General features: G+C 37.5%; 2 protein-coding genes and 1 pseudogene across 3 annotated transcripts; 2 read left to right on the plus strand and 1 right to left on the minus strand.

Annotated features, from left to right (window-relative positions):
- Window positions 1–2,130: 2,130 nt before the first annotated feature.
- On the minus strand, window positions 2,131–43,353 carry LOC137959820 (protein CASP-like; annotated as a pseudogene).
- Window positions 43,354–51,328: 7,975 nt separating this feature from the next.
- Window positions 51,329–53,466, plus strand: LOC137960021 (protein CURVATURE THYLAKOID 1A, chloroplastic-like). Of its 2 annotated transcripts, none has more exons than XM_068807471.1 (5): window positions 51,329–51,601; window positions 52,418–52,512; window positions 52,595–52,702; window positions 53,021–53,092; window positions 53,198–53,466. In XM_068807471.1, exons 1-5 carry the CDS (start codon window positions 51,433–51,435, stop codon window positions 53,264–53,266), a joined length of 513 nt encoding a protein of 170 aa, XP_068663572.1. In that variant the 5' UTR covers window positions 51,329–51,432; the 3' UTR covers window positions 53,267–53,466. The 2 variants fall into 2 exon arrangements, with proteins under 2 accessions (XP_068663572.1, XP_068663573.1); XM_068807472.1 differs by having other exon boundaries at window positions 51,329–51,577.
- Window positions 53,467–54,793: 1,327 nt separating this feature from the next.
- Window positions 54,794–55,752, plus strand: LOC137959324 (uncharacterized). The gene is made up of 2 exons (XM_068806730.1): window positions 54,794–54,889; window positions 55,138–55,752. The coding sequence occupies exons 1-2, from the start codon at window positions 54,794–54,796 to the stop codon at window positions 55,750–55,752; spliced, it is 711 nt and encodes a 236-aa protein (XP_068662831.1).
- Window positions 55,753–72,089: the final 16,337 nt, after the last annotated feature.

A 72,089-nucleotide genomic window follows, 5' to 3' on the forward strand; every position in this document is an offset into this window, starting at 1 on the left:
AAGATCTTCTATTTATTGAGATGGAGAATATTGCTCAGGAAGACCAGGAAAAACTACCTCCAGAAGTAAATCAAAACATTATTGTGATTGAATTCAGGAGATTTTCTAGAACTAGCAGATCAGCACAGAGGTATGCCCCTACACTGAATTATATTCTATTGATTGATAAAGGTAAATCGGAGAGTTATGAGGAAGTCGTGCAAGGTGATGAATCAACCAAGTGGGAGTTGGCTATGCGGGATGAGATGGATGTATTGTTATCCAATCAGACATAGCAGTTGACCGAGCTACCAAAAGAGAAGAAGGCCTTGCAGAACAAATGGGTGTATCAAATAAAAGACGAACATGATGACAACAAGCGGTATAAGGCAAGACTGGTGGTAAAGGGCTTTTAACAAAAAGAAGGCATTGACTACACTGAGATTTTCTCTCCAATAGTGAAATTGACTACTATTAGAACAATGTTTAAACTAGTAGCAAATGAAGACTTGTACTTAAAGCAGTTGGATGTAAATACAACCTTTCTTCATGGTGATTTGAAGGAAAAAAATTATATGATGTAGCCACAAGGTTTCAAAGCACAAGGAAAGGAGAAAATGGTGTACAAACTTCAAAAGAACTTGTATGGTCTTAAACAAACTCCAAGACAATGGAATCAGAGGTTTGACACCTTTATGAGTAGTAATGGTTTCTTGAGTTGCCAGGCGGATCATTGTTGTTACGTGAAGAAATTTGATGACTCCTACATCATTTTATTGCTATATGTTGATGACATGTTGATAGCAGGTGTTTGCAAACATGAAATAGATAAGTTGAAAAAGGGAGTTATCCAAGAAGTTTGCAATGAAAGATTTGGGTACTGCAAAACAAATCCTTAGGATGAGGATTACTAGAGATACTGATTTCTTGAAACTATCACAAGAAAAATATGTGAAAAAGGTGTTGAGCGGATTTAACATGAATGATGCAAAGTGAGTACTCTGTTTAGTCACTTTAAGCTATCTAAGGAGCAGTCACCTTCTACAGATCAAGAGCGAGCCCACATGACCAATATGCCTTATGCTTATGTTATTGGCAGTCTCAGGTATGCCATGGTGTGCACTAGACCAGATATAGCTCATGCAATAGGAGTTGTGAACAGATATATGAGTAATCTGGGTAAACAACATTGGGAAGCAGTGAAGTGAATTCTCATGTATGTGAGAGACATTGCAAACTCAACCTTATGTTTCAAAAAGTCAGACTTGGGATTACAGGGTTATGTAGATACTGACATAGTTGGAAACATTGATGGCAAGAAGAGTACCACTGGATATATATACACAATGGGTGATACAATAGTTAGCTGGTCTCTAAGTTGCAGAAGATAGTTGCTCTTTCCACTATTGAGACAGAATATGTCGTCGTGATTGAAGTCAACAAAGAGATAATATGGTTACAGTCTTTCTAGGAAGAATTAAGTCTCAAGTATAAGAAGAAAGTATTATATTGTGACAGTCAAGAGTACTATTCATTTAGTAAAGAATCATGTTTATCATGCCATAACAAAGTACATATAAGTGCGTTATCACTTCATCGGATCGGCTTTGGAGGATGGAGTCTTAGCAATAAAAACAGAGGAAAAAAGAAAAAAAAAAGTGAAAGGAGAATAATGCCAAAAAAAAAAAAAAATGAGAAGAAGACAGGGCTGGTGGCAATAGAGAAAAAAAAAAACAAGAAGAAAAAATTGAAGAGATGGACATGCAAAGAAGAACGGAGGAAGAGAAAAGATGGTCGGGAAGAAAGAAAAAAAGGAAAAAAAACTAAAGAGAGGGCAGAAGGAAAACCAAGAGAGAAAAGAAAAGCAAGAAGAAGAAACAGTGGAAAAAAGGAGACCAAGAGAGAAGAAGTGTGAAGAAGGAAGCCATGAGAGAAGAAGAAAAAAAAAAAGCGCAAAAAGAAAGAAATAGTGTGAAAAGGAGAAAAGACTTACCTGGTTGGTCGTTTCCTCTCTACTCTACTTCAACAACTACGTTGATAGCACCGTAGCAGAGGTTATAAAGTTTGTGAGACGATAAAATTCAAAGTTGGATAGGAATTGAAAAAAGTCTTAGAGCGGGACACCTCTGATGCTATCTTTCCGAGTTTAAATCCAAAGCAGTTATAGTCTGATCAGTCAGTTCAATCAGAATTCGAACTCAATTGGTCTTTTAAGTCGGATTAAGTCCCATCATGCGGACTCGCTTGGTCTTCATCCAGAAAATGGATCAAACGCTTCTCCCAAACAAAGCAACAAAGTGCATGCAAGTCAGGCCCACCACAAAAAGGCATAAAAAAGAAGAGAATTTAAAAAGGAAAAAAATAAAAAAATTAAAAAAGAAATAAAAATGAAGAAAAATAAAACAAAGAAAAAAGAATGAAGAAAAGTGTTTCCAGACTTGTCCATCTACTTGAAGAATGAAGTCTTTCTCGAAGGGGGAACATCTGTAGGCTTGAAAGTTTGATCACTAAAATAGAAATCTGGATCATCTACAAAAAGAAAAACCCAAAAACAATTGTATTGTGATGGTTGTTATTTACATGAATGTAATTCTTTCAGACCTCCTACCTCCCCAAAATTCAATGAGCTCCAACTTCCGCTTCTTGTTCATCGATCAGAAAGTGAGGGATTGACGGTAATCTTTCCAGATTTCAACATGGAATCCTCTTGACCATTTGTGGAGCTGCAGCACAAAACAAAAATTTCAATCACGACCAGTTACACGAGAGCAGCATGTATACAATATGTGTGGCAGGTTATGTAACGCTGGAGCCTTCACCTGAGATAGCTCAAGGCCGACATTTTGTAGAGACAAGTGAAGACAAGCAGATGCAACCCGATGGAGTAGAAAAATATGAATGTTCTTGCATACCTGGCAATCCCATTATCAAATCAACACTTCTCTATTAGGAAAGCCGTATGAGGAAAAGATGCATTTGAAACTTGTAAAGATATCATTTCATGTTTTACCATGTCTATCAATGCATATGGAAAGGGTTCATAGACGTGGTCATTTGTATTTTTCATCATGCTAATAGAAAATGCTCGTGTTTTTTAATATTCTTGTACAGCAAAGGATCTTCAGCTCATTGAGTACAGGGTCTAGCTCATATTAAGACATGAAAAATATGTCAAAGAAAATAGAGAAACTAGAACAGGGTAATGGTTATAGTTAGTATTGTTTTATTAGGCCTTTAGTCAGAGACTCTGAATTAAATTTAGCTCCTTCGACTCTTTTAACTCTTTTAGCTCTTTTAACTCCAGTAAATTCCAAATGCAGTAGAATTTCTGCAGTAGGCTTATTCTTAGGGATTGCAGTTTGTGGAACGACATTATTTGGTGTAACTAGGACCAAGATTTGGATTACTAACATGGAAGGCATCTATCTTGTCTAAATGAAGTTCTAAAGAGACCATAGCAGGAAGCAGGCTCACATCCACAAACTCTTTGCATCAAAACTCCAGAATCTTGATGCAGATACAAAAAAGCATCTCAAAGTCAAAATGGACTGACTCAATTCTCTTGTTAAGGGACAAACATAATCAAATGAAATTGTATCAAACACTATCATTATCAAAATTTTCTTGTATAAATTAAAAAATTAAAGCATACTTGTTGCCAAGAAGAAAGCGACCACTGCTCAGAGTAATTTTATCTCTGAACCCAAGTTCTTTGTACCTTTGATCTCTCTCCTGATTCAGATAACAAAATGCTTAGTCCGGAATAATCAATCTATGGCAGCACAAAACGGCAACTTCTGTTATCAGATTGCACATAGCCACATAAATTTACAAGTGATTATCTGTAAATTCTACATGAAAGCAGATAATTAAGTTTTGCACCTTTTTTGAAAATGCTGCAAAGGGATTCATGTCATCTTCATATATCTTCTTGTACTTCAATTCAACATCTGAACTGAACCCACTTTCAACATCTTCTGAGTGCTGAAATTGACCAGAGTGAATAACAATACCACATGTATGCCACAAGCACAAATGGACAAGATAACATAGTATTGTAACAAGAAGAACCTTCTTTGATCCCCTTGGAACTAGCTTCTCAAGATTGTAATCCTGCACATAACGTATCTTTCCATAAAGTTTAACATTATCTGCTTTTGTCTTTTCCAACTCAACGGTCAGAATCCCAATCTTCTCCTTCAGTTGCCTTACTTCCTGGTGCATTAAACAATAAGAAATAATATATGCAGCAGATAAGTACTTTCAGGATGAGAAAGCAAAGCAAAATAACAGAGAAAGAGATGAAGAATACAGGATAGGTTCCATGCAAGAGAATAATGAACAGTGATTCACCTCTTCTGTGTCTTGTAATCAGTTTCTAAACCGATTTCGTTGATTGCAAATCACCTTGAACATTGAACTTTGATCTTGGTCAGAAGAAAAATGCTTGTGATCTCCACTCTGAATTAGCAAATGAATAATGTACATTAAAAATATAAAAATTGGAGTAATTACTAAAAATAAGGAACTAAAGTATTTCTCATCTTTAACTGAGAACTGTACAAAATGATTACCATCTAAAGGAAAATTATTTGGATGTTTACAACCAACTTTCCTAGTGCCCGCAAATGGGCATTCTCACAAGTGACAAACAAATTGTATAAAACAAATTGTATACACTCAAATTATGTTTTTCTACAATGTGCACAGCAGATATTACAGAAGGTAATCAAAATGTCTCACCAGAATAAAAAAACGTAGCTCATTATGATCTAAGGCCTTTTTGAAGGCAATTGACAGGCAACCTTGCATCTTGTAATTTCCGAACCATCCACATGGACAAATAGCACTACCAAAGTTTTGAGGTAATTAGGTTTTTGACATTTACACCCTCCCCAAGGTCTCTTTTTCTCAGGGGAGACTAATATCAATTCAATGTCTTTGAAGCCTGGGCACTCTAAAATATCTGGTTGGATACACTCACAAAGGTAAGTGAGTCAATAGAGCAAATAGATACGTGTGTCCCTTTCAGGAGAAAAAACAATACAAGATCATCTCTAGCAGATTTGGTGTCCCAAGAACCAATCTTCAAGATAATAGTTACCCTCCACCAAGTAGTAACCACTGCTTGAAGAAATATCAATATGTAAAAGTTTTCTCATGTCATTAAGTAGCAAAACAAAATTTATGTTTTATAAAACTTACATATATCCATCAACAATTTGTCCTAAACTCTTAAGTGGAGATCATTATTGTTGCCAACAACGGCTAGCACAAGCAAGAAAACCAGTTGGTATGAAGTGGTAGAATATCTTATGGATTTATATAATGACAACCCATAAATGTGTGCGCATCAATATCAATTAAAAAAAAAGTGAAATTACAGACCTCAACTATTTCACACATTAATTGTGAATGTGAAGAATGAAAATAGAGGATAAATTGAAGAGAAAATAGAGAGAAAAGAGGGAAAGTGGACCCCCATCTTCCTTGTATTTCTCACTTAAGTGGTTTTTAGAAAAAGTCTAAAAAGCCCCTCTATTAAGAACTTCAACATAAGTAACTAAAGCACTCTCCTAAAGTTACCGGATTTACACAATAACCACATCTCTTAAACACTCTAATTTGGACTCTTTTTCTAACAAATTACAGATCTACCCATGTGAGAATTTACCAAAATACCCCTGATTCTTAACAGTGAACATAGTTCTGGAGGATAAAAGAAACTTTCTCATGATCATATAGATACTCAAAGAGGTAAGAGAAGAAAGAAGAGAACCACTGATGCTTCTGACATGCCTACTTCCTGCAGATCCCATTCCTCAAAAAGAGTTCCTTTTCGATCTGCAGAGCTGTAGCCCTGTAATATGAAGTAAAATTAGTGAAAGAATTTTATTTTTTTAAAAGAAAACGCATCAGCTGAAATATTTTCCATATCGGTTAGCAGACAGACAAAAAGTGAGATTATATAATGATGACAGCTTTGAGAAATAATGCATGCTAAATAAGCTGAAGATAAAATACAACATGCAATCTTCCCTTTATTACAAAATCCAGTTCTCAACAAAGAAGTATTGAGAAAAAAATAAGAAGAAGCAAGCCTTATTTATTAGACTACAATCAAGCGTAGATGTTGCAGGCTACTAAAATATCTTATTTACACAATAAAAAAATACTTAGTCATACTACGGAAGACATTTTTGTTCAGTCAGTGAAAGAAGAACATGGAGACAAACCTTTAATATGTCCTCTTCAAGCTTTGCAATTAACCTTTGTTGTTCATTAACCTTTGCAACTAATGTTGCTTCCCTGGCTTCAGCCTCTTCTAGCGAATAAGTTTTCTCGGAAAGTTTGACCTTTACAGGTAAAGAGATGCCACAGTAAACATCCATAACATATAAAAGCTTTGAACATTTCATGATATTGCTGAAAGCTTGAAATCTAAATTTTTTTTGCCTTGTATTTGCATGTATGGATTACATATAGATCTATTAGAGGAAATACATACAGAGAAAACTTTCACATCCCACTTAAGATCCCATACCTTCAGCTGTGTAAGCTCATGTTCCATCTTACGGTTCTTGTCAAGAAGAAGTGACTCAAGTTTGCTCATTTCATTTCCACTAGTAGCCACCGCCCAATCTTCGGCTTCAATTGAATTATAACCCACTGCCTATAGATATGGATAACCAGCAAGAAAAAAGTAAGAATGCCAAAAAAACAGGTAAATGACCAAAATACAACTGAGCACTAATCTATAACAAATACTGCAGCAATAAATATATTTTTGTCATAAAGTTGTTGGGTTTTCAACAATGTCATTGGATCATCAAGTTCAAAAGCCATCACAGAGCAGATTGTTAACCCCAACTGGAAATCTCTCTCCAGGCACCACTAGGAATAGCAAATAACTTTAAATACTTAAGTTGTTTGACCAGCGAAGGTGAAGTCAGTATAAAATTCAAGTAAGAGGCACCTGAAAAATTTTAACTTGTCGATGAAGATCCTCCACTAACTTTGTTGTTGGCCTTTTTTGAAGCTCCCTCTTGGTCTCCTCAAGAGCATTATCCTGTAAATCAACAAACAAATACAAATAGATAATTAGTAAGAAGAAATAAAAAATAAAATCAAACAGATATAAAGCTCCTTATTGAGATGTAAAACAACAAAATAGTCACAGTCATTAAAGCACTTAATCCTTAGTCTACAAATGTTACTATCCGTCCACCAATCAGATATAACATTTGTAGATTAGGAGCTTTTCTGTTGTGCAAGCTGCTAATGAGAATGGTCATTTTATGGAATCATAGGAAAATTCCAAAGTTATCTGACTACAAAAGACAAATTTTGTCAAACCATCATATAAAAAAGGGAGCAGATCTGATTGAATTGGGTCTAACTGGTGCTTGAACCAGTATGGCCTCATAAATAAAATAACTTTAAAAAAGAAAACACAAAGAGGCACAGATGAGAAACTTCTACCCTCCATGCTGTTGTGCAGCCTTGTACAACTGCAGGGAGAGTTGAAGTTCCTCCTCGTGCAATCTATAGACTTGGATGACAGTAGGGAGGATGGATATATCTGCCACATGCATTCTGAACCAGAGTAAGGAGAGAGATCCCTCTATTGTCAGGCCAGTACAGGGGGAAGGAGAAGGACTGCACCCCCTTCTTTCTCCATGCAACCCCTACCATTGCCTATCAGACACATTAACAAATGGGGACAGACCAGTCCCATTGACTGGCAGATTTAATGGTTTAGAGGTAGAACTTTTCAAACTGGCTAGATCAGCCAGTTTTTCACCTCACCCTGGCTTTTGGAAAGGACTAGTTCCAATTGAACGTAATTCAACCAGTTAATCATGTCCAGTTCTGACAGCACTGCTAAACACCGATTGAAAGACAGGAATTGAACTTGGCGTCCAAGGACACTTGGCCACGACAAAGCCTTTTATGCAAGCTCTCGAAAATAGTTCATATTTATGAAGCCCCAAATGTGATAAGGTTCTCTGACAAGGGTTTATGGCATTGTAAAACCTCTACATGGTTGCCCTTCTTCTACGTCAAGTGTAACTTTTGATCCATTTTTATAAAAGAGAGTGATAATGGTGATAACCATAAGAGTACATGATAAGAAGTAGCAGTAAAGACCATAACAGCAAAACATCAATGATCATTAATACCAATTGAATTCACATAATGGGAGAAAGAATGCGGTCTGGCAGATGAGAAAGTGAGAATCTAACACCTTTTCATTCAGCAATGTATTCAAATCCTTGATCTCATTCATATGTTGCTCTCGCTCATCTGACAAAGTGATTTCCAAATTATGAAGCTCCATGTTCAACTCAGAGATTATGTTCTCTTTGGCACTCAATGACTTCTCAAGAATAGCATTGGAGTCAAAAGAATCACTGTATGAAAAAGCATTCCATCAACAATCTACTGTACCAAAAGATCTACAGAATGTCAAATACAGAAGCAACTAATAGAGCAGATTTTAACTGAAGAAGTGATTAAAAATGTGAAAGGATTGTGAACAAAGAAAGCTCATGTGGGGTAGAAGCTTTTGTAGCTACTAAATCCAACAACGCTTTTATGAGGGCTGGTAATTAGGAGCATAAAATCCTGAGTTTATTCCTTCACACCAAATAATCTATCCCAATGTAAACAACGTTATACCCTTCATGATACTCCACTCTATTTTACATAAAAAACGGTCAAGGTATATATTATGCAAGAATTATTTTGTGGTTCAGTGGTCTTCTTTAGGGGTTTTCTAGATTTACATCTCAAGCTTGAGCCTCACTAGGCTTGGAGGGTAACCAAGGATAAACACAATGTAATAGACAAAATAACAAAAAAATGCATGGTGTGCAGTCAGGCAAAAGGTTCCAACTCAATCTAAATAACGGACAAATCTCAGCAAGTAAAAGAGGCAAAATTCAAGAGAACAATGAATTTTTGGGCAATTCAGGACAAAGTTATTCTTAAAAAATATTATACCATCCATCACCACTATCATTTGAAGTTGAGAAGCAGATGTGAATGAAACTAATAGAATAAATCTGGGCAACAAACAGGAGAGTATAGTATCAAACTATACCTGACAGGAAATATTAAATGACTGAAGATGGATCCGAGAAAATGCTTCTGATGTAGAACTTTATATAGTGAAGGATGTTTATTTGAAGAAGCTGTGACAGAGATCAAAATACTGAGATGAATGTGTGATTAGGAAGGCAAAAATGTTGACCTAGGTAGACTCATGTCCCAGATTTTAATGATAACTAAACTTAAGCTATTAAGCTAATATTTTAAATTTAAGCATTTCAAATGCATTTCCTTCAAGAGACACAAATTCACGGACTATGAGGAAGAACCGCCAAAACTGCACCAAGACCTCGTGCAAAATGAAATATCAAGTCATCTTAAAGAAACAACTACAAAAAGAGCTTGAAGATTTGAAGACCTAGAGTTAGAGTCAAATAGAAAAATCTCAAGAGCTCTACTTTGCAAAAGAATAGCTAGCCAAATTCCAATTCTAAGGTATAATGTGCATTGGAGCTTTAGGGCATGTAATGTTTTCAAAACAATGTTTATCAATACATACAAATGTTTTACAAACTTTAATTTTCTCAGAACTGGCTGCTTAGAAATCATCTTTGTATACTGGCAATAGGCATGATCAATCATCCTGTATAAGCCTGATCTATTATTCAGAATGCACCAGACATATTTTATATAGTATGATCGATTATTCTTTATAGGCACAATTGATCATACAGAATATTGTCACGTAAAATTTATAAAGCATGATCAATCAACCTCATAGACATGATCAATAATACAAAACACTACCAGCAGATTTTATACAGCACGATCGATCAATCGACTTGACATGATCGATCAACCTATGGGATTGATCGATGTCTTGATCAATCAATAGGCCACAGGAACTCAAAAGAATTAGTCGTTGGGTTCAAAAGATCGATCAAATGGCCACAAGAACTCAAAAGAATTTGTCATTGGGGTCAAATGATCGATCAATGAAAATGTATGATCCATCATCCCTTTCCGCAACTTTTTGAAAATAGTCAAAAAAAGCTAATTCGACTAGGAAAATTATAAATAGGCTCCCAAACTTCTTGGAGAATATTCATTGATCATTTATGGGCAAATCAAAGCTTTCAACAACCATTATTGCACACATTCTTTCAATTTAACCCTTTTCAAGAGAAATTCTTCAAAATTTGCCAAAATCTTCTACTTTCTCTTGATATTCTTGGTACCCCTAGTTCCATTAAGCTCTAAATACTTTTATACACGTGCTCTAAAGGTTGGAAGCTTAGATCTCATTAGGGAAGGCTATCTCTCCAAAAGAAGGTGTAAGTTTTCATTTTTCTTTTCTATTTTCCACCTCTTTCAAAGAGGTTTTCTACAACCTGAAATCTAGAAAGAGTACTCACTAGAGAAGGCTGTCTCTCCAAAGGTGTCAATTTTCGTTTTTCTATTCTATTTTCAACTTTCTTTTCAAGAGGCTTTCTAGAACCTCAAATCTAGAAGGGGAGTACCCGCTAGAGCCAAAATCTAGTTGTACTAAAATCTCTTTGGATAATGGCAATACAAGAAGATCTAAACCAATTTGAAAGAAATCAAGTTTAGACTCTAATACCTAAACCTAAAAATCAACAACTAATTGGAATGAAATGGGTTTTTAGGAACAAAGCTCATGAAGTAAATAGAATTGTTAGAAACATGGCTAGATTAGTTGTCAAAGATTATAACTAAGAAGAAGGAATTGATTTTGAGGAAACATTTGAACCCGTAGCTTAGGTTAGTTGCCGATTTGCACGAGTGCATAATGCTCTAAATGATTACAATAAGAGCATTTAACATGAGACATGGGTGTGTAGGTATGCATATGAGTTCTCTCGTTCTTTTTGTGGTACCTCCTTAGTACATTCTTGTGAGATGAGGCATTCTTTAGCTTTTTCTTTAAATCAATGCATTTCTTTTCAAATTTTAACCCATCACAAGAGAATTTATCTACTAACTCTTCTTGCTTTAAAGCATTGTTCAAATGGCCATCATTTGCTTCCTTAAGGCAGTCACTTCACCCTTAGGTTTGGCAATTTTCTTGCTTTTGGGTATCACATCTATCATTATACTTATTCATGCTTTTTACCTGAAAAATAATAAACTAAAGTAGATAGAGAGGAGGAAAGGCAGAGGAGACAGAGGTTTTAGAAAAGAGAGAAATTCAGAAATTCTCGTTGGGGATTGAGCACGACCCCTGAAGTCTAATTAACTTAAGTGAAATAGGGTAAAATGTCACAAATACCCTCCATACACTTACAAGCATGTAACTCTTCACACACACCTCCAAATTACATAAGAACTAGACCATAGACCTGCCCATACCTACTGAATAAGGTAACATCCTCGGAGATTACAGAACATGTGAAATGACGAAATTACCCTCATGCTATTTTTTAACACCACCAATTTTTCAAGTAGTACTTCTAGTTCATGCTCATAATCGAAATCATTTACTTCTTCCGATGTGGTGGAGGCATCATCTTCTGGTGCCATGAGTCCAACATTACACTCCTTTTCTTTGGAATGGTTAGTTTCTTCTTCCACTACATCCCAAGCTGAGATCAATACCTTTTTTTCTTTTTATTCTTAGATCTTTGTTTGAAGAGTTAGGTTTGTATATTTCTCTCCCTCTTTTATAAAAGTTTTTACATCCTTCATAAAAAAAAAAAAGATCTTTGTTTGAAGATAGTGATTTTTCCTCAAGATTCAAGTATCTGTTTCTTCTATCCCCAACCTTGCCACACTCAAAACAAGCATCAATCTTTTTAAAAGATATTTATTTTTTTACCTTTGTTTTGACCTCTCTTAAATTTTTTTTCTTTCTATATGTCTAGGTGCCTAGTAATGAAGCTCACCGAAGCTTTCTTTACTAGTACACTCATTCAAACCAGATTTTTCCTTGAGAGCAATGTTTTTCCTATTTTTCTTCCTATTCCATTTGATAAGTTAGGAGGATATCTAGCATCTCTTCTGAACTCATAGTCCCAAAGTTCACACTTTCTCAAGTGGTGATCTTCTTCATCTCCCATGATTTTAGAAGGGCCTTGAGAAACTTTACATTTCTCTTATGAAGGAAAATCTCGTCTCCAACAATGTTCATCTCATTAATAATATGATTGAACTTAGAGTTCATGTCAGCTATTGATTCACCTGATTTCATTTTGAGTTCGTTATATTGGGCAATCAATAGGCTAATTCTAGAGTCATCGACCCATTGAATTCGTCATATTTCCGTTGCAGTTTTGCAAGTGGAGACCCTATTGAACTCACTTGGTCCTAAGGCACATAGGAGTAGGTTGATGACCTTAGAGTTGGTTCTAAGTTGCTCTTTGTCTTCCCTAGTGAGTTCCCCAAATTCCTTGGATACCTTTTCCCCATCAATCATTTTTTTACAGTCAAAGGGTCCATTCTTTGTGATAGGTCATATTTCTCAATCCATAAATTGAAGGAATAACTCCATTCTTACCTTCCAAATAAGCATGATTTGTTCCATTGAACATTGGAAGACGGTTGGCTGATTGATATTCAAGGAGTATCTTGTTTTCAGTAGTCATTGAAATCAATTGAATGAAATCAAATGGAATTTAGATTTCAAATGATTTAGGCTTGCTCTAATACCAAGTGTTGGCCCAAGTGGCAACTCGAGCTTGTGGAGGGTGAATCAAGTACAGATTCAAATTTTAAATGATTAAGTGCTTGTCAGCAATTTAAAGCAAGTAAGGAATATAAAGCAAAATCACACGCACACAATCACAAAGAGAGCTAAGATCTTTGTTAACGATGTTTCCCTAGTAGTAATCACCACCCAGGAACCCTTGCTCGGGAAAAATTCACTAATTTACCTTACTGTCCAAATTAAAAAAAAATTCACTAACTCTCGTTAAGCCAAGTGTAATACCCAATTTCTCCCAAAGAGATTTTAATACAACTAGATTTGAGCTCTAGTGGACGTTCTTCTTCTAGATTTCAAGTTCTAGAAAACCTCTTTGAAAAAAAGTGGAAAATACAAAAGAAAAATGAAAGCCAACACCTTTTGGGAGAGACAACCTTTTACTTTTTTTTTATTTTTTATTTTTTATTTTTATGGAATGTGTGAATCCAAGTTTTCTGTTAGTGAAATCCAAGCTTCCAATCTTTAGAACACAGGTATAAAAGTATTTAGAACTTGATGGAACTAGAAATACAGAGAATATAAGTTGAAGATTTTGACAGATTTTGAAGAATTTCTCTTGAAAGGGTAAAATATAAAGAATGCGTATAATAATGGTTGTTGAAAGCTTTACTTTGCTAATAGATGCTCAATGAATGCTCTCCAATGAGTTTGGGAGCCTATTTATAAGTTTCCAAGTCCAATTAGGCTTTTTTTACCTTTTTGAAAAAGTTGTAGAAAAGGATCATCGATCATATCTTTCCGCTTGATCGATCATTTGTCCTCAATAGTTTTTTTTTTTTCAGTTCCTGTGGCGTGTTGATCGATCAAGGCATTGTTCAATCCCTCAGGTTGATCGATCATGTTTATAAAACTAGGTGATAGTGTTCTATATGACTGATCATACTTTTTCAATCTTATCTGGCAGCATTTTGTATGATCGATCATGCCTACAAAGAATAATTGATCACACTTTATAAAATCTATCTATTTGCATTCTAAATGGTCGATCAAGCCTATACTGGATTAATCATGCCTATTGCAAGTATCCAAAGATGATATCTAAGCTTGATTTAGGCCATTTCTAATGGAATTAAAGTTTCTAAAACATTTGTATGCGTCAATAAAACACAATTTGCGAAAACATTGAAATGTTCTAAATTTCTAATGCATGCTTATACCTTAGGATTGGAATTTGGCTAGCTATTCTCTTACAAAGCTAGAGCTCTTGAGATCTTTCTATTTGACTTAACTCTGGGTCTTCAAATCTTCAAACTCTCTTTGTAGGTGTTTCTTCAAAATGACTTGAACACTTCATTTTGCACGAGGTCATGGTTTAATTTTGCCGGTTCTTCTTCATAGGACCTTGAATTTGTGTTTCTTGAAGGAAATGCGTCTGCAATGCTTGAATTTCAAATATTGGCTGGGAATTATCAAATCTTAAATTAGAGAGGAGAGGCGATTTCGGGCGAGAGAGAAAGAAAATCGAAAAAAAAATAACGTTACGCGTAACGTGCGCTAATTTTTGAAATGGTCAGAGACTTTTCTCTGGTCACCATCCCTGCGGCCTGTGACCAGAACCCTCGATGGGCGACTTCTAGTAAAGATGCAGACTCCTTCTCCGACGATGATCGACGGAAAGAAGTTGACTTTCCGAGAAGACACAAAAATTCCGAACCAGAAGAAGGTCAATCCAGACGCTCGGAAACCTTGAACCTTCCCTCCGATGAGCCAACAGAACCTCCTATGGAAGGTTTCGACTCTAGTTGGAAGACGATCTCCCGGTGAAAGAAAAGGAATACCCCTTTCCGTTGCCACTACAGAAAACATAGAGTTACAATGTAGAAAGTCGCCCGGAGCTCCGGAAAAGTCATGTGCATCTCCTTTGCCGCCGGATCAAAGATGTCCTTCATTTGTGTTCCGATGGAGGCCACTTCAAGCTTCGTCCTTCAGTTCCAACAAGTCACGAACGAAGCTAAACGAACCCGTGAACTTTGGACACGGGATTCGATTTTCTTCCTGTCGGTGAGCTCCTTTCGGGGACAAAGAAAGTGTCCCGTTCTCCATCGGTGTGGCTCAACAGTGCTCGCCAAGATCTATATTCCCGAGGCCACCAACTCGGGATTTGGCTGGAAGGAGTTCGAAGAAGCCATCCGGAGCCTCTCACTGGCGCAGACTCCAGCAGGGGAAGCCCCCAAATCCAGCAGCACCACCAAATCCTCCCCTCCCCCCCCCCCCCCCTATAACCAAGCCCCACCAGCGACAAAACACTCCTCTAAGCCCATTTCTCCCCCCAACTAGCCCTCTCCTTCCTTCGAAATTCCCTAACCCAGCCATGCAAAACCTCTTTTCAGATCACCATATTCCTACACACCTTCTTCCTTCAAAAAAATTCAAATCCGTCCCAATTTACTCCATAAAGGGCGACAATCTTTGATCCGCTCTATCCTAGTCCACACCTCCTCCAGTATCGTCAAATCCAGCATCCTTCAATGGTTGACTGATGAGCTTTACCTCCCCTACACACCTAGAATTTCCTACCTCAACCCCATTCTTAGCTAGTTCACTTTGAAACCCAGCAAGAGTCTTCTGCGGCCCTTGCTCTCACACCCCACTCCCCCTTGGGCATCGTTGGGATATCAGAATGGCTCCCCTCGACTCCTTCCAGTCAATTTGGGCAATGGGCTACAGTCACCTGCCTCCCGGCGGAACTATGGCACAATGAGGTCTTCACGAGCATCATCTCGGAGTTTGGTGACATAATTGCTCTGGACCCCCTTATTGAGCACTGGCATCGCCTTGATGAGGACCGAATCCTCATCAATCCTATTCATCCTTACGAAGGACCCTACTTCCGATGCATTATGGTGGATAATGCCCGATTCTGGATTCGTATCGAGTTGGTAGATAAGCAAGATTTCATAAATATGACCTCAAGTCCTACAACTAAATCCAGAGATTCTCCACAATCTGTCCACACATTGAGAGTAGCAACCCCAACCTCTTCTCCCCAGAAGATGCGTCTTGAACCAGCCAGTCTTACAGCTGGCACTGACTCTATCCCAGCTGCCTCCTTGGTTGTCCCTCCCTCCGGCCTGCCATACCACCCACCCACCACAGATATTATCATCTATTCCAACCCCCAGATACCTATTGCTGCCATTCACCCTCCCACTTTACCCCCCGAAATAACCACACACCCCTCCCCCATCCACATAAGACTAGTGATCAATGATCATTATCTCCTGGAATGTTCGAGGAATTGGATCCGTGCGTCGCCGTGCCACAATTTGGGACCTCCTTGCCTCTACCAAGGCAAATGTTGCTATTTTTCAAGAAACCAATGCGGCTTCTCTGCCCCTTGGATATATCCGTGAGTTGTGGCCGCTTAAGGAGCCAAGATGGATTTCTGTGGATGCGATTGGATCGGCTAGCGGCATTTTGATTGTGTGGGACACTAATACCATTGAGGTGCTCAATAGCTGCTGTGGCACTTACTCCCTCAGAATCAAATTGAGAGACAAAGGATCGGGGAACATTTGGTGCCATGTTGGTGTGTATGGTGCTACTAGACACCATGAGAGACATCTCTTCTGGGATGACCCTGTGAGGACTTGTCAGAGGTGGCCCATTCCTCTGATACTTGTGGGAGACTTCAATGTTACCCGCTTCTGCCACGAGAAATCCCCGCCCTCCCGGAGAATCACTACTTCCATGATGCTATTTGCAGACTTTATTGGCAGCTGGGATCTTGATGAGGTTACCCTATCTGGGAAGACCTTCACTTGGTCAAACGGTAGACAACCCCCCGTCCTCTCCAAGCTTGATCGCTTCTTAGCCAACAACGATTGGCTTCAGTTATACAGCAATGCCACAGGCAAAGTCCTCAATAGGGTTGTTTCCGACCATTGACCAATTATGGTAGATACCCACTTCGGCAATTGCCCCTCCCCTTCTGCCACGAGAAATCCCCGCCCTCCCGGAGAATCACTACTTCCATGATGCTATTTGCAGACTTTATTGGCAGCTGGGATCTTGATGAGGTTACCCTATCTGGGAAGACCTTCACTTGGTCAAACGGTAGACAACCCCCCGTCCTCTCCAAGCTTGATCGCTTCTTAGCCAACAACGATTGGCTTCAGTTATACAACAATGCCACAAGCAAAGTCCTCAATAGGGTTGTTTCCGACCATTGGTCGATTATGGTAGATACCCACTTCGGCAGTTGCCCGCCCCCCTTTCAGATTCAACAATGCTTGGATGGCGGACCCCTCTTTTGACTCCTCTATCCAGTCCTTCTAGGAGAGGATGGTGATGGCGAGCCCGATCGGGTGAAATTTCCCAGCCAAGCTCAAGATGCTGAAGCCGTTGCTACGATCATGGGCCTCTACGAGAAAGGCATCTTCCTCAGCTGAGAGAGGGGCCGTCCTTTCTCAGATTTCCACTCTTGACTCTGAAGAGGAATCTAGAAATCTCTCTTCATCAGAAGTTACTCAAAGATATGCCCTCCAAGGGCAAATGCAGTCCTTCCCTCATAGTGAACTCGTGTACTGGAAGCAACGTGCAAGATTTAAATGGCTCGTTGAGGGAGATGCCAACACTAAATTCTTCCATGCAGTCGCCTCTGCTCGGAGAAGAGCCAACCGCATCACCACGCTCAACATCAATGGTGAGAGTACCTCGGATCAATCCCTTATTTTAGACTCGCTAGTGAACTTTTTTGAAAAATTATACTCTGATGGCCAGCTAGTTTGCCCTTTCTTCGAAAGAGTTCATCTTCAGGCTATTCCTTCGGCCGCAACTAAACTCATCGAGCTCCCTTTCTCCAGTAAGGAAATTGAAAAAGCAGCATTGAGTCTTCCTTTGGATCGTGCTCCGGGCCCGGAATGTTTCAATGGGGAATTCTATTGCCGATGATGGCCCTTCATCAGAGACGATATTGCCTGCATGGTCCACTCGATCTATCATGCATGAGCACAAGGCAAACTTGGCATGGAAGCTCTCAACGCCAAGTAAAATCAAATTCTTCGTGTGGATGGCCATCAAGGAATAGATCCTCACCTCTGACAACCTCCATAAAAGAGGTTACACTGCCCCCGATCGCACTTGTCCCCTTTGTGGTGTGTGCGACGAGACAGTCCAGCATGTTCTCTTACATTGCGACTTTTCTTGGCAAGTCTGGATGAAGATATTTTAGAAGATTGGTCTCCAAATGGGGCTACATTAGGACCTTTTCGGAACCTTTGAGATGGTTATGGGGATATGGCTTCCCAAGTTGGGCAAGATAATTCTCTTGGCATGCCTTGCGCATGTCCCATGGTGCATATGGCTCGAGCGAAACAACCGGAGAATCAACTCCAAGGCTAGCAACCCAGATAATATAGCTTCTTAGGCAGTGGGCCTTATCTCGAGTTGGCTACATTCTAGGAAGAAGTTTGCTTCTCTATGGGGCATCTCCCTGCGAGAAAATTGGGGCTTGATCGCCCACATGGCAGGCCCTTGTAGGAATCCGGTTATGGCCACCTGGGATCCTCCCCCTTACGACTGCACCAAACTCAATTTTGATGGCAGTGCTTTAGGCTATCTTGGGCCGGCTGGAGCTGGTGGTGTTTTCAGAGACAGCAGTGGAGACCCTATTCTATCTTATGCAAGGCCGGTGGGTATTGCTGATTCAAATACTGCTGAAGTGAGTGCTCTTCTATTCGGCCTCCAAATCTTTAAAGAGCGGCTTCATGGCAAGCTGATTATCGAAGGCAACTCAAAGACTGTCATCAACTGGTGTTCAAAAGATAGCTCCCCTCCTTGGCACCACTGGCCAATCACTGATTGTATTGCTAACATTGTGTCATTCATTCATTGTAATTGGAACCTCGTTCCTAGATCAACCAATTCTTTGGCTGATAAATTGGCTAAATTCGGAACCTCCCAGCAATCTGTCATTGTTTGGTAAGGCTTCCCCTCTTGTAATCTGCTCGTTTGAGCTCTCATAATAAAATTCAGCATCATTTAAAAAAAAAAAATCAAATATTGGCTCAATAGCTTAAGTTTTTTATCATCAAAATCTGGGATGTGAGTCAACCTAGGTCAACAAATAGGAGTGTTAGTGAGTATTTTGGTGAGATGCAAGCTGTTTTGCAAAAAATAGTATATGCCACCCATTTACTGCTAATGACGAAGAGTTAAGGAAGAAAGAGAGTTAAATTCAAGTTGCTCAGTTTTTGCAAAGTTTAGCGCAGAATATGAAGCCACTTGAGCGCAACTACTAATGGATGATGATGTTCTCACCTAGGAAAAGGCTTTCTTGAGGGTTATAAGGGCTAAAGGTGCAATTGCTTCATCTGGTGATAAGGGTTCTAAATTTGGTAATGAGTCTACATGAAATTGTGAGGCTTGTCAACTTAGGAAGCATCTAAGCATTGTTTTTGTCATGAAGTCATAAAAGTAGCACATTTTTTAGTTAGTTTATTCTGATGTGTGTGGCCCGTATAGGATACCTAGTGTCTTAAGTACTTTTTGTCATTTATTGATGATTACAGTTATGTCGTAAAGAAGAAATCTGAACTTTTTTATCTATCCATGATGTTTGATGGGAAAAAAAAGAATTTGTTTGGTGTTTCTCTCAGAATTTTGCACACTGGGAATGGGCTTGAGTTCATCAATAAGAGCTCAACTTTTTTTTCTGCCAATGGCAATTTACATCAGACATCTTACCCCTATATCTTGCAATAAAATAGGGTAACTCAATTATAAAAAAAACAGGTATTTGTTTGATGTTGCTAGGACTATTATCTTTCCAATGAAAGTTCCTCAATCTTACTATGGGGATGTTGTACTCACTGCATTTTACTTAATAAATAGCATGCTCCTGTTTCGAGTAATTGTATTCTCTTCAGGTACTTCAACCCACCCCAAGTTATGTTATTTAATGTTTAGCCTTGCATTTTTTTTTGAACATGTGGTTGATCCATGTTTTGATAAACTATTACCTAGATCAATAAAGAGTGTTTTATTACAGTATCCTAAATATAAAAAACCTAACAAGTGCTAAGATCCTAAAAAGAAAAAGTTATATGTTTCGGCTAATGTCACCTTCTTTGAGAATGTTCCATATTTCACATCCTCCACAAAGTCTTATCTTGCCTTCCTCAATCAGTTCAGTTCTTCCTATTCCACTACTAGTGTTGGATGCTCCTAATGATTTAACAATGTCACAGAAGGAGAGATCGACCAAAGATATTTCTAAACTATATCAACATGGGAAGACAACTTCTACAAGTGATCATAGTGTGGTTCCTGCATATTGCACCTTGTCTTCTTAGGATGTTGATAAACTCTAACCTAGATCAATAAAGTGTCTTTTTGAGGTATCCTAGATATCCAAAATGTAACAAGTGTTATGATCCCAAAAAGAAGAAATTATATGTTTCAACCAGTGTCACCTTATTTGAGAATGTTCCATATTTCACATCCTCCATAGATTCTGTGTTCTTCGGTCAGTTCAGTTATTCCTATTCCACCTCCAGTGTTGGATGCTCCTAATGATTTAAGAATACCGTAGGAGGAGAAATCTACCAGAGATATATCTGAAGTATATCAGCGTAGGAAAACCACTTCTAAGTGATCATGGTTTGGTTCCTGACATTTGATGGTTTTGATGACATTGAGTTGGACCTTCCTAATGCTCTCCGGAAGAATTTTTGTGCAAACACCAGATATCCTACATCTAAGTATGTGTCTTGATAATCTCTCGTCTCACTTAAAAATCTTTTGCAGCCTCCTTGTTTTGTGTGTCTATTCCTAAAACAGTGTAGGATGCTTTGAAGTGATCAAGGTGGAAGGCTACCACGAAAGAAGAAATGCAGGCTTTACTATCTACAGGTATATGGAGTTCATGTGATCCACCTTCTGATACTACCATTGCTAGTCGCCAGAGAGTGTATACAGAAATATAATGCTGATGACTCTATTGAAAAATACAGCATGACTTGTTGCTAAAGAGTGTACCAAGATGTATGGAGTGAATTTCTTTGATACCTTCTCTCTAGTGTCAAGAGCTCTATACATATATTAATATTTGTAGCTATGAAAGAGGGGTGACCACTATATCAATTGGATATAGAGAAGGTCTTCTTATATTGGGATCATCACGAGAAAGTATATATGGAGCAAACATTGCGTATGTTGCTCAGGGGAGAGACGCAAGGTGTGTGACCTGCATAAGGGAATCTATGGTTAAAGTAGAGCATGAAGGCATGGTTTGAAAAGTCTAATAGGGTTATCATTACCTTTGGCTTTTCTCGCAGCCATTGTGATCATTTTTTGCTTGCTTTTAAAAGCTCATTCGGGGTTATGTTTTAATTATCTATGTTGATGACATAATACTCTCTGGAAGTGACAAAGTAGGCATGGAAGAGTTGAAAAATCATCTAAAGAAACATTTTTGAAACGAAAAATCTTTGATAGTTGATATATTTTATAGGTATATAGGTGGCTCAATGAAAGGATCGGATTGTATAGGCCCAAAAGAAGTATATTATAGATCTACTACAAGAGTATGGGTTACTGGGAATAAAACCAGTTGACACACCAATGGTAGCTAATCCTAAACGTCATGATGATTAGAGTCCATTGATTGGGGATAAGACAAAATATAAGAGATTGGATGATAAACTTCTTTATGCCACAATAACTAGGCCTGACATTTCCTTTACAGTGTAGTAAGTCATGGAAAACCCTAGGATGTCTTTTTTCGGCAGCCCCAAGGATTTTGGAGTACTTTAAAGGAGCTCCAAGTAAGGGGCTCTTCTATAAGTCCCATAGATATATTGAGGTCAAGGGATACTCAAATGCTGACCAAGTTGGGTCAAAGCTAGACCAAAATCTACTTCAAGATATTACACATTTGTGGTTGAAAATCTTGTCAAATGCAAGAGAAAAAGTAGACAATTGTTGTTCACTCTAGTGCTGAAACAGGACAATGGCTCATTCAACTAGCAAGCTCATATGAATGAAAGTTGTATTAGTGGAATTCAGCATTGAAGTTCCAGAGCCAATGGTAATTGGATGCAATAACCAAACCATTGATTTATTGCAAACAATCCCATGTTTCATAAAAGGACAAAACATATAGAGATTGCCAATTTATTTGGGATACAATGATGAGTGGAAAAATTGTTGCACCGTATGTGAAGTCAGTAGACCAGCTTGGTGATATTTTCACCAAATCCCTTGGAAAACGTAAATTCGTAATGTTTTATACAAGTTAGGCATTCGTGATATTTAGTCTTTGAAAAAAAGGGTATTTTGGCCCTTTTAAATATGTGAATGTGTCCCCTCAAGGCTACATTAGTCTAGTGGAGTGATATGGTGAATTTGGTTCTGATTTTTATGTTGTTATTTTGCAGGTTTTATTAGAGTTCATGTGTAGACCAGGGCAGTTTGGTCATATGATGTGAGTTTGTTGAGTTAATATAAAAGAGTTAGGGTCGAAGTCTGACCCCTACCAAGGTGTTGCCTCCAATGCATCCTTCTCGTCTTGTTTTTCCTATGCTGGTCCTTTAGGCACTTCCGACTCAACGTCGGCCGAATTACATGGCCTTCTTAATGGGTTGCGGGTGTTCAGAAACAAATGTAGTGGGCCTATCCACATTGAAGGTGATTCCAAGGTGGTGATTGGTTGGTGCAAGCGCAATACTACTCCCCCATGGAGGCACTGGGACATATTCCAGGAGATTTTGGATATTGTATCTTCTTTTTCATGTATTTGGTCTCACATTCCGAGATCTGCAAATTCAGCAGCAGATGTGCTTGCCGAAGAGGGAACTTTCCTGAAATCTCTTGTTGTAAGGGATTTGCTCCCTCCACCTTTGTAATTTTATCTTGTTAATAAAAATACATCTTCATCAAAAAAATAAAAAAATGCATCCTTCTCGTCTTTCTCTCTTCTGTACTTCTTTGAACTTTTCCTTCAGATTTTATCATGCTCCATAGATTTGTTTTTAAATGTTATATTCCTGAATAAATTTTTACTCTTCTCCTATGTTTTGCACCCCAGTTTTTTCCTTTTGTAAGTGAGATAGCATTGCCTTCTTCTCTTTCTTCAAAAAAGTCATGCATCATTCTAAAAAGTAAAGGATATGATCTTTTCGATCCTGATGTATTATGTTTTGTTGAATAGAGAAGATTGTTCCTTTGAGATTGTTTTGAGTGATTTATCTTCGTCTTTTCTGATTTGAACGCTCTTCCACAATCAATTAAAGATCTAACTTTGAACAATTCTAACGTCTTACATGGTGTAGTCATGGAAAGAATTGGAAGAACATCAGCACCAAGTTCACACATGGAAATTTTGAAACAAATTACAGATATGTTTGTAGTCAAATCACAACTTGCCAATGAAAGGATTTCAAAATCAAACATGACAACTTGCCATAATAAAAAAAAATAAAACACTTAAGAATTTTTTATAAATTTCAATCTAAAGACAGACAATATAAGATCTGTTGCCCAGGCTGGGTGTGCTTTCTGTAGACACTTTACACAGAAACTTCCAAGAGTTAGGACTCCCACTTAAAATTTTACTTTAGAAATTACTAATTCTAAACAGGGAAGTCCTAACAAACAAAGACACCAGTATGAAATAGGAAATTCCAAAAGACACCAGTATGAAATAGGAAATTCCAAAACAAAAAGGACATCATTACCAAATAGAACACTCTCAATGCGATGCTTTAAATAATAAGATACTAAATTGGGAAACTACAAGGACTACATCGAGTAGGGGCCTATTCATTTTTCTTTAAAAATGAATTTCATCAAATCCCAAATGCAAAACTAAATAAGGGTTGTCCCAACCAAGAGGGATTGGAGTGTTACCCCTTCCTTGCCTAAAGCATCATATAAATGATTTTCCAAATGGTTGACATGAATCCAATTGTCTACAACATTGAAAAGATCTTTAATCTTGTAAAAAAATGCCACAATATTCAAATTATGTCGATTATATCTCTGCTATTCTATCAGATTTTCTTTGCTTCAGATGGAATTAGTCTTTTCAATCTGCTCTCCCTCTTCCACTTCTCAATCATGTTCTTGTGCCTTAGCATTACTATCAATGACTGCAGTATTAAGCTTGCTCAACTAAAAAGAGGACAAAATATTCATTAAAGCTGATACTCAGAAAAGCTACCCATCCACTCCTCTGTTTATTTCATACAAGTACATCATCAACCATGCAAGCCAAGTGAACATTCCAGAATAGGACGAAATTTTGGCAGATTTTCAATTTCTGTGCTTTTCAAGAATCTTTGGAAGGAGCACAACAATAGGACTTTCAGGGTTTTAGCTATTCAGTGGGAGGGGTTATTGAGAAGGTGGTTCATTTCAGATTTTCCCTTCTTACCCGAGTGCTGTGGTGCGAAGAAACTGGTCTGCCTTTATTCGCTTTCATGCTCCCATTCCAATATGAATGGTTTGCTGGAATCTTCCTCCAGAAGGCCCTTTCAAACTAAATTTTGAAGGGAGTTCAATGGGTAATCCATGTCCAGCAGGCATTGGTGGTATTCTTCATGATTATATTGGTGTTATGAAGTTCACTTTCTCAGGATCTATTGGCAGGGTAGATGCTTTGGAGACTGAAATTTGTGCTCTTTTGGTGGGAGTTCAAATTTATATTCAGCATTTTAATTGTCCTCTGATTGTTGAAGGCAGCTCTTCTACAGTTATTTCTTGGGGCAAGAGTTTCAGGCATCTTAAATATTATTTTGATGAAATCATTCATCTTTGTAAACATTCACGTTGTAAAATCAGCAATAATTGCTGATGAGTTAGCTAAGGATGGAGTTTCCAGATCTGATCTTGTAATCGGGGACTCTCTTTCCTTTGGTGTCTGAGTTTTCTCTTTCCTATCCTTGTTTTTAATGAACTATAGCAATTTTGGATATATATATATAAATAACATCCATGGGATTATTACCTTCTCTTATCCTCACTCTCTTCATTCGTTGCCTGTAATTGAGAATGTAAGAGACCCTGCATATGAAGTTTAAAGTCAGATAAGCTAAATATTCTTTTTCTTTGAAAGATCGACTAAATATTCTTTTTCTTTGAAAGATCGACTAAATATTCTTTTTCTTTGAAAGATAGACTAAATATTCTTTTAAAAACAGATCCAGAAAGAGAAACAAAGTTACTTATATTACAATTAGAAGCTTGAAATACACATCAATAATAGAGAGATAAAGTAGAACATATTTTTTTCTATGTTACAACCAGAAATATGGCTACATGTTGCGGCTCCATCCAAAAGGTAATATGAGGGTTGTGCCATGACAAATACTGAATTATTTATTTTTGTATGGTACCTAAATGAAATTGTAAATTAAATAACTTGCAATGGAATGACACCAAGAGTATGTCATGCTGTTGATCTCTTGATCTCATAATATTCCAAAAAAACATGACTATATAGACAGATCAAGTACCCAACGAGCCTTCTACCAACAATATGGCACTCCTGAGATTCCCCATAAATTTGTGAATCTGCATTTGCTATGATTATAATGACTACAAGGTTCCAGTGAAGAACCCAAAAAAAATTCAATAGTGGAAACAGATTTTGCTAAATTGACTCAAACCCATTGAGAGCATCAACATCATCATATCTTTCACCAACTATGTTGGTGTTAGTAAAAAACTCCTCCATTCTGCTCTATCAGTAGCTGCCACTTTCTGCTTTCCATGTTACATTCAGCTTTCCTCTTTCTGCTTTAAATCCTTTAACTTATGATGCAAGACTTCCTTACCTGTTAAGCATCTTTAAACCCACCCATACTATCTGAAACAAGCCTCTTACTTTCTCACACATTTGTGTTATCTCCAAGTCTCTTACCCATGATACTCCTTAGGAGTCAAAAAACACACATAAAAATTTGAAAATGAGCATGGATTTTCTATACGAAGATCCTAAATCTTCATATTTTATGAGCAATACGCTAACAATGAAAAAGTAAAACAGTTCTAGCACAGAGGTCCAGCTAGAATCTAAGTAAATTGAATGGGAGGTTCCTTCTTTGATTCCAACACTCAAAAAATTTAAGTGAGAGAATTTAACATTATATAGAACCAAAGAGTCTAATGTATAAAAATTAGTGTCAAGATTTCTCCAAAAGTTTTTAGTAATTTTCAAATATAATCTAGTGGGCACTATCCATACAATCACAACCAAAACACCTACTAAATGTTCCTATCAGCGCATGTGTGGTATTAAAAGCATGGCCCATATAAGACATGTAGCAGTCAGAAACATTAAACTAGAAATTGGATTCCTAGGTGTACCTTCTCTCTTTCAAGGCTAAGCAGTCTTGTCTGAGCTCTTTCTGCTTCATCCATAAGGAGATTGACTTCTGTTTGTTTAGCTGCTCTTTCCTCCTCTGAGAAAGATAAAATGCAAATGTCACATACAACTCAAAAAAGAATTACAATAATATAAGGAGCAAAAAAAACAACAACAACATCAACAATAAGAAAATAGAAGAGAAGAACGATATACAAAACATTTCAAGATCACAGAGTACCTGACTGAGCACAAATCTCAAACAGCTGGCTCTGGCCAAATTCATGCAGTTTCTGCATATTTGCAACACTTTCTTTGGCTTGTTGCAGCTGCTTCTGCAACAAATTCTCTCTGCCACCATCAAAGAACAAACATGTTAAAAATGCCCCAAGTGAGGGAGAAGATATATTTTGTGAAATCCAAAAAAAATAAAAATTTAAAGGACTTAAAGGGGAATGTCTCATGGTAACCTAGGAAAAGCAAATTGAAGCTGAGATAGAGGGCATGATAATGCCAACGTAAATTTTCCCTGATATAAATGTAGAAGAATACCTTTCCTTTAAGACTTCCAAAGTTTTCTGGTTTTCTTCTGCTAAACTCCGCTGCTTGATCTCCACAATCTCCCTGACTTTTTCCTCCATCTATAATATATCCACAATGGGACTAAAAATTAAAACAGGAAGAGAAATTGCAAATCTACCAGCAAAAGTCAGTGAAGAGGCATTTAGAATATGAGTGAAGCATTTGAGAATGTTGAGGTGGCTTTCAGGCAGACAAAGAAAAGAAGAATTTCGAATTGAATGTGTTAAAGGACAGTTAAGGGATATCACCCAATGGCTAATAAAATAAGAGAGATTTATTTGAAATGAATTGGGTGTATCCTAGGGAGACCTGCTAACGGACAGTTTAGGAAGATTTTCCAATTTTGGTTGGTAGATAAACCAACAAGAATTAGAGGAAGGTCAAAAAAGAAAGATGAAGTAGCAAAGAAAGACTTTTAAGTGCCCAAATTAGCAATGGAAAGCTGATCATAGAGAAAAGTAGAGGGTGAGAAAGAACGTAAGCTGTACGACATCTATGATGATGGTGGTGGAGATGATAGATAACTTTTTCCTTTAGATGTTTGAAGTAAATTTTAAATAGAATTTGCAAAAAGAAAAAATAAGCTAAATTTTGTACATTTTTTTTTGAAATGATGCTGAATTTTATTATGAGAGCTCAAACGAGCTGATTACACGAAGGGAAGCCTTCCCAAACAATGAGAGATTACTGGGATGTTCCAAATTTTGCCAATTTATCAGCCAAAGAATTGATTGATCTAGGAACGAGGTTCCAATTACATTAAATGGATGACACAATGTCAGCAATACAATCAATGATTGGCCAGTGGCGCCAAGGAGGGGAGCTTTCTTTTGAACACCAGTTGATGACAGTCTTTGAATCGCCTTCAATAATCAGCTTGCCATGGAGCCGCTCTTTAAAGATTTGGAGGTCGAACAGAAGAGCATTCACTTCAACAATATTTGAATCAGCGATACCCACCGGCCCTGCATAGGATAAAATAGGTTTGCACTGCTATCTCTGAAAACACCACCAGCTCCAGTCAGCCCAGGACAGCCTAAAGCACTGCCATCAAAATTGAATTTGATGCAGTCGTAAGGGGAGGATCCCAAGTGGCCATAACTGGATTCCTACGAGGGCCTGCCATGTGCGCTATCAAACCCCAATTTTCTCAAAGGGAGACGCTCAATAGAGAAGCAAACTCCTTCCTAGAATGTAGCCAGCTCGAAATAAGGCCCACTGCCTAAGACGCTATATTATCCGGGTTGTTAGCCTTGGAATTGAATCTCCGGTTATTTCGCTCTAGCCATATACACCATGGGACATGCGCAAGGCATGCCAAGAGAATTATCTTGCCCAACTTAGGAAGGCGCATCCCCATAACCATCTCAAAGGTGCCAACAAGGTCCTGATGTAGCCCCATTTGGAGACCAATCTTCTGAAATATCTTCATCCAGACTTGCCATGAAAAATCGCAATGTAAGAGAACATGCTGGACTATCTCATCGCACACACCACAAAGGGGACAAGTGCGATCGGGGGCGGTGTAACCTCTTTTATGGAGGTTGTCAGAGGTGAGGATTTGTTCCCTGATGGCCATCCAGACAAAGAATTTGATTTTATTAGGCGCTGAGAGCTTCCATGCTAGGTTTGCCTTGTGCTCATGCATGTTGTAATCTTGTTTTCTAATGTGGGAGTAGGCGGATGCAACTGTGAATCGGCCATTAATGCTCGGCTTCCATATCAGTTTATCAATTGCATGCTCACGAATAGTAGTGCTGATGAGCGCTAAATTTTGTACATTAATAATGTTGAATTTTTGGAAAGAGAAAAACTTCACTAACTTGTTGTAATCTGAGTACATAAGCCCCTATTTATGATAGAGAAAAGTAGTAGAGTCCAATTACAATTAAACTACCTTTGTCTCAATTACACCCAAAGTCTAACACTTAAAGATAAATCCTAGTATAATTAAATAATTGAACATAAATAAAAGACTAACATAATTAAAACACCTTTTAATTGAAACTCTTCGGTGAGACCTCCTTCCATAATAATTCTGGCTTTGTAAGACTTCTTATTGTGAGAGTCATGTAAGACTCTTCCATATCTGCTCTTCAACACTCCCCCTCAAACTGGAGTTTATAACTTCAGCTTATAATTAAAAGGATTCTTGGTCTTCAATTTTCTTTTGCTGATTTTTTTTTCACAAATGCAATTCTTCATAGATGCAAAAACTTTATCTTTTGTTCTCCCCCTTTCTTGAATATTTTGGTCACATAAAAATTACCACAACATGTGGAATAAAATACCTCTTTCTTCTACTTCTCCCCCTCAAGCTAGAAGGTATCGATGTAATCCCAACTTGAAACAAAAACATAATTGTATTTATTATCTCCTCTATTAAGGTGTCCCGAGGATAAAAATTCAATTGGACACAGACTCTCAAAAAATAAGATGGGTGATATATGTATAAAAAAGGTCGAAACTAACCTGATAGGATTTCAAACAAAAGTAGTGATAATAATCACTAAAAAGGATAACGCCTATCACTCAAAGAACGACGATAAAAACCTACTTAAGGGTACTCGTAAAAAAGTCTCAATGGACTTCAAGCACCCATATGTATATAAAAAAAGAAACCAACCGAAGCAACGCACAAGGGGTTTGTTATGAACCCAATAGTAGACCGAGTCAGGCAGAGACGCACGGGCTGAGTCAATTACTATGGCTTAGTCAGTTACTTAGTCATTTAGTTTACTTTTCAAGTTAAATGCCATGGAGGGGGAAATCTATAATTTTTCCTTGAACCTTTTGTTTTTCAAGTTAAATGCCGTGGGGCAAATTTGTAATTTTCTCTTGAACCTTGTGGACATGCCCCCTATTTAGAGGGGAAATGGAATGAAAAGAAGAAAAGTCTGAATTTAGGTTAAAACTGAGGGTTTGAGTTCTCCTAAACGAGCTCGAGGGTTTTCAAGCTTCCCTTCGACTTTGATTTTCTTTTCTTCTCTCTTCCTCCCTACGAATCGCTGTGTTAGATCTGGGGCCGTAACAATGTGTTATTAGAGCTTGAACACGGGTGATTCGTCGAGTGACAACCGGCGAGTAATGGCCAAAGAGATTTGGACAGAAAGAGAAATGTGAGCAGCCTAGCAGGCAGAAGAGGAGGCGCGAGGTTCTGAACGCCACGACTTTCACAGGTGAGTCTTGGAATTCCTCTGTCCAGCGTGTACAAATTGGGGAAAGGCACCTCTGTCTTGGGATACCGGTCAATAGCAGCATGAGTGCAATGTGGAGGCTTCTTTCTGGGAGTCTGGAAAATTGGGCTTCAAAAATTTCATTGTGGACGAGTTGGGTGTTCCAGGAACAGTTACTGCAAGGGGTTCTTGGAACTCTAGGGGGGGCGATAATGTGTATGGTGGCAGTGGCGGAGATGGTTATGGTGCCCCACCTGGCAGTGATGGTGGTTTTGGTGGTGATCAAGTTGGAAATGGTGGCAGTAGCAATCCTGGGGGTGGTGCGGTGGCTTCTGCAGGGGAGCACTTCGACTCAATGCCACAACGAGACGTGGGGGTTGGTGAACCACCACCTGACCTCTCTCTATCATTAGTGGTCGTGGGAATGAAACAAAAAAATCAAGGAGCCCATAAACTCAATGGCACACAGTGCATATACATGAATCATTCTGGGTGTTTCCATAATTGGAGTGATTGTGGAGCCATGGCTGGTCAGCTTTCAGCAATCGGATATGGGATGCGTGATAATCCAGAGCTCTATGAAGACATTGGAATTTATGGAATGTGTTGGAGGGAGCTGAATGCCGTTGATAATGGGATCAACGAAATTGTCACTCTTATGTTTGATAAAAGGCCAGAAAGAAAGGGGGAGTACTGGATTTCTGTGCTCAGAAATATTATTGAACTGGGGAAGGTGAGAAATTATAGTACTGTTGTTGAGAACAGAACCAGTGTTATTCCTGCAGGTGACATTCTTGGACGTCTTGAGACAGAGAGGATGATGAAACTTAAAATTGCTGCTGCTGTCGCTGTCAGCATGGTGGCCTTCTTTCGTCACTCACCTCTGATTTTAGACTTTCAGTGCCAATATCCACAGGAGTGGATTCAAACAGAAGCTGTAGGGGTCTCAAAGAACATGGAATTTATGTATGGTGAGGTGTTTGATGTACTTCAAGACATGGAGCAGAAGCTTGTGAGGTCTGGAACATGTCTAATTGACATGTATGCAAAGTGTGGAAGGTTAACTGAGGCAATTCAGTTATTTAGTGAGGTCCCACGACGGAGTCCTGTTCCTTGCAATGCTATCATATCCTGTAATAGAATTAATGGAAATGGTGAGCAAATGCCAGCCAGGTTCAGGGAAATGAAGAAAAAGGGAGTGACGCCAGACCAGGTTACTTTTGTCTCTTTGTTGCCTGCCTGTAGTCAAGCAGGTTGGGTTGATGAGGGCCAAACATATTTTCATGATATGAGGAGCGTGTCCTCGGGTGAGCCTAATTTGAAGCACTATACCTGCATGGTTGCTGCTCTCAGTCGAGCAGGTCAGACACATGAGGCACTGGAGTTTATTGGGACAATGCCAGTAGAGCCAACGGCCTCCATGTTAGGAGCTATACTTACTGGCCGCCTTAACCATGGAACAGTGGAGCTTGGTATAGGTATCAGTAAGTTCCTGTTTTGCGTTCTTCATAAGCAGAAAAAGACCATCGAGGGAGTGGTTGGGGTAAGTCCTAGAATTATTTCTGTTCTCCATAGTACTGCAATTTCTGGGTTTGATGAGCACTTACAAAATTCAGAGTTGTTTAATCTTGACGTTTTACTGTTGCCTACAAACCAATGCTGAACATACAATCCATTCTTGCTCAATTTACTTTACTGGGCTTCCTCACAGCTTGCCCCAATCTGGGTGCATTACATCAAGGGAAACTATTGCAGGCTTACTTCGAGATAGCTTTTCACTGCCCGTATTCAAGCTGCTTTTCAGCAGCAGAGGTTATCACTGAAATTTTTGCATGGCTGTTGATGGCTTACTTGACTGAATATGCTTATGAGGCTCATGTTGCTGGTCTCTATTATGGAATAAACAATACCGAAAGTGGAAACCAGGTAGAAATGAGTTCAAGCCACCTATTGTCAATACCAATTGATCCTGATCTGAGTCCAAGTGTTGGAGTTGCTGGAGTGCCAGAAATGGAATTTATATGTACAGACTTAGTCAGGGCCGTCACAATTACTGTTTCCGTGGATGCCACAGATGCTACTGAGGGAGATGTGGGGACGTTTGGCACGCATCCCCACCTTCGGCCTTGAGGACAAGCTCGTTCTCTAGGGAGGGTGTAATGTTATGAACCCAATAGTAGGCCGAGTCAGGCAGAGATGTGTGGGCTGAGTCAATTACTATGGCTGAGTTAGTTAGTTAGTCATTTAGTTTACTTTTCAAGTTAAATGCAATGGGGGGGAATCTGTAATTTTTCCTTCAACCTTTCAAGCTAAATGCCGTATAGGGGCAAATTTGTAATTTTCTCTTGAACCTTGTGGACATGCCCCCTATTTAGAGGGTAAATGGAATGAAAAGAAGAAAAGTCTGAATTTAGGTTAAAACTGAGGGTTTGAGTTCTCCTAAACGAGCTCAAGGGTTTTCAAGCTTCCCTTCGGCTTGATTTTTTTTTCTTCTCTCTTCTTCCCTACGAATCACGTGTTAGATCCGGGGCCATAACAGCAAACGGGTATGCGAGAGTCAAAAAATGATGGTAGGAGAAAAATAACCGACAAAAATGGGTATGTGGGGAAAGTAACAAAGGAAAAAATAACCACCTCGATAATAAGAAGGAGACTGAAGCCCAGCATTAATGGCCGATTCACAGTTGCATCCGCCTACTCTCACATTTGAACGCAAGATTACAGCATGTATGAGCACAAGGCAAACTTGGCATGGAAGCTCTCAGCACCTAGTAAAATCAAATTCTTCATGTGGACTGCCATCAGGGAACAGATCCTCACCTCTGACAGCCTCCATAAAAGAGGTTACACTACCCCCGATAGTACTTGTCCCCTTTGTGGTGTGTGCGACGAGACAGTCCAGCATGTTCTCTTACATTGTGATTTTTCTTGGCAAGTCTGGATGAAGATATTTCAAAAGATTGGTCTCCAAATGGGTCTACATCAGGACCTTTTCGGCACCTATGAGATGGTTATGGGGATATGCCTTCCTAGGTTGGGCAAGATAATTCTCTTGGCATGCCTTGCGCTTGTCCCATGGTGCATTTGGCACCTCGGATAATATAGCTTCTCAGGTAGTAGGCTTCCCCTCTTGTAATCGGCTCGTTTGAGCTCTCTTAATAAAATTTAGCATCATTTCAAAAAAAAATAATAATAAGAAGGAGATTGTAACTAAGGGTGGCATCGAACCGAGCCAGTTCGGGAACAACTTGAGTTTGGCTCAGTTCGGCTCAATAAAACCCGAACTCAAACTGAATTCGAGTAGAGGTTCGGCATGTTTAAGTAAACGAGCCGAGCTCGAGCGAACCGCGGTTTGGTTCAGCGGCTCGCGAGCCAGCTCGTTACTTAATGAGCAATTTCGGGCCCGAACCCTAATTTTCGGCAAACCTTCCTCTCTTCAATTTTCTGTCTTGGGGCTTCAGTTTCGGGGAATTAGCGAATCAGGGATTCGAGAGGCTCGGCAAAATCAGGGGAAAATCGAAAGGAAATCACTAATGATGATGCGAAGTTCCCTCACCTGGAACTTTCCCAAGCCTAAAGAGAGAAATAAGAGGTCTGCAATCTGGCTCTTTAGGTAAGTTTTCGTTTTTAATCGATTTCATCCTTTATTTCTACGATTTCTTCCTCAATCTCTTCGTTCTTTGTAGTCAATCGATTTTTTCTAACCGAGGAACAAATTACAGAGGTGAGCAGGACGGCGTTGGAATCAAAAGAAACTGTTTATTTCAAAGAAGAGGTGGAATGCATTTAGGATGCGGTGAAAACTGTTTTAGATATGTTTGATGGCCTTTTGGGAAGATGAGAAAGCAGCATTGCAGAGATCGATGGGCCTTAAAATTGAGCAAATGAAAGCAGAGCTCAAACAATTGGATGATTGAAGGAGGTCGGTCTGGTATAGGTTTTTCTTCCTCTTTCTATAATTCCTAGGGAATTTCTTCAGTTTTACCATTAAAGGAGATGGATAGATGTTGGAACACCATTAAGTACATTATTTGCATTGTGTAGAAGTCTTATTTCAGCTTGATGTGTCAAAAACTTATCGAACATCAATGCCATCAAATCAACTTCTTACTCATCTTGTTGTTGAATCCTCTTCACTTTGACTGCTACATTACTCTGTTGGTTTTGCTCACCTTCGCTTATATTTGGACTTACCACCGCCAAAATCTGCAATTTTTAGTATAAAAATTTAGTTTTGCAATGAAATCAAATTAAGCATCAAGGTTTATCCATCATAGTTGGATATGTCTCATAGATTGTCCCGTTTCTTTGCGAGTAAGCCAACAAGCATATGATTGGTCCCCGATGATCATCAAACAGCTAAATCATTCAAAGAAGCCAGTTGAGGTGTTGTACTGATTTTGTCAAGTATTACTTGAGGCACAGTCGTCGTGAACCTTCTCAGTTTATTGTAGATGAACGGGTATGGAAGATTAAACAGTACCCTGTTTCGTGGAAGAAGATCATCCACTAATGGAACAATTGTGTCTACAGTCAGGGCGATCACATCCTTGGTAGAGCCAAAGTGATTGACCAGCATCATCGCTTTGACATTTTTTATGTTTGTCTATGCACAACCGAACAATTATCCCAGTAGAAGTTACAGAAACGAATTGGGTTCATTCAGATATTACTTCTGATATTCTTGACGAAATAGATCACTTGTTTTTTCATCTTAAACACCATACATGAGTGCTACTTGCTACTGTTACGGCAATATTATTCTCCATTCCTATATTTTATTCTTTTGTTTTTTTCATAGGTGGAGATTTTGCTCATGCGGGGACATAGTATATTGTTTTCTAGCATGAAGATAAAGAGCTAGAGTTTATAAATTTATAATAGATTTATAGTTTTTATTTGGGTGATTGTAAATTGATATTGATATTTCATTTTAATTTTTTGTGTTTGATTATTGTATAAAGTTTATGCATAATATTATGCAGTGTTTATGAATAATTTATGTAAAGTGTATAGACAATTTTATGCAGATATGTTATGCCAAATTTTATGTGGAGGTCATGTCCAATTTTATGTCAAATATATGCATAATTTTATATACAGTTTATTTGATATTTATTTTTTGCAAAGTTTTAAATGTAGATTGGAGCTCGAACTTGGTTAAAATTATTGGGCTCGAGATCGATTAAAATTGTAGGCTCGAGGCTGGCCTTGCCTCAAGTTTGAGTTCGAAATAATTTTATTTTTTAAATGATGCTGATTTTTATTAAGACAAAAGCTCAAAAGAGCAATTTACAAAATAGGGAAAACCTTCCCAAACAATGAGAGATTGTCGGTAAGTTCCAAGTTTTGCCAATTTATCAGCCAAACAGTTAGCTGATCTAGGAATGAGATTCCAATTAGTTGGTGTTCCAAAGTTCGAAATATTTAAATCAAGCCCAGCTTGAACATAGGCAGGTTCGAGCTTGGCTCAATTCAATGCCACCCCTAATTGTAACGATAGAAAAATAACTTAACAAATTTAACCAAGTATGACCTCAAGATAATTTCATGAGGGTGAGCAAAAATTTTCAGAGTAGACGATGTAGAAGACAGACAACCAACTAACAAAAACACAGAACTTGAAACAACATTGACTATGGAAACTCTAATAATTGCATAATTTAACTTACAAGTTTCTATATCCAAATTAATCAGTCCATAAGAGGAAAGTTTCTAATCAAATACTCAATGAATTCCAATCGAGAATACTTTCCAAATTCTGCAGAATCAAAATAGAAACTTTCCAATAATAGACTTTCCTAAATTAGCAGTACTTTCCTAAATAGATTTTCCAAAGATAAGAGATTTATGGGATCAAAGAGGCTTAAAAAAAAAGATAGTGTTGAAGTCAGATCAAAACTCTCTGATTAGAAGACAAATTTGGTTAAAAAACTCGGATTTTAGGAGAAAAGGAAACTCAATTCACGTCAATGCTTAGAGAGATAAAAGGAAGAAAATAGAAAAAAAAAATCGGCAGAACTGACCTTTGGTACTTCTAATATCAATATCTCCAAAAATATAGCTCATATTCACAAACGGTTTGTTGATAAAGAAATAGACTCAAAGAGCTTTAATTTGATATCTAATTTGACATAAGAAGATTCATTATTGAATCTTTTATGACCTCTTGATTCTCTTCGTTCAGTAGCTTGACCTTTGCCAACTTCATTGCGAATACCTCCTTAAATATAGATCAAAATGACATGAAATTTTCTGTTACTAAAACTAGACTTCGATACATTTCATCCAAGAATAATATTTCTTCATAAAATATACTTCTTTTGAGAGAAAAAATCTAATATATTTCGGATTCTATAATCTGGCCGAACTGTGTACTCTTTCTTCTTTGGCTAGCATGACCATTGACCGTTGCGAATTTGATATCTCCCAGCAGAAAACTCAAATTCAGAATTGGTTTGATAAGGTAAAAAATAGACTTACAGATATTTCTTTTGACATATAAATAAGTCTTGTTCTTGAGGGCATAAAACTACTCGATAGGTGAAGCATTCTACTGTTGCTCGAGCCTCACTTGCAGTCTGACATTTGCTGCTTTAAATATCGATTTCTCTTTGTATAAAACTCCAATTGCCAAAATTCTTTTTGCGTTGGAAAGTAGGATTGAAGATCTTTCCGTCAATATATAATTTTTAATATTAAAAGCTTAGTATGAAGGTGTAAAGGCCAAGAAAACAACGGGTATTGGGACAGAAAAGAGAAAAAAAAAGATAGAATACGAACCTAAACTACTAGAGATGATAGATCAGAAAAGGATCACATTATCTCTGTGGCTTGACCAAGTCAACTCACAAAACCTGCTCTGATACCATATTGAATTTTTGGAAAAGGGAAAAACTTCACTAACTTGTTGTAATTTGAGTACATGAGCCCCTATTTATAATAGAGGAGAGTAGTAGAGTCCAATTACAATTAAACTATCCTTGTCCCAATTACACCCAAGTCTAACACTTAAAGATAAGTCTTAGCATAATTAAACAACTGAACATAAATAGAAAACTAACATAAATAAAACACCTTTTAACTAAAACTCTTCTGTGAGACCTCCTTCCATAATAATTTTGGCTTTGTAAGACTTCTTATTGTGAGAGTCATGTAGGACTCTTCCATATCTGCTCTTAAAAAATTAAGAGAAGTACAAATATGGCATAGTAAAAAAAAATCACGGGTTGCTCTCGAAAATTAAAAAAAATGAATGGCATACCTTAGACCTCAGTGAGACATGAATATAGTACCTCATAATAAGAAATCCCCTCATGTGGCCACTGAGCCAAAGACCCAAGCCACAGGATTATGGATTATTTCCAACAAAAATATATTAAACAATATGAAACGACAAGAATTTTTTTTTGCAAATAGAGTATTTCTTTAAAAAAAAAGACTGTTTTGTTAAAACCCAAAGGAAAACAGGAACATTAAAGAGAAGGCCCCTTTAGAATGAGGGATTGGAGGGCAACCCTTTCTCTAGCAAGAGAATCGGCAATAGAATTTTCTGATCTAGTGAGATGCATCCAATTACAAACAATATCTCTAGATAAATCTTGAATTTCATAAAAATCTGCCAATGGCACCAAGGGGGGGTCCTTCGATCCGGAACACCAACTTAGATGGTAGATAATGATGAACAATATATTTTTACAACCCCACAATATAACTTTGTTAGTTCCAATATGATTACTCAGATTTGAAGTTCCAGGAACTCATAACTCTCAACATAGTGTAAATAAATTTAAAAAAATTCACAAAATTTTCCTGATGCCTCCTTATTTGTATCAAGTCCTGCTAATCTTTCTCGATGAAAACATGCTTTGACATGAACAAGAACAAGAATACCACATATTACACAAACCAGATATACAACTATTCAGGAAAGATGGATTTGTAAGACCAACATATTATATGTACCAAACCTCTTCTTATAACAGATTATCTGAAGACCACTTCTTTCCATATTTACTTTTTACTTTTTTTTCTAGAAGGTGATAAAAAATAAGTGCAATTCAAGGAATAACAATGAATGATTGAATTCACATTTATCCTGTGCCACACTGACCTGCTGCTCCAGCTGACGGTTCCGTTCCTCAAGCCTCCTTATTGTAGCCTGTTGATTCTTTAAATGAGCAGCTTCAGCCCTGAACTCTTCAAGTTCCAGTTTCATCTTTCGGTTCTCAGATTCCAGTTCTGATATTTTCAAATCTTGCTCCTAATTTCATAATAATTTTTTTTTAGAACAAATTCACAATAAAAATTGAAATAGAAAAGAAAACAACATCAGGTCAAAATGAATGACAACAAGGTAAATCAACATTCTCCATAGACATTAATGGTACCACTCACTGCAATTGAAGCAAGAGCTGGATAAGGATCAGGAGCCTCATATAGCTTCTGGTAGAAATTAAGAAAGGCACTCTCCCCAAACTTTGCCCTCTTTGTAAGATTGTCAACTTCTTCTTGATAACCCTTAAGCAAGGAATTAAACAAATTTGACTTCTCTTCTGGTGAAGCTTTTTTAAAATCTGTCCACAAGAGGCAATGTACCTTAGACATTGAACTGCCATGAATAGTCCAGTAAAGAATTTCGTAGATGGTAATAGATAGCTTTAAATCACTAGCTTGCTCAATATTTTTTGACGAAATAAAAAAATTCAACCCGAAAGTTTCATAAGTATGATGGACATATTATACCTCGAGTACTTTCAGCAAGTTTTCTTCTGTTCTTTTGGCTGCTTTCCTGATTTTCGGCTATCCTAAGCCCTTGCTCATCTAGGCCACTTCTTTCTTTCTCTAAATCAAAATCTGGAAGACAAGGGAAACTCATGAAACTTCAAGCTCAGTTTCAGAAGTAAAATGCATTTAAAATTCCAGAACATCCAGTGCTGAAAAAACTATTTAAGAAGAAAAAAATATCATCCAATCATTCTACAATATCAAGTGCCATACTGGAGTTTTATTTTTTGAGAAAAAGAAAAAGACAAAAAGTAAAGACAAAATAAAAGACAGAAAAAGCAATAAAAAGAGGAAAAAAGGAATATGGACCCAAGTCCATATAAGTCAGGTGTAGCCTTTTTAGTTTGACTATTAGATTTTAATTAAATGACTCAAACTTTATTTCATTTTTTAATCCCATGTATTTATGACTGATATTCTTTTTAGATGTTTTTCTTACTTTCACCATCTCTTAGTGATAAATATTATAGCATACTACAATGGAGTAAATGAGCATTTGTATAACTAGAGTGACTTTAATAATGTACAAAAAGTTGGGTTCAGCCAAGGTTGGATAGACTTGAGTCTAGCCTCTTTTCTCTTATAAAATAACTATGAGAAGCTTGAGTGACGTTTAGCCACTTGGCAGGGTCACCTCCTTTCAATGGCTGGTAGACTCACGCTGCTACAGGCAGCAATCGAAGCATACCTAACTACTTCATCTCCTTCATCCAATGTCCAACGGCGATCTGTAACCAAATTGATCGTCTTCGGAAGAGTTTCCTTTGGAAGGGTTCCAGCGACACCTTCAAATACCATCTGGTTAGTTGGGCGGAGGTCCACAGACCCAAGAAATTCGGTGGGCTGGGTCTTCGGCTAAACAAAAACATGAACATTGTCTGCCTGCTAAAGTGGTTCTGGAGGTTTAATCATGGGCCCAATGCTATTTGGCGGCCGATGGTTTCTAAGAAGCTGAACTTGGTTGGTCAATGGTGCATTGATGGGGGTCAACGTCAGCATCTCTCCTCCCTATGGAGATCTTACTTTCCTCTCCTCAACACTTTCCATGAGGGTATCAGTTTCTTCACTGGAAATGGGAATTCTATTAGATTCTAGTTCGACAACTGGTGCAATGGGAAGCTGCTGTGCAATTCCTTTGCATCCTTGCTCCCCATTAGTGCTGAGAGACAGGCGACTGTTGCTGACTTCTAGTCCTCCTAGGGTGGCTGGAATTTTCATTTCAGATGGGGCCTATCGAATGCTGAGTCACTGCTGGCTTCTCAACTCCTCTCTGACCTCCAGAATCCGGCCTGCTCAGCATGACAAAATTCTCTGGATGCCTGCCGCCAGTGGGTCCTTCTCCGTATCCTCGGCATACTTGCTCATCACTGGATGACTTGGCACTAATCTTAGTCATAATGCTGCCATTGCATGGAGGACCTCTGCCCCTGAAGATTTAATTTTTCTTATGGTGCGCCCTTCACAATAAAATTTTGACAGCCTACAACCTTCGTAGGAGTGGAAACACCAATCCTTGGAGTCTTTGCCCTTTCTGTAATCAGAGTAATGAGACTATGCAGCATCTCCTCATGCATTGCCATTTCTTCTGGTGTGTTTGGGCCAGAATTCTTCAGTTTGTTGGGGTCTGTGTGGCCCTCTTGGGGTCTGTGTGGCCCTCTTGGATCCTAATCTCCCCAAGTTGGGAAGGACTCTGGCTTTTACATGCCTGGGCCATATTCCGTGGATTCTGTGGCAGGGAAGGAACAACCGACACTTTAATCAGAAGTATTGTACCATTGATGAAGTGTCCAATCTGGTGGTGCATATATCTTCCTGGTTGCACTCCCAGAAGGACTCCAACAATTTCGTTGGCCTCTCCTTGCGGTCCAACTAGCACTGTACTGCTAACTTGGCTGACCACCATCGTCCTCCTACTTGTATCCCTTGGATGCCACCTCCTCTTGGGTTTATTAAGCTCAACTTTGATGGAAGCGCTTGTGGAAACCCCGGGTTAGCTGGTTTCGGCGGTGCATTCCGTGATTGGGATGGCTCCATTCTGATCTCTTATGCTGGTCCAATGGGAATTCAGATTCCACTGCTGCTGAACTCCTCCCCTTTACCATGGACTTGCCATATTTCGAGATCGTCTTCAAGGTCCTCTCATTGTTGAAGGAGATTCCCAAGTTGTTATCAACTGGTGCTCCTCTTTTGCGACTCCTTCATGGCGACATTGGCATGTATTCCACCGCATTACAGACTTGACTTCTAACCCTTCTTGTATCTGGACCCATTTTCTCCGCTCAGCTAATTCCCTAGCTGATGGCCTTGCTAAAAAAGGAGCCTCCTCCAATCCCTTGTTGTAAAGGGAGGCCTCCTATAGTTTGTTGCTGTTTTCTGGTTTCCTTTAATAAATGATCACTTTTATCCAAAAAAATAGAAGCTGACCCCAATAGAAATCTGACCAAACCATTAAACTAAGACAATTAACACCTTCAATTAGAGAACACAATGAAAGATAAGATGATTTCAGGCTCCAAGAATACATAAGTTCTCTTCATCCATGATAATTTGATAGTTACATTCATAAGACTGAACAACAAGGTTTTCTGAACCTGTCCATACATAGACTGGACAAAGCTTTCTAGAAGAAGAAGACACTTATAGATGAAACTACAAATCTAAAAGGGCATTCAATAGTTCAAAATTCTTAGTCATAAAAAAACCTTAGAATTTTAAGTGTCCTACAATCATAAGCAAAAGAGGGAACATGCAAAGCACTAAAGAAAGAGCATGCGCCCTCCGCTTTTGTAGTTTTCTCTTCCTTCTTTTAAATAAAAATACATCTTCATAAAAATAAATAAATAAATAAATAAATAAAGAAAGAGCATGCCTTCACAACATTGTTTCTGTCTACCAATCAAAGTCTACTTTTTTTAACAGCAAACGGGTACATGAAAAAGACAACAAGATCAAAACCCACGTCAAAGGGGCCAAAAGACTATAAACCAAGCTTTCAACATCACCAAACTAACCCTAATTTTCCACATAGCACGTTAGTAGCATGCCCACCTCAATTTTATGTGCAGAGATAAATTTTATTTCTTTCCACAGCCTTTTACCTCTCCTCCCTATCTGACTAAAAAAGCAGAAGCTAGGCTACCATCTGATGCAACTGCCATTGGAAGGCAGGGGGCAGCTTTACATAGATTGTTGAACACAAAATACTCAATTATTTTGAGGGGTGAGCCAGCTTTGTACTTCACAGATTTAGATGTTGCATGGTAGAAAGGACGCCCAAAGCTAGGATCACCGACTAATACTAAAATAGTAGAAAGTAGATAATAGAAGAGAACTATAATTTTAAGAGAACTATAATTTTAGGATAGTTTCCTCAGCTCTAGTTCTACTGTGGGTCTTACTAAACTGATCAAACAATATAGATATTCCTTCAATACAACTAATAAGAAGATTTTCTATGGAGCCAACCAAAACTATTGCTGTTATACATATTAACTGCTCAAAGGCATTGTTCTTCCTTTACTTCTTATATGTGAGACAAATATCAGAGCTCTCAACATTAAATCTGCCGCTAGAAAGATTAATCCACTTAGAATTCAGCTCTGACATTTTGTACTGTACTATAAGCTCAACAAGCAGAAAAATTATCTTAGGTAAAAAAAAAGAAAATTGGCATAAATTTCTGAAACACAATAAACCCCTAACAATTCTATTTTCCCTTTATTTCATTTCTATTTTTAGCTAAATAAACAACTTGAATTTTATGGGTTACCCTCCTGCTTGTGAAATCATCAAGAAATAGTAACAGCTGCTAACACTGCTTGCCAGGGTAGTTTAACTACTTGATATACAGTCGTGAACAAAGGTCCATTATAACAGCAGTGTGGTTTCTGTGCCTGAAAAAGAAAATGTAATTTTGAGGGGATTGCCTCAGATTTAATTTTTTGTTTTTTTATGATACCAGTAGAAGTTTTCAGAAAATCAACAAGGACAAGTCCAACAAATATGTATGCAGTTCGAAGCCAAATCTGCATATCTGTTTTAAGTTGATACCACCTTAAAGCTCTATGAACCACATGTGAGCTGACTAATTCAATAATCTCGTTCCAAACAGCACAAAGGAGAGAGATATGAGGATGATGATACTTTACTGGCTAACAATATATCATATAAACCAAACTTCACCTTACTAATGCCATATTCTCAAATTCTAGAACCTCTAACATGCAGCAACCCGTATAAAACAATGAATGGCATAGACTAATGCACTCTTTCAACGGAACATTTCAACGTCTGAATGAGAAGAATTTTCCCACAGAAAAATGAATTTAAGTATCATCTACCATAATCAAAAACAGCTACATAAATGTCTGGCTTCAGCAAGATAGATCAATCAGTTACACTAGCCAATTCATAAAACAACAAATATCAAAAGTTGAAATTCGAGAGCAACAGGAAAACAAAGACGAATCAGGTTAAATGCCTACCTTTCCAGAAATTCGAGACGACAGAAATAGGAGACTGACAGCTCGTTTTCTCTCTTTCGGATCCGACCTGGCTAGCTTCCATGATAGATCAATCTCAAGCACTGCCGGCTATCCTTTCTCGACTCAATTCAATTCTTGCCTAGTTTCAGCTGGTCTTTGGAAATGTCGATTTCAAAATCTTTAGAGGATTGAGCATGCGAACAGCAACGATTTCGGGCGAGAGGAAGGATTGCAGTGAAAGGAGTTACCGCGTCTCTCTCTTCGGTCGGATCTCCATGTTGCCAGTTTGCCTCCCAAGTTCTAATTTTAAATAAGAATGTTTTGCGAAAGAGTACCTTACTTTCAGGAAATGTACTAGATTAATCCCTATGTTTTGTACAATTACCTTACGAACCAGACACTTGTACTTGTTCCCCAACTTCCGTGCGAAAAGAAATAAGAATTAAATAGAGATTGAAATGTTATAAGAACCATAGGAAATGTAAAATTAAGGAAGTAACAGGAAAACTTGAGACAACATAAAAGAATTTTTAGTATATCATATGGCAAATTAATAAATGTTAAAAATATGTTATTTATAGTAACTATTAGCCTATTACTTACTCAAAATAATTTATTACGATCAAATATTTTACATTCATTTTATCCTATGAACAAATATATGACCCAACCTACCATTCAAAACTGAAGAAAAGGAAAAACAATCGTTTTATATAGACCACTTGAATGGTACTGATGCTTTCAAATTACTCGTTTTAGATGAGTTGTGGGTGAATATTTAGAGTTTTGATTTAACTAATGTACGTCTGTAAAGTTTGTAAGTGACATCCATTACTATTAGCTACTCAAACTAATAAATATTTTTTCGTATTTTTGAGTGTTGATTTGATCGATTTGTGATGAAGGTCAAAAGGTCATCTCCATAAGAATTAATTAGTTTTTTTTCATTTAATCGAGCTTTATTTAAGCAATTTCGCACTACAAAATCTTTACTACAATAATCTAAAGTAAATCTCTAGCTCTCCCAACCCTTCCAAACAACAATTCATGATTCTTAGATTCTAAAGGAGGCCAAGACAAGAGGTTTTCAAAAAAGCTAAGTATATTGCTCACTTATTTTGAAATTTAATGATTGTATTTAGCTATTTCTTATTGAACTTCCTCTTATATACTTTGAAATCAGTATGTTCTAATTGAGTTTTGGTTGTGTGTCTTTCAAATTAGACTTCTAATTTGGGATTTAATAGTAGTTTGCAAAATTCTTTGAATTGAGTTTTAAATCACATTGAGATCAATTTGAGTTAGTATTCTTGTCGTTGAATCACCTAGGATTTTTGGGCGTATTTTTGTGTGCGTTTGTTATGTATTTTTGTGTGTGTTTGTTATGTAAAACCTACCTAATTAGAGGCTTTGGTGCTAATACTATAAAGCAAGTTATATTTTTGTTGGTCCAAAGATCCCCATTAAGTTTTTTTTTTTTTTTTTTATGATAACAAACACTGAAGGACTAATTGTGAAATTTTTATGAGTAATTCTAAGAGAAAAATCCTTAGAAAGAAAATTGGAAGCATCATATTTTGAGTGGCCCAAGACCAACCAAATAGCCTATGTAAAAGTTTTGAGAGGTTACCCTAAGATTTTGTGAAGTTCATCCAACTGTTTATCAATTGTACGATTGATAGGAGAGAGACAAGGCTTGGCTTGGAATGGTCCATCCAAGATGATATAGCGGCCAAGTGTTGGCGTATGAAGTCAAGAAGAAGAAAAGGCATTGCTAAAGCTTGACCAACTAGACTGCCCTTGATTGATTGTGAAAGAAAGAGAAAAGTCATTGTTGAGGTCCATTCACCCAAACATATGGTGTATGCAATGAAGGCAAAAAAAAATAGAAAGAAAGACAGTTTACCAAAGAAGACCATCCAACTAGACATACTTTATTAGGATGGATATGAAAGAGAAAAGGCATTGTTAGTACTCATTCAGCTCAGCCCTACTCTACTGATATCTCGGTTTAGGAGAAGCAACGGGAGGCTTTAGCAGTTGCCATTTGCTTGGCCAATATTAAACCATACTTAGAGGTGGCAAAATCACAACTTCTTAGCTCTTCATCACTTCCATCTTTTGATCATATTAGTGTCTCATTACTTCACATTCCATACCCCTCTTCCACACCTTAAGTCGAGATATCTTCAACTATGTATTCTGGTAATAGAGGTACAAATTCAACCAACAGAGGTTGCGGTAGAAATTCTAGAGAAGGGAGAGGAAGCGGTGGTAGAGTTGGTTCAAACTCTTTGAGAACTGATAACTGAGTGTGCACCCGTTATGGAGGATTAAATCAAGTGATTGATTCTTGTTGGCAAGCAAATTGGGCTATTGCCAATCAAGCGTATATTAATAGTATTGAAAAAAATGAAGAGAAAATAGAGTCAGAAAAAGGAAAGAAAACAACATTAGATGATGACTTTGAGCTATTACAGAAGTTGAAAACTTTGATGGTACGCACATCCACTTCCACGTCTTCCTCCACTACTGTTGTGTTAAAGAGTAGGTATGAAAAAGTCTTACATGACTCTCACAACAAGAAGTCTCATAGAGCCAAAATTATTATGGAGTATGACAGGAGTCTCACAGAAGAGTCTCAATTAAAGGTGTTTTAGTTATGTTCAATTGTTCAATTCTTCTAGGACTTAACTTTTACTGTTTAACTTTGGGTGTAACTTGGATAAGGGTAGTTTAGTTGTAATTGGATTCTACTTGTTTCCTATATTATAAATAGAGGTTCATGTACTCAAATTACATCAAGTTAGTGAAGTTTTCTCTTTTCCATAAATTCAACATGGTATCAGAGTGGGTTATGTGAATTGACTCGGTCAACCCACAAAGATAATGTGGATCCTTTTCTAATCTATCATCTCTAGTAGTTTAGGTTTGTATTCTATCTTTTTTCTTTCTTTCCTATCCCAGTACTTGTTGGTTTCTTGATGTTTATACCTCCATACTGAATTTTTCATATTGTAAATTATATATTGACGGTAGTGTTTTATTTATGTTTAGTTGTTCAATTGTTCTAGGATTTAACTTTTAGTGTTTAACTTTTGGTGTAATTGGGATAAGGGTAGTTTAGTTGTAATTAGATTCTACTTATTTCCTATAATATAAATAAAGTCTCATGTACTCAAATTACATCAAGTTAGTGAAGTTTTTCTCTTTTCCAGAAATTCAACATGGTATCAAAGCGGGTTTTGTGAGTTGACTTGGTCAACCCACAAAGATAATGTGATCATTTTTTTTTATCTATCATCTCTAGTAGTTTAGGTTCGTATTCTATCTTTTTTCTTTCTTTCTTGTCTCGATACTCGTTGGCTTCTTGATGTTCATATCCGATTCTACTTCTTTCCTCTATTATAAATAGAGATTCATGTACTCAAATTAGATCAAGTTGGTAAAGTTTTTCTCTATTCTAAAAATTCAACATGGTATCAGAGTGGGTTATGTGAGTTGACTCGGTCAACCTACATAGATAATGTGATCCTTTTCTTATCTATCATCTCTAGTAGTTTAGGTTCGTATTCTATCTTTTTTTTTTCTTTCCTGTCCTAGTACCCATCGGTTTCTTGGCATTCGTACCTCCATTTTGAAGTTTTCATATTACAAATTATATATTGATGGAAATATATTTGATTCCAGTTTCCAACAAAAAATGAAGTTTGGCAATCAGATTTTTCTACAAAGAAAAATCGGTATTTGAAGCAGGTGAGACTACAAGAGAGGTTTGCGTAGTAGCATAAAATGGTAAAGCTTCAATTTTTGAGCCATTTTATTCCATCAATAACGTGACTTTATATGGAGATTTATATTTCAAAATAAATATGTGTAATTTTATTTTCTACCCTATCATATCAATTCTCAATCTGAGTTTTCTAGAGGGAGATATCAATATTGTAAGGGTCAATGGTCATGCTGACCAAAGAAGAAAGAACATTTAGTTAAGCAAGATTACAAAGTTTAAAATCTATCAGATTATTTATCTCAAAAGAATATATTTTATGAAGAAAAATATATACTTGCATGAAAAGTATCAAAGTCTAGTTTCATAAGGAGAAAATTTCATGTCAATCTGATCTATATTTAAAGAGATAATAGCATCGAAGTCAGTAAGGGTCAAACTACATAATAAAGAAAATCAAGAGGTAATAAAAGATTCAGGAACAGCAAACCGTTTGTGATCCGAAGCTATATGTTTGGATATATTGATATCAGAAGTACTAGAGGTTTATTCTACAGAAAATCTCTCATTTTTTCCTATTTTCTCTCCTATTATCTCTCAATGCATTGATGTGAATTGAATTTACTTTTCTCCTAAAATCCCATTTTTTATCCATATTTCTCTTCTAATAAAAAAGCTTTGGTCAAACTTAATCACTCCATGATGTGCTCATTCAAGGTGTACAATATCTTGCTTCGATGTTGCTTTCAAGTTTTGTGTTTTTGTTACTTGGTTCTGTATCTTCCACATAGTTAACTCTGAAAACTGTGGTCACCATAAGAAAAGTTATACTTAGTCTAATTTATTAAGTTCTATCGTTATAGTCTCCCCTAGTTTTTTTTTTTTAAAGTCACTTTGGAAGTATGAGTGTTGCATAGTTGCCTCCTTTTGGATAAAGTTGTTTTGCTTTAGTATTTCTTTAGTTTATCTTCTTGTGTTTTCATCACTTTATAGCAATGCCTAGACCCACTACCTAAATACTGTAGCAGTGTGCCCAACATCTAGCTTGAGTCAAGTCTTTTGTTCTTCACCCAAGAGTTGATTTGTGTTTGAGCTACCCTTAAAAAGTAAGTAGTCTCTTTGTTAAGCCCTAAAGTTGGACAATTTTTCTGCCTTTAAAATTGAGCGGTGTGTGTTTTAGATTATGACCATTTTTTACTAATGTATGGAGTTTTGTCATACGATTAAAAGTGATTTTCTTCTCCCACATTGTGTTTTGTCTAAGTTGGGTTTGTATGTTTTTTTATCCCTAACTTGAAGGTGAGAAGTAACTGAAGAAGTACAAGAAAGAGGTATTGTGTTTGACATGTTGTGGTAATTTTTATGTGAGCAAAATATTCAAGAAAAGGAAGGCACAAAAGATGAAGTTTTTGCATCTATGAAGAATTTTTTTAACAAAAGAAAATTGAAGACCAAGAATCATTTTTATTGAAAGTTAAAATTATAAAGTCCAGCGTGAGGGAGAGTGTTGAAGAGCAGGTATGAAAAAGTCTTCTCTCACAAAGCCAAAATTATTATGGAGTCTGATAAGAGTCTCACAAGAGGAGCTGTCACACAAGAGTCTCAGTTAAAGGTCTTTTAGTTATGTTAGTCTTCTATTTATGTTCACTTGTTCAATTGTTCTAGGACTTATCTTTTAATGTTTAACTTTGGGTGTAACTGGGATAAGGGTGGTTTAGTTGTAATTGGATTCTACTTGTTTTCTATATTATAAATAGAGGCTCATGTACTCAAATTACATCAAGTTAGTGAAATTTTTCTCTTTTTCAGAAATTCAACATGTTGTTGCTACTATTGTCTCATGTATGATTTCTGCCACTTCCTCTTCTTCATCCTAGATGATTGACTATGGGTCTCACATTGGTTAGAAGAGGAGAGGATTGTTGGGTATACGACCAAAGTCCCCCACATTGGCTAGAAGTGGGGAGGATCATGGATATATAAGTATGGACACTATCTTCATTGGTATGAGGCCTTTTGGGGTAAAGCCCAAAAACAAATCTATGAGGGCTTAGGCCCAAAGTAGACAATATCATACCAATGTAGAGAAAGGTAGTGTCCATAGTCCTTTCAAATGGTATCAGAGTTATGCCCTGGAGTTAGCCATGGTGGATGGGATCCTTTGAATGTCGATCGAAGGTGGTGGGCTTCGAATTAGATGGTGAAGGGATCCGTAAATGTGATCTATTGGACAGGTGGTGTGCTCCAGATTCTTCGTGGACGTGTCTTGGTCCCAACACAGTGAAGAGGAGTTGATCTGGATATAGCATGCTCTTGAGACAGGTGGTATTCCAGGTAAGGCGTGTGCTTCCAACGTATTAGAGTGGAGAATTCAGTGGTCCTTTGTTCAAGGGGAGGTTTGTTGGGTATATGACCAAAGTCCCACATTGGCTAGAAGTAGGGAGGATCATGGATATATAAGTGTGGACACCTTTTGGGGGTCAAACCCAAGAGCAAATACATGAGGGTTTATGTCCAAACTGGACAATATCATACCAATGTGGAGATAGGTGGTGTCCATAGTCCTTTCAACCTCAAAGGGAATCATATTACTAGTAGTTTATGTGGATGATATTGGCTTGACTAGAAGTGACACGGAGATTATAAAGGAAGACAAAGAGAAAATATGCAATGAATTCAAAACAAAAAACCTTGCACTTTTGAAATATTTTCTAGGTATTAAGGTCTTTTGGTCTAAGCATGACATTGTCTTATCTCAAAGAAAATAAGTTCTTGATCTACTTGAGGATACAAAAATGATGGGATGTCTACCAATAAATACTCCTATGGATTCTAATACAAAGTTATGTGCAAAATCCGATGAAGATGTTGGTGTGGGTAAATATCAGAGACTTGTGGGAAAACTTATTTATCTCACTGTGACCAGACCAAATATACCATATATAGTCAGTGTGGTTAGTTGGTAGATGCATAAACAACAACTTACCCATTGGCAAGCTTCGGAGGATCCTCAGATATTTAAAAAGAGTTCCAGGCAAGGGGCTTTTATATTAATATCATGGTTACTTCAACATTGAAGGATTTGCAGATGTAGATTGGGTTGGATCACATGATGACAAGAAGTCCACTTTTAGGTATTGAACTTTAGTTGGAAGAAACTTGGTCACATGGAAGAGTAAAAAATAGAATATTGTTACAAGGTCCAGTGTTGTGGTAAAATACAAAGCTATGTCCCATGCAGTTATTAAGCTTCTATGGATCATATCCCTCCTTATTGAATGAAGGTTTTACAAAGAACATTTATGGAACTACATTGTGACAACCAGACATCCATCCTCATTGTTTCAAATTTAGTCTTCCACGAGAGAACGGAACATATTGAGGTAGACTGTCATTTCTTATGAGAAAAATTACAAGTTGGTGTTATATCTCTCAAACATATTTCATCTCAAGGATATATATTAAATATCCTTACAAAGTTGGTCACATCCAATATTCAGACAACTATATGCACCAAACTGGGTATCTATGATGTTTTCTTTCTCCGAGTTTGAGGGGGAGTGTTGAAAGATGTAACTCGAGTATAGTTGCAATGATGTAAAACATCTTCATTTTTTGTCTCCCTTCATGTGGGAGACATTAAACATCTTGTTCACCCACCAAAACATTAATTTTATTTTAAAAATACAAAATAAAACAAAATTAGACTGGAAAAAAGTTTAGATTACCTCAATCTACAAATTATTGTAGGGGGACCTCCCTCCAATCATGTGTGATGACAAGGGGGGAGAGAGATCTCCTACATTGTAGTTAGTAGGGGGAGGAGAGGGGGCATCCCCACCCCCCCTTCCCTTCCTTGTTGGGGATATAGAAAGGAGAAGAGGGTTGCCACCCCTCCAATTTTTTTGTCATTGAAGGAGCCTGGAGCCCTACACTTCCCCCTTCCTCCTCTTGTCATGTACAATAATATCAGGGGATATGAAATCTCTCCTCTTTTGTAGTTAATAGCAGGAAGAGAGGGGGCAACAAACCCTTCCCACTCTCCCTCTTTGTTCGGTTATAGAGAGGAGGGTATTGCTTCTCCTCTACTCTCTTTTCCATTTTTTTATTTTTTATTCTTTGTGTCATTAAAGGAGACTCTACCCTCCTTAAAGGGACGTTGGAAGCACCCACCCGGCTACCCGTCATGCCAATGTGAGGGGAGCGGGGTAGTCTCCCTCCCTCCCTAAAGGATAACCCATCTTGGTTAACTAGGTTTTTGTCCAACGAACCTGGTCACGTTAAAGAAAACAAAAAAAACAAAAATGTAAAAGTGTACTTTTGTGCGTAAAGAGGTACTGTCAGATAGCCGGCTGCCGGGCCCTCGGCTCTACTCCGACAAATCAAACCTAAGGCAGCGGTAGATTTTTTAGATAGGCGGAGAACCAATCAGAATCTGGTCTCAAGCCACGTGGCCAAGGTTCGGCTTGCGCTTGGAGAAGAAAGAAGGAAGGCGATAATGTGGGCGATACGCAGCGATTTGTGGTCCGTCGTGTGGCAGAGTGAAAAGGCGGCATTGGAGAAAAGGGTTACCAAGACAGTGAGGGGGTCAACGTTTCAGCCTTCCGGCCATGGCAACGGCGTATGCAGGCGCTTCAGTAGCGGCCGTCTTGGGGGCACGCCTTCCATCTTCATCTCCCTCTCGTTTGCCTTATCTTCCTCCCCGCCATTTGTTCTCTGTCTCTTCTTCGCCTCTTTCTACCTCGCAATTCTCAGGTGCAGTAGTTTTTCCTCTTTCAGGTAATCAATCGAACAGTTTAGTTTGTAATACTAAGTTCTCGAACTAGGGAAGGTAATCTACTTTGTCGGATAAATGAATTACTTTTTGTAATGAGCGGTTTATACGGGAAACTTGTAATTGATTAACAAATTAACATGACAGAACTTCTCGTTTGGTTCAATAGGCAGCTGTTCTACTAATATAATATATATATATATATATATATATATATATATTGTTTTTTTTTTTTTTTTGGAGTTGCAACTGGGTTTCCTACGACGAGTGGCTACTTAAAAGAGCTGTTCTGGGATGCTTTATCCTTGAATGGAGAAGGAATGCAATGCTTGTTGGGTATATTCTGCTATATGAGAGAATCGGCAGCTTCAGAATTTTTTGTGAGGGAATTATCGTTTGACATAAAACATAATGTCTAGGCCAAAAGTTAGTGGAATTGAACAACAAGGTTATAGAAAAAAGAAAATGTAACAACATGCAATCTACACTGCAGTTGGATGTTGGAGTTTTGCTGCTGTTCCTTTGTAAAAAAGATGTAGAAAAACATCAACATCATCAAGGTGTAGTAGGTCCATAGGGAACAAATGGTATCTGAACCGATGTCTTTTTGAACAATTGTGATTATCTTTCTATAAAAACGGCTTAGCCCTCTACTGGTTCAGGACCTTCCCATCTCCTTGAATCTTCACAGAGAGACATAGTTGTGCTTAATTTCTTTATATATATCCCCATCTGCCTTTGCTTGGGTTTGCTATTAAAATGAAGCAACTAGGCTTTACAATTATGAACAACTCTCAGACAAACAACATCTTTGTTCACAGAATCACGCAGGTCTTCTTCTCTACGTGTAAGAGCCACTGAAGAAACATCTGGTTCTGTTCAAGTTGAGGATCTCTTCTCAGATTTGAAGGAGAAGGTTATAATCTCTGTCTACTAATTCATAAAAGTAGCTGTATGTTTTTCTTATTGTTAAACCCATTTCTCATCCATGATTGCAGTGGGATGGACTTGAAAACAAGTCCACTGTAATCGTCTATGGCGGTGGAGCAATAGTTGCAGTCTGGTTGTCATCCATTGTCGTTGGAGCAGTCAATTCTGTTCCACTGGTAGGTGATCTTAATCGTTTTTTGCTTTGGTCTTCAATACAGATGAGGCTTGGCTAGATATCTCTACTTTCTGGTTCTTCGAGATTGTACATGCGAGGAAGGAAAAGAAAAACTCTTGAAATTCCCTTGTTTGATATCAAATGAGTGTAATCTAATTGACAGCATCTGATGACCTTTACTGTTGCTGTGTTTTATTTTTTATGTTTCTTGGTTAGTACTTGGTGTGACCTGGTTCCTTTTTTTGTATGATTAACAAAGTAAACATTCCTAGTCCGTTATGGGAAAAGAATGATCCGTTTTTCATCTAAAACTTTACAGCTTCCAAAAATTTTGGAATTAGTAGGGCTGGGATACAGTGGATGGTTTGTATACCGGTACTTACTCTTCAAGGTAAGTCCTGTTTATTTTACATTTTTACCGAGTAATTTAGTCTTCATCTGGTAAGTAGTTGATAAGAAAAACTAATCCATTGACAAATACTCATTCTTCTCTCAGCAAAGCCGAAAAGAATTGGCTTCGGATATTGAAGCATTGAAGAAAAAAGTTGCTGGAACTGGGGACTAGATGGGAGTCAACTGCACAGTGGAAGTTTGTGTTTTGCTTTAGATATCTGCATTCGGATGCCATTCAAATGTTTCTTCTAATATCCTGTAAAAGAGGCACCTGGATGCTGTAATTGTTTCAGTTTCTCTTTTCTTTCATGTACTTCATGCTCATTGTAATAACAATATGGAATTTGTAATCAGAAGTGCCCTTCATCGAAATTTTGTTTACTTAAAAGAGGAGTTTGCAGTTCACTTTTCCTTAATGTGGAATTCTTCATCACCTGTTCAAACTGTGCACCTGAACCAGAAAGTCAGGAGAGTGCAAATTGCCTGAAAGAGGAACCAAAAATTGCGTGTAATATCTGCTGGTCATACTTCAAACTGAATTTTTCTGCTGATGAAAATGTACTAGTACAATATGCTTCCAGCCAGAGCCCTTGTATCACCCTCTACTCACTTGTTAGAGGCCTACAAACACAAACCTTTTCTGCTCTTATGCCTCTACCCCCTGAAGCTCAGCTGCATGTGCAATCCTAGTTAAAATGTCGGTAATTTACTATGTTGTCATCGTTGGTGCATTTTAAATATATATGGTAGGGCTGCCTTGTAGATATAATACTATGGTCATGGCCTATTAAGGGCTAAACTTCAGTCCTACATAAAGAGGGGCCTTTTGCAAGATTAGAGAATTGTTGATTGGAGAAAGATCTTCTTTAGAATGTGTTAGAAGATAGGCCCAAATCCACACAACCAAGGAAGGCCTACAAGTCCATGTGTACTCAAGCCCATAAAACCAAGTATCTTGGTCTTCCTCTATTTCATAGGCGCATCTCCCAAAGTTTGTGGATCCCAGTGGTCGAAAAGATTGAGTCACGGTTAGCAAGTTGGAAGGAGTAACTTCTCAGTAAGATAGGCAGACTAATCCTCCTTAATTCATGTATTGCTGGCTTTCCTAACTATGCTCTATCATTTATGCCCTGCCCTCCTTCTTCAGTATGCAAAGTCATAGATAAAATGAAAAGAAAATTCCTATGGAGTGGATCAAGTGATTCTTTCAAATATCACTTGGTCAAATGGAATGAAGTATGCCTTCCTAAGAGATTGGGTGGATTAGGGATTCGGGAATCAAAAGAAATGAACAAAGTTCTTCTACTTAAATGGATTTGGAAGTTTAACACAATTTCTTCCAATCTTTGGAAGGATATGGTTCGGGCCAAGTTGGGTTGGAATCTGTCATGGTGGATATATGGAGGAAATCGGAGAGGAGTATCCTCAATATGGAGATCTATTTACTTGCTTCTCCAGAATTTCTCACCAGCATGTAGATTCTTTGTCAGGAGTGGCAGATCTCTTAAATTTTGGGATGACTGGTAGACAGGGCAGGAACCTTTGCAGAACTCTTTCAGAAATCTTTTTCTTCTCTCCACACAAAGGGAGATTTCAGTTGCCGACGCATTTGAAGAGGGTGGTGTGAACCTACACCCTCGAAGGGGTCTATCAGACACGAAGGCTATGGAAGCCAGCAGTCTATTGGATTCTTTGAATCATGTCAGAATTAGGTCTTCCAATGCAGATAAGCTCATTTGGTGGCCTGACAAAAGCAGGAAATTCTCAGTTGCTTCGGCATACAGATACATCAATGGTTAGGATCCAACGCACAGTTAGCATGATATCTACTTCATCTAGAGATTATGTGCCCCTCCAAAGGTAAAATTCTTCATGTGGAGTGTCTGCCAAAGTAAAATCTCCATGGCTGATATGCTCAGAAGAAGAGGTCACCCATCTATAGACCCACTATGTCCTTTTTGCAACAATGAAGCTGAATCTACCAGCCATACTCTTCTCCGGTGTCAGTTCTCATGGAATGTGTGAACCTCTGTTTTATGCAAGTTGGAGATTCAATTCTGTATAGCTGCCGATCTGATAGGATTCTGCAAGTCGATCATTGGCTATCCCCTTCTTGGTCTTGGCAAATTGATTATCTCAGCATGTGCTCGTTTCGTTCCATGGGGGCTTTGGAATGAACGGAATAGAAAGCGGTTTGATGCTAAAAGTGAATATGAGGCTAGAGTAGTTGAAAAAGTGACAGGGCAAATATCCACCTGGCTATTGACTAAAAGACATTTTTGCTCTTTCAAGGGCACCATCATTCAAGATAATTGGAGCAATTTGGCAAGGATGCACATTGGAACCAAGGTTCAAGTTATGAAAGAATGGACTCCCCCGGAGACTGGTTACCTAAAATTGAATTTTGATGGCTCTTCTTTTGGCAATCCAGGGATCGTTGGTTTTGGGAGCGTGATTTCGGATTCATCTGGAAATCAGTGTTTCTCCTTTGCTGGTCCTTTAGGTATCTCTGACTCTACGTCACCAGAGTTACATGGCCTTCTTAATGGGCTTCGGGTGTTCAGAGACAAACGCAATGGGCCTATTCACATTGAAGGGGACTCCAAGGTAGTGTTTGGTTGGTACCAGCGTAATTCCCCTCCCCCATGGAGGCATTGAGACATATTTCAAGAGATTTTGGATATTGTATCATATTTTTTTTGTATTTGGTCTCACATTCCGAGATCTGCAAATTCGGCAGCAAATGTGCTTGCCAAGATAGGAGCTTCCCTGCAATCTCTGGTTGTAAGGGATTTGCTCCCTCCCCCTTTGTAAATTTTCTCTTGTTAATATAAATACATCTTTATAAAAAAAAAAAAAAAACTGAAGCCCATAAGACCAAGGAAGACCCACACATCCAAGAGATATGGAAGATGGGCTCAAGGTCCATAGAACAAGGAGAAGGCCCATAGGCCCACATAATGATGGCAGGATGGTAAATAAAGAATCATCTCATAGAGATGACATTGATGTAATGGTTAAAATTCTAAGGGCATTATTGAATATTTTAGGATCATTAATCTATAAATTGAGTTTTAGGGGGAGAGTTAGGACAATAAGTAACCTATTCTTCCTCCTATTTTCTCCTAATGGAGTTTTGAAAATCAACATGGTATAAAAGTATTGATTTTCAGGACTCGTAGTATGGTTTTATAGGATTCCAGAAACCTTTTTTTTTTCTTTGTCATATCGATGGTTCATTTTTTATGGTTCTTAAAAACTTTTTATTGTCCGATTACTTGTTTATGTCATCTACTTCAACTCCGTGATTATTTTAGCTCGCTTTCTTTGCATGGTTCTTGAGAGGAGAGTCTCCACCGTCTGAGCGTTGAATCATTTGCCTTCGTGTAAAAACATGAAGAGATGTTTATGATGCCAGAAGATTTGTCCGAACAGACTCGACTGCATCGTCCATCGTTCTTGGCCCAAGATCCATAAGCACCGACGCGGGACCAAGTTTTGCTGACGATCTTCATCTTTTGCCTACTGCCGAGGAGGTTTCTGGTTTTCCGTGTCTCTGGCCTCCCATACCCGGCGTGGGAGCACATTCTCAGCCTTGAGATTACAACTATTTTTGCTTACCAAAGGGAAGTTCCTCTCAGATCCAACAAGTCCGCTGTACTAAGGTGACTGGCGATCTTTTTTTTTTTTTTTTTTTTGCTTCGGTTACTGTTTTCTCCCCCGTAGAAACAGGAGGGAAGCCAAGAAGAGAGAAATGGTTGTTTCTACTCCGTTGCTAAACATAACAGAAGCAGTAATACTCACTGGATGCTCTGCGTTGTCCTTGTCCAGTATTTCTCTACTGGTATCTTCATCATTCTCATTGATCTAGTATATCTCTGGAAAGTTACCTCTGAGCCAGTGCAGATTACTGAATCTTGCTCGTCTCTTCGTTGGGCTATCCTCCAACCCGTTATACGCTGACGGAACTTGTTGGATAGAATCGGTCTGACGCAACTATCTTCAAAAAAAAATAATCTCCGCGGAGTCATCCTGACGTTTTTGCTGCTCTATTAACAGAGGAAAGTTTCCTTCATTGCTACTGTGTATTTTTGCAACTTCATTCGGAAACCAGCTGTTAGAAAATTTATTTTGGAAACTCTGTTGGATTGATTTTTCATTCAGAAAATTCTTGGAAACTCTCTACTGGCCGCTATTGCCGAGAGCTGAATTGGTTTATTGCCGAGAGTTTTCTGTTTCTGGAAGATGAAGTCTCTGCTCGCTGAATTATCTATCGTCTGAGTTGCTGTCTCATGACGGTAATGCCAAATGGGTCGCCATTTTGGGAGGACGAAGATGTTGGCCTTTCCTTTGCCAGCTTCGGCAACAACTCGTCTGCCATCTCTGGTTCTATCCCGTTCGGCGCCAAGGGGAAGAAGATGACTTTGCAAAATTTCATGTTTCCTAAGTACTGATTTACTCAAGCGCCGGTTCAGCGCCTGCCGAAACTCAGATCGGAATCGCCCAAGTCAAGCCAGCGAACCTGCGACCCGAGGTTCTGTTCCGACTGAGTCAACTCGGGTCCTGGTCAACCTAACTCGGCCAACCTATTTTTTTCCTCGGTATACGTAAGGGTGGCTTCGAACCGAGCCGGCTCGCGAGCCGCTCGAGTTTGGCTTGGTTCGAAACGTTATATTTCGAGCTCGAGCCGAGCTCGAACTCAGGGATGGGCTCGTTTATATTAACGAGTCGAGCTCGAGCAGAGCCCGGTTCGGCTCGTCGGCTCGCGAGCCGACTCGTTAATATAACGAGCGATTCGGGATCGGGGATCGGGGATCAGGGATCGGGAGACGGAGACCTCTTCGATTCGGGAAATTTCTCTGCGAAACCCACACCTCCGTCTGCCGTTTCAGCGTGATTTCTTGCAGAAATTGCTGTCCGTCGGCAGGTATTCAGGGGAAATGGGGGGATTTGGTCTTCAAATCCCTCGTTCTCCCTCTCCCTCTTCGATTCCTCGATTTATTCCTCGATTTATTCCTCTACGATTTCTGTCTTCCTTCCTCAAAGATTTCTTTCTCGTCTTCCTCTTCGATTTCTTCATCCAAGCTTTTCCTTGCCGACGAGACGAAATCGACGGTCCGACGGAAGGAGGTAAGATTTTTATTTAATCTTTCTGTTTTTTTTTCGTCGCCGAGCTAACCTAAAAAATCTCTAACTCTCTCTTCGTTTCTCAGCTTCGTTTCTCAGCAGTGCTCCTTCATTATTGGAAAGTTTTTTTGGATATCCGAACGGCACACTTTGTTTTTGTAAGCAAACTCAGCTCTGTTTTTTTTTTTTTCCAATATTTCCAGCTGACAGTTCAAATACACTCGGGAAGAAATCATTGTAAGAAAACTGGTATGAATTTTATTTCATGATTTTGAGTGTTGATACTGTTTGATTTTTTGAAATGGTGAGTTCTTGATTTAAGGGTAGAATGTAAGAAGATCATTTTATACAGATTGTATAAGGTTGACCTATTTTATTCTCTTAATTTATTTTTTTGCTTGAGTGTGCCATCAATTGCATTCTAGCTGGCTGAGAGCCAGGAAACTTCATACTGAGCTAACATCAAGAAGGAAAGAAAGGGTGGGGGAGAAAAATCCCCCACCTTGTCATTTGTTATGTTTTTGTATATCTCAGAATGACTTACTAAGCTCAATTGCTATAATGTTTGGAAAATAGTTGGTTGGTTGTCAATGATTTTTTTGCTCAAATTCTATTGTTCTTCATAAATGAAGTTATTATTTTAGACTTTCAAATATTTTTATGTTGTGGGATCTTGTTTCTTTTTTGCCTTCTTATTTTTAGGTGTCTGGCCTCTTATAAAATTTTGTACGTTTATCATATATTTCAGCAATAAACAGCAATGGTATTCAAATTGTTACTTGATATATTTTAGCAATGGAATTTTATTTTATGATTTTGAGTGTTAATAACATATTCTGTTCAATAATACTCTATTATAGTTAATGGAATCAGGAGCTTTCTTAATTGCATCCAACTTCTCTTTATTATAAAAAAGAATAAAAAAAGTTAGTTTTTGTCCTTCTTTCTTAATTCTCATTGAACTTATATCTACTGCTGTTCTTGGTATAGTGGGGTATTGAGGTTGAATTTCATTTTTTTTCATTTTTATCATTAATTTCTTGGTATTGAGGTTGAATTTCATCAGAATATTAGAAGAGAATGTTGGTGTGCTTATTTCCTTATCTGAGAAGTTTTTAAATTTATATATAAAAAAAGGATTGGTATATTGGACTGGAAACTATTGGGTGCAGGGTTACTGGCTCAAAGAGACCCCACTGCATTGAAAGACAAGGGTCGTTCCCGATTGTCACAATGTCACGTACCTTCCTCTAAGAATAAACAAGTATCTTAAATTATGTGTAGGATCTTTGTTGTTCGAATAACTTTCTTTTCTTTATGTTTTTAATTTGTAATTTTGTTTTTTTGTAGAAGTAAGAATGTCAACACCTCCTCAATTGACATCAATAATTAACACTAGTTCTAGTGTAACTATAAATAGTGACTCAACTCCACCAGAGTCACTACCCTTTGTCATACAAGTGGGCCCATATGAAATTACCATAAATGAGGATGAAGGTGATTCTACTCATACCTCCAAAAGACAAAAAAAGTCTCATGTGTGGTTGGAATTCAAACAAGTATTACTTAATGGTACAAAAAAGGCTCAGTGTGTTCATTGTAAAATCAATTTGAGTGTTATTAGTAGTGGAGTGACCACACATATGAGTCGACATTTGAAACGTTGCACTAGTAGAAAAGTGGCAATGAGAAAACAAAAAACCTTAAACTTTCAACCAGTGGGAGCGGGGTCTAATGTTGATCAGAGTCCATCTGGACTTCCTTTTATGGATTTTGGAGAAAATTATGATCAAGCTAAAATGAGAGTACTCATTGCTAATTGGATTCTTATGCATGAGCATCCATTCATGATAGTAGAAGAGGAGGGATTTAATTTTCTAATGAAGATGGCAAATATGAATTATGAGAAAATATCCCGGAAGACTATTAAGAAGGAGTGTATGGAGGTGTATGAGGCAGAGAAAAAGAAATTGAAAATTTTGTTAAAAGAGATTAACAAGATTAGTCTTACCACGGATCTTTGGAAGTCTCAAAATAAAAAAATTGAATACATGGTTATTACTGGGCATTTTATTGATAGTAATTGGAAGCTACAAAAACGAGTCTTGAGTTTTGTGCATGTTCCTCCTCCTCGTCGTGGCGTTGATATAGCAGATGCTTTTTACAAGTGTTTGAAAGAGTGAGAGATTGAAAATAAAGTTTTTAGTATTTCAGTTGATAATGCTGCATATAATGATGTTTGTATCAGAGTTTTGAAACAAGATTTTTCAAGGAAAAAAAATTTGGTGTGTGGTGGAAAGTTGTTTCATGTGCGTTGTTGTGCTCATATTTTGAACTTATTAGTCCAAGATGGTCTTGTTCAGATTAAAGATATCATTGATAATGTGCGTGAAAGTGTCAAATTCATAAATCTGTCTAAGGCTAGACTTCGCACTTTTTCTGAAATTGTACAACAATTAGAACTTGGTGAAAAGAGGTTGGTTATTGATTGTCCAACTCGTTGGAACTCTACTTATGACATGTTGTTTTCTGCATTAAAATTCAAAGATGCATTCTCTAGATTTAAAGTTAGAGAACCAACATATGATTGTTTGCCAAGTTTTGATGAATGGGAAAAAGTTGACATGGTGTGTGAGATTTTAGAAGTTTTTAATGCAGTTACTAATATAATTTCTGGGAGTGACTACCCTACTTCTAATTTGTACCTTAGTGAGGTATATAGGGTAAAAGAAGTTCTAGATTTTCATTCTACAAATGAAAATGTTTTCATTAGGATAATGGTTAGTAGAATGAAAGAGAAATTTGAGAAGTATTGGGGTGAATACAATTTATTGATGGTTGTTGCTTCAGTTTTTGATCCAAGGGTCAAATTAAAGTGGATCGAAATGTGTTTTCCAGTGATATATTCTATGGAGGAAGCTACAATGAATATAAATTTAGTTCGACGCACCTTATATGAGATCTACGATGAATATGTATCCTTATATAATGTGGATATTAGAAATGAAGATATTGTTTCAAGTACTAGTAGCTCTATGGGTGTTTCCACAAATCGTAGGCATTCATCAAGTTCAGGTTGGTCAAAGTTGATGAGTTATATGAAACAAAAGGATGCAGTTAATTTACCAAGGTCAGAATTGGAAATTTATCTTGAAGAAGGTGTATATAGTTGTGAGGAAATTTCACAATATGATTTTGATGTTTTAGAATGGTGGAAAGTGAATCATATGAAATTTCGAGTATTATCTAAGATGGCAGCAGACATCCTTGTAATTCCCATATCCACAGTAGCTTCAGAGTCTACATTTAGTGCTGGTGGTAGAGTAATAGACTCATATCGTTCTTCCTTGGCACCAAATACAGTTCAAGCTTTGATTTGTGGCAGTGATTGGATTCGGGTTCTTCACGGTGTAAAGAAAAATCAAAAGGTGAATTTCTTTGATCAATTCTTTATTATGATATTTTTTAGTATATTTTTTAGTTTTATTTATTAAAATTTTGTTTTATGATTACAGCCTGAGAAGAAGGGTGTAGAGATAATGCTACCAGCTACATGATTTTTCATGTTTCTCTCATCATGGTAATTTTAATATTTTTAACGACATTAAGAAACTAGTAATGGAAGAGTATTTTTTTATCTGACAATAACTAATTTTATTTTTTTGTTTTTGTCGTAGGTGGAGATTTTGCTCATGCAGGGATGTATATTATTTTCTAGCATTAAGAGAAACAATTATAGTTTGTAATTTTATAATGGATTTATAGTTTTTATTTGGGTGATTGTAAATTGATAGTGATATTTCATTTAATTTTGTTGTGTTTGATTATTGTATGAAGTTTATTTATAATATTATGCAGTGTATGAAGTGTTTAGACTATTTTATGAAGTGTTTATGGAATGTATAGATAATTTTATGGAGTATTTATGGAGTATTTATGGAGTGTTTATGGAGTATTTATGGAGTATTTATGGAGTGTTTATGCAGGTATTATGTATATTGATTATGTCCAATTTTAAGTAGAGGTCATGCCGAATTTTATACAGGTATTATATACATAAATTATATTCAATTTTAAGAAGAGGTTATGCCTCGATCTTATACATGTATTATATGTATAGGTTATGCTTAATTTTTTGTAGAGGTCATGTCCAATTTTAAGTAAAATGTATGTATAATTTTATATATAATTAATTTGATATATATTTTTTGAAAATTTTTAAATGTATGTTGAGGCTCGAGTTCGGCTCGAAGCTCGGCTCGAGCTCGGTTAAGATTTTTGGGCTCGAGCTCGATAACAATTTTAGGCTCGAGACGAGGTTCGGCTTGAAGCTCGGCTCGAACATAGGTAGGTTCGGGCTCGGCTCGACTCGATGCCACCCCTAGGTATACGTATCCAGGTCCCGAGTTCTATACTTATTTCTTCCGTGACTCGACATGACTTAGTTCTTTTTCTTCGGCTGGATTATTATTTTGAGGTATTGACATCTTATTCTTTGGTCAGCATATTCTTTGGTGCATTAACTTGCAGCAAATTATTTTATGGGTCATTTAAAAGGATTATTTGGTACCTCTTATTGGGCCCAAATTCATTTCATCTGCTATTGTGTCTTTTTGGGTGAGACATTATTATTGAAGGATTTCTCAGTTACTAATTATTGTCAGTATTGACTATTCTGATGAAGAATAAAGCACATGGTGGCCCCAAAATATTATCTTTTGGAAGAGACCGCCAGCTTGAGGGGGAGTGTAGGAAGATATGGTGGACTGTTATTTTATACGAAAAGATCTTATACACTATTTGTAACTAGTTGGGCGTTCATGATATTCTCTCACCCCAGCTTGAGGGGGAGTGTTGGAAGATGAACCCAAGCCCACACGACTAAAGAAGGCCCACAAGTCCATGTGTGCGGAAGATGGGCTCAAGCCCATAAGACCAAGGAAGGCCTACACATCTAAGAGATGTGGAAGGGCTCAAGGCCCATAGGCCCATACAATGATGGCAGGATGGTAAATAAAGAGTAATCTCATAGAGATGACATGATGTAATTAGGTTAAAGTTCCAGGAGTATTATTATAATATTTTAGGATCACTAATCTATAAATTGAGCTTTAGGAGGAAGGTTAGGACAATAAGTCCATAAGTCCCTCTCTCTTTTCTCCATGAGCTAAATCCATGGTGTCCTAAAAATCAACAGAATGTTATTGTTGTTGTTGTCCTTATTTTTACTAAACTTGTCCGCCATTGTGAATCTGTGTTTGATGGTCAAAAGAACTTGGAAATAGATGATTTTAACAGAAGTATATGTTTTGGCCATTTGTTTAATTTTTTCTCTACGCTGTATTAGGATGAAACTCATTTTGCTTTCCTTAAGGGCTTGTTTGGAATCCAGAAAAAATGAAAAGAAAAGGGAAGAGAAAGATATTTTCTGTTGTTTGGCAGTAGAGATTCATTGAGAGAAAATAAAATAAGAGAGCAAATGATAGTCATAAATTTTATCTCAGAAAAAGATGGAATTTGGGGTGAAAAAATAGAAACTTGAGAGAAAATTTTAATCATCAAAATATTACTATTTTCAATTTTCTTTTCTTTTTTATTTTCACATATATCCAAACAAGAAAAACTGTATATCTCTTCCACTTTCTCTCCCATTTTCCATGGGCATCCAAACAAGAGAAAAGAAACCTATTTTTTTTTCTCTTTCTCTTTATTTTATTTTCTCTCCACTTTCTTTGTTCCAAACACAACCTAAAAGAATTATTTTTTCCCAAACACTGTAATTGTGGATTGTGTAAGAGATGGAGCAATATCTTCTTTTGTTCAAGTAGCTGCTAGAGTTACATTCCGTAGTGTTGACAAATAAGGAGCATGTATGGACATGGGGCCAACCATGGCCTCTTGGTGATGTGTATGTCTCTCCCTTCAAATTTATCTGGTTTATTTCATTTAAGTCATAAATATATTTAATTATGCGCATCTAAATGTTCTCTTTGATGTTCTTTTTTCTTTTCCTTTTTCAACAAACAAATATCTACTTTTGTATGCGTGCAAGAGACTTATTGCAGTTGGTGCATTTCATAATGTAGCACTTGGAGTGGATGGGGTTGCTATGGGTGTGGAAAAATAATTAATATGGACAACTTAGGACTAGAGATACTCAACCAAGATCTCAACCAATTCCCAATTAATGATTTACTGGTCTTACTTTTGTCTACATGCTCATGCCTTGAATGTTTCATTGAAACTGTTGACCATAGGTTAACTCCCTTCTTGTTTTTTAAGATAACAAAACTTAATAAAGGTGACAATTAACAAACTAAGTATTTAAGATACTTTACCTTCAAGAGACATATATCTCAAGGTCTAAAGCTTTAAACGAATCAAACCTACTCAAGAGCTCAAGCATCATGAAAAGTTTACTATTGAAGAAGAACCCTTGAAGAAGAAGAAGAAGACCAGTGAAGACTAGAGTTTAGGATTTATTGATATATATCAAAACTCGGTCCACTTAAAAGAGAGTTGTCCAAACTCCTTTGTCTCGAGGTATGATGTTAAACATGGAGCTTTAGGACATATATTGTATTCATACATGTTTCAAATTATCATATACATCTTCTCAAGCATGATAGAGAACTTAAGATCATTCATTCTCATACTTTTAAAGTTAATTTAAATAAACTGGCATTGGAATGATCGATCATCTAGAAGTGCATAGGCCAAGTTTGTAAAGTATTATTGGTCAACTTAAGTTGATTCATCGATCAACTAGAATATGGCCATTTCATGCAATAAAGCATGATCGATCATCCTACTTGGACTGATCGATCAATACTATCCACACAAGAAAATTTTACATTTAATGTCAATTATCCCACATGATTGATCGATCAAACAAAATCTTGCTAGCCAGGGACATAAAACATGATTAATCGTAGGATGTTCAATGATTTATCATACTTGTAATGCACTGCTAGAGGGAACTTTGATTAATTGAATAAATCCTGGAAATGATTGATCAATTTAGCATGTCAGACCCAACATGAAGATATTGATCGATCATACCTGTCAGAGCTAGGTGGTTCCTATCCACCTGGGTTAGGTTCTGTCCACCCCTGGTCCATCTGGGTTAAGTAGTTGGCTTTCCGCACTTAACAGACCGGTCTTTTGGGTTTTATTGGCTAGGTGTTTGACATAGTATCAGAGCTAGGCTCCACGTTCTGCGTTCGAATCCCGGCGGAAGCCGTAGGGAACGTGAATGGTGGGTGTTAGAGCTAGGTGGTTTTGGTCCACATGGGTTAGGTTTTGTCCACCCCTGGTCCATCTGGGTTAAGTACTTGGCTTTCCACACTTAACAAACTGGTTTGTTGGGTTGTATTGGCTAGGCATTTGACAATAACATTGATCAATCAGTCACATTCTGACAAAAAATAACCATTATACATGATTGATTAATCGATCCAAATACTAACTTTTGCAAACGAGCAAAAAACAGCTAGTTTAGCTTGGGGAGGTTATAAATACTCCACCAAACTTCACATAGAGAATTTAATGAGCATTTATTGGAAAATATTCAAGCCTCTATTCTCAAAGTCTTGCAAATCCTTTTTAATGTGTTTTTGAGTGAAAGAGAGCCATTGCCTTTGCAAATCTCCTACCCTTTCCTTGCATATCATTTAGACAAGCTCCCATATTCACATTGAATTGCAAAAGAGTGAAAGCTTGGTTCTCTCAAGGAGAATGTACTCTCCAAGTGAAATGGAGTAAGTAATTTTTTCCTTTCTGAAAGGTTTATCTAGAACCTATTTTAATCTAGATAGAAAGGGCCAGCTAGAGCTTGAGTCTAGCCAATCTCTTGGAGAGATTGTATTTGTAAAAGTGTGTACTTGAACTACATGTGGTTTAAAGAGAGCCATAATCTCTTTGTGTCAATTCTAGCAATTAGAGCTTATATAGTAAAATTTCCCAAGCAAGGGTTCTTGGGAGATGAATACCAATAGGGGAACATCGAAAACAAAAAACATTATGTCTCTATATGGTGAGTGATTAAATTTTTACTTTGAAATTGTTTTATTGCATGCTTTACATTTCATGCCTAAGTTTAATTTTTAAATTGTAATTCTCAATTCACCCTTCTTTTGATAACCCACTTGGGCCAATAATTGGTAGCAGAGTAGGCCAAGCATTTAACTTGAGTTAAAATCCCCTTGATATTGAATCGATTAAATGACATCTCAAGATAAATTGCTCCTTTCATAAGGACAATCTGCCATCGTCCTCCTTTGTTCAATGGAAGAAACTATGACTATTGGAAGGTAAGAATGGAATTCTTTCTCCAATCCATAGATTTGGACATATGGCATGTGATAAAAAAAGGTCCATTTGAGCCTTGAAAGCTTGGAAATGGCATTTCAGTTACAAAAGAATTCATAGAGCTAATTAGGGAAGATAAGGAGCAACTTAAAATGAACTCTAAGGCTATTAACCTTTTGTTATGTTCCTTAGGACCGAATGAGTTCAATTGGGTCTCTACATATAAGACTGTTAAAGATATATGGGAAAATTAGAGGTCACACATGAGGGAACCACTAGAGCCAAGGACTCTAGGATTAGGTTATTGATTGCTCAATACGATAATTTCAAAATGAAGATGGGTGAATCAATAGCTAGGATGAAATATATGTTCACTCATATTATAAATGAGTTGAATATCCTAGGAGAAGAGATATCTTGAATAGGAAAATGATAAGCTTCTCAAGGCACTTCTATTTGATTTAGGATCCCATGATAACAACAGAGACAATCAACACAAGAGAGGGAAGAAACTAACGGTGAAGTAAAAGAGGGAGAAAAAGAATGAGGGGTAGATGAGTGAGAAAAGAGAAGGGATAGTCCGAAGTTTAGGAGTTTGAGAGAGGAGGAAAGAAGGATTAGGCTAAGTGACATTCTAATCCTCCCCTTCAATGTATTTATATTAGAGAAACAACAATTATAACATACCCTAAGAAGGGAGAAAAAGGTACATAGATCAAAGATAAATTACATCATGCCACTATACTTTGAGCTTATCTTCCAACACTCCCCCTCAAGTTTGGGGAGAGAAAGCATTGTAGATACCTAGTTTGCTGCATATAATGGTTTGAATCTTGGATGTGATTGGTTTTGTAAGTATGTCTGTCACCTATCTTTGAGATGAAACATGTCAGAGAGATAAAATATTGCTAGAAATTTCTCCCTTATAAATGACAATCTACCTCAATATATTTTGTTCTTTCATGAAATATAGGATTTGAAACAATATAAATTGCTGCATATTTGTCACAATATAATTCCATAAATGCTTTTTTATAGAACCCCAATTCATATAAGCTCATTGATTGCATGTGTCATAGCTTTGTATTATGCTTATGCACTGGATCATGCAACAACATTCTGCTTTTTACTTCTCCATGTAACCAGGTTATCTCCAACTAAGGTACAATACCTAGAAGTGGACTTCTTATCTTTAGGTGATCCAGCCTAATTAGCATCTGCAAAATCTTCAATGTTGAATTGGCCATGATTTTTATAGAGAAGTCCCTTCCTCGGAGTTCCTTTTAAATACCTCAGTATCCTCTCTAGTGCTTGTCAATGGGTAGTTGTGGTTTATGCATATACTAACTAACCACACTTGCTACATACAATATTCAGGTCTAGTCACTGTGAGGTAAATAATATTTTCCACAAGTCTCTAATATTTTCCTATATCAACATCTTCACTAGAGCTTGCACAAAGCTTTGTGTTAGCATCCATAGGAGTATCCACTGGTTGACATCCTATCATCCCTCTGTCCACAAGTAGATCAAGAACATACTTTCTCTGAGATAATACGATGCCATTTTTTACTAAAAAACCTCAATACCCAAGAAATATTTCAGAAGTCCAAGATCCTTTCTTTTGAATTCGTTGCATATCTTATCTTTCACTTCTTTTATATTGTCTACATCACTATCAATTAAGACAATATCATCCACATAAATCGCTAGTAATACTCTTCCCTTTAAGGTATTCTTGACAAAGATAAAATGATCTACTAACCATTGATTGAATCCAAACCGCAACATTGATTTGCTAAATTTGTCAAACCAAGCATGAGGAGACTGTTTTAGGCCATACAAAGACTTCCTTAATCTGCATGCTGACTACCCCTCAACCATAAAGCCAGGTGGTTGATGCAAATAGATTTCTTCCTTAATATTACCATTCAAAAAAACATTCTTCACATCTAACTAATAAACCAACTAAGAAGAATTAGTAGTGAGTGATAATAAGATTCTTACAGAATTTAATTTTGCCACCGGGGAGAAAGTTTTCTCATAATCTACTTCATAGCATTGAGTATTGTTAAGTTGTGGAGCCTAATTAACGCCCTACGCTGAGTTGGCCACGGATCATTAATGCTAGTTTGGGAATTTTACTCTTGTATCACGGTTGCCTTAATTTTCTCTTTATAATTGAGGGGCGTTGCTATTAGGGTTTTATCATCTTAATTCGAGGAGCATCGCGAGTTGCAATCCAAGTGGTTAGAGAGAAACACCTGTAAGTGTGCGCTTTCTCTTGTAAACCAGGACGTAGTCTCACCTTGAGGATAACCTATATAAATCTTGTTGTGGCTTTTTGTGTTTGTTTGACCCTTCTTCCGCATTTATTATTATTTCTCTCGTTAGTTTGGAATTAGGGAGTCTAATTCCTAACAAGTATATCTTTTTGCAACTAGACAGGCCTTGAGATGCTACAAAACCCTTTGGATTGTGTTTGATAGTAAAAACCCATTTACAACCCACATGCTTCTTATCGGGAGGAAGTGGAACCAAGACCCAAGTCTAATTCTCATATAATCCATTCATTTCCTCTTCCATTGCCACCTTCCATCTTGGGGCCTTAGAGCCTCCTGATATGACTGTGGGATAGAGACAGAAGAGATAGATGTAAGAAATTGACATTAAGAAGAAGACAAACGATGGTGGGAAATTAAATTGGATATAGGATGAGAGGTAGAGGGCCTAGTACAAGTCATGGGTTCCTTTCTTAAGAGATATGGGTCGAGTATCAAACTGTGGACCAAATACAAGAGGAGAAAATGGATTTACCTTGGAGGGATCTGTAAACTTCACAAGTGTAGTATCGGCCGATGCTTTAGGGGAGTGAATAGAAAGATCCGCATCAAGTGGCACAACAGGCTTCAAAGCTACCTAAACAGATGAAAGACCCGGAGGAACATCCTTGGAAGAATAAAGGGATGTATCCTAAAAAAATGTGACATCCCTGGAGACAATTAACTTCCAAAGACAATGATTATAACAAACACATCCTTTTTGGGTACGAGTGTAACCCAAAAAAATAAACTTAATAAGCTTCGGGTCCAGCTTACTCTTTTGTAGGGATGTGACATGAATGAAACATCTGCAACCAAAGACCTTCAAAGGAAGGGAGAAGGGGTCCTCTGGAAATATCAAGGAATATGTGGACTTATGACAAAGTACCAAAGATGATACCTCATTAATAAGGAAACATATAGTAAAAATTGCATGAGGCCAGTAAAAATAGGGCACATTCATGATGTAGAGTAGGCCATGGGCTACCTCAAAGAGATGTCGATTTTTTCTTTCTACTATACCATTTTGTTGAGGGGTGTAGGCACAAATTGTTTGGTGGATAATGCCATTATCCTTACAGAAGGATTGAAATTCCCCTAATAGGTATTCTTGGGCATTATCAGAACGAAAGACTTTTATGTTTTTACCAAATTAAGTGGAAATCATGGCATGATATGATCTAAAAATAGAAAGGACTTCAAACCTATCTAAGAATAAAACAGCCATGTAACTCGAGAAAAATCATAAAAAAATGTCACTAAATACTTAACTTGAGAGATATCCCATACATCCAAATGAATCAATGAAAAGGGATCAACACCTTTTAGTTCAACTCCAGGAGAATATGTAGTCCTCTGGTGTTTGCTCAACTGACGAATTTCACAATTTAGAGCAGACAAAGATTTCAAAAAAGGAAATAAGTGTGGAAGTGATTGTGTTGATGGATGCACGAAACTATTGTGCCATAATTTTGCCTTTGTCTGAGAAGTGGAAACTACAACCATTAGAGGCAAGTCTAAGTAATAGAGGTCTCACGTTCATGGCCTCCACCAATCACATGCTTCATTGTTAGATCCTAGAAAAGACAAAAAGAAGGTGAGAAGGTGATAGAAGAATTTAAACTTTTTATGAACTGACTAACAAACAATCAATTTAATGGGAATTGGGAAAAAAAAATTTAGGCTAGTAAACATAGGGTAAATTCATGGAGTAGAGTAGACCACAAACTTCCTCAAGGAGATGTCAAAATTTTCTTTCTGCTACACTACTTTGTTGAGGGGTATTATAGGTACAAGATTTTCGGTAGATAATGCCATCATCTTTATCGAAGGATTGAAATTCCCTAATAGGTATTTATTTAAGTTGTGGAGCCTAATCAACGCCCTACGTTGATCGAGTACGCAAGTCGACTTTCATGGTAAGGTCGTCGTGGGGGTTGGAAGAGGGGCGAGGTCGGAGCCCCTGCCAAATCCACAATATATTGATTGTTGTTTCATTAAGGGTAGTTTTGAGATTTCACACTTGTAATCCGGTTGCCATAATTTTCTCTTTACATTTGGCGTGCTATTTTTAGGGTTTTATCATCTGAAGTATTATCATCAGAGCATCACTAGTTGCGACCGAAAGAGGTTAGAGAAAAACCACTTGTAAGTGTGTGTGATTTCTCTTGTAAACTATTTCATCTTTATAGTGGATTACAGTAGCGGCAGAAGATAATATGTAGTCTCACTTTGAAGCACACTTGTATAAATTTTACCATGTTTTTTCGTGCTTGCTTTTTTCATTCTTCTAAGATTATTATTATTGCTCTCATTAGTTTGGAATTAAGGCTTTTAATTCCTAACAATATTCTCTGGCATTATAAGAACGAAGGACTTTTATCTTTTAAAAAATTGAGTGGAAACCATGACATGAAATGATCTAAAAATAGAAAGGATTTCAAACCTATCTTTGAATAAAAACAACCATATAACTCAAGTAAAATCATCAACAAATGTCACGAAATACTTAACTTGAGAGATATTCGAGATACTCAAAGGTCCCCATACATCCCAATCTATCAATGAAAGGGGGCAACACCTTTAAGTTCTGCTCGAGGAGAATATGTAGTCCTTTGATGTTTGCTCAACTGACATACTTCACAATTCAAACCAAACAAAGTTTTGAAAAATGGGAAATAAGTGCTTAAGTGATTGTGCTAACGGATGCCCGAATTTGTTGTGCCATAATTTTGCCTCTATCTATGAATAACAGTCACTGAATGCAGGTTCAAGTAATAGAGCCCCCCTATTCATGGCCTCCACCAGTCACTTGCTTCATTGCTAGATCCAGGAAAACACAAGAAAAAGGTGAGAAGGTGATAGAACAATTAAACCTTCTTTTTAACTGACCAACCAACAAAAAATTTAATGGGAATTGGGGAACAAATATGACATCAGTAAGTAAAAGTGTGGGTATAGTAGAGGAGGATCCCTTCCCATGAACTTTGGTTTGAGATCCATCTACTATTGAACAAACTAGTCCGGTAAACATGGGAACATATAATATAAAAGACTCTTATTACTTGTAAGATGCTTGGAGGCTCCAGAGTCAATGATCCAAGATGAGGAGGAAATGGCAGGGATCGTACCTAATGCAGTGGTGGTAGCAATAGCAGTAGAAGATGTAGAAGTAGATACCATCAAGGTCTTCATTCTCTGTAATAACTCAAAATCATCATTTGAGACCGTCTTCTT

The sequence above is a fragment of the Aristolochia californica genome, unplaced genomic scaffold, assembly GCF_029961685.1.
Source record: "Aristolochia californica isolate CCGP_79_NKW_82.1479 unplaced genomic scaffold, dmAriCali1.0.hap1 SCAF_3, whole genome shotgun sequence".
NCBI classification, from domain to species: domain Eukaryota; kingdom Viridiplantae; phylum Streptophyta; class Magnoliopsida; order Piperales; family Aristolochiaceae; genus Aristolochia; species Aristolochia californica.

What these genes read in the sequence shown, in the direction of transcription:
- LOC137959324 (XM_068806730.1), top strand. Translation starts at nt 54,794, where the DNA reads ATGTCAGAATTAGGTCTTCCAATGCAGATAAGCTCATTTGGTGGCCTG. An exon ending in GGCATACAGATACATCAATG is followed by an intron (nt 54,890 to 55,137) that starts GTTAGGATCCAA and finishes GTTTTATGCAAG; the next exon opens with TTGGAGATTCAATTCTGTAT.
- LOC137960021 (XM_068807471.1), top strand. Translation starts at nt 51,433, where the DNA reads ATGGCAACGGCGTATGCAGGCGCTTCAGTAGCGGCCGTCTTGGGGGCA. An exon ending in AGTAGTTTTTCCTCTTTCAG is followed by an intron (nt 51,602 to 52,417) that starts GTAATCAATCGA and finishes CTTTGTTCACAG; the next exon opens with AATCACGCAGGTCTTCTTCT. An exon ending in TCTCAGATTTGAAGGAGAAG is followed by an intron (nt 52,513 to 52,594) that starts GTTATAATCTCT and finishes CCATGATTGCAG; the next exon opens with TGGGATGGACTTGAAAACAA.